The sequence below is a fragment of the Protopterus annectens genome, chromosome 1.part2 (assembly GCF_019279795.1).
Source record: "Protopterus annectens isolate FY-2018-M chromosome 1.part2, PAN1.0, whole genome shotgun sequence".
NCBI lineage: Eukaryota > Metazoa > Chordata > Ceratodontiformes > Protopteridae > Protopterus > Protopterus annectens.
The window spans coordinates 802925371-802997459 of record NC_056727.1 but is presented as its reverse complement, the minus strand read 5'-3'; positions in this window follow the sequence as shown (position 1 = coordinate 802997459).

Sequence of the window (72089 nt, the reverse complement as noted above, 5' to 3'; positions counted from 1 at the left end):
TACTACATCAACTTAAATAGTTAGAATTACCCCATCATTTAACTTACACCCAACTCATCTCTTCTCACAGAATAGTATACCTACCTAACAGAACCCCTGCCCTTCAACTAATGCTTCAACGTTATTCTACCACTTGACTAATCTGATCATCTCATAAAATACGACTACAGATCTTCAAAAGCTGCAATAGAGCAAGAGACTCCCTCTACTCCAATTACATCTCCAAAATATGGAATACCATTCCTCCATATATCATAGCTACTGCTAGTCCATTGCAATTTAAAATACTCCTAGAAGACTACTTCAATAACAATTGGATCTGCACATGTATCAGTCCTGGCTAATACCTCCCAAGGCTCATCAACTCATTCTTCTAGCCTCTGCCAACCCCCACCCCCTTTATATGTACACCAATATCCACCTTACTATTTATACTCCTTACTCCTCCCACCTCCCTCCTGCCTCTTCCTTGTTCTACTCATTCCTTTTCAACCACACCATTGAACATACCCCTACTGGGAGTCATACAATTATTCTATAATACCTCTAAAACTCTGACATACTATGCCACTGAGAATGAATGTTCACCTTATAGATTGTGCTTGAAACTGTCTGTATAATTATTACAATCCCAACTCTAAGGGGGGAATTTAATAAAGCCTACATGGACTTATTTGCCATGTAGGCATAGTGGCACAGTGCTTACATGGAAGTAAGCAGATGTGCGATCCAGTAAATTGAGCTGAGGGGCGTGCACAAGAGTGTGAACACGGAAGTGTCCGTGGCATGCAAATCACCTCATAAGCAGGTGAAATGCATTCAAATGAGGCAGGTAGAGCAATCCAGCAAGCAGATAGGCAGTCGTGTAGACCCCATGTTGGTGTCCGTAATGTACACAGAAAAATTCCATGTATAGAAAGTAAAAATTACACCAGGGGCTATAAAAGTGGACATAGAGTGGCAGAAATAGTAAAGAGGACATAGATATATGCAAAAGTAACCACTGTGTGTCCAAAATCATGTAGAAAATAATATAAAATATTATTTTTTTAATATCCCGGGTATGTTTGTGTGGCATGCCGCAGTGTGCAAACCTACCATTATGGCAAAAAAAAAAAATTAAAAATATTGTAAAAACCAGAATTTGTGAGTATGTAACAATAAAGTATGAAAGGACCCTGTGTGGAGTATGTACAATGTAGGACTACTGTGTTTGCTAACCAAGGAGGGCCTGAATCCGTGTAGTTAACAAGTACTGTGCACAGATCTGTATGAAAAGGAGTTGGGGTTACTGAATAGCACAAATGGATTTCTGTGTCTGCAGATTCCATACGTGTAGGCACAGAACCATATTGGTATCCACAGAAGAGGTAGCTGACATCAAAAGGGGTGTGTCTGCAAACTTTTAAGCTCACTGGAGCTCAACTGCCCTTGTTTGTGTGGCTCGCTTTTCTACTCAACAGGGGGATGTGTCTCGTGACTGCTAAACTTTGTTTACCTTAGGGATGCGTGTTTCAGTGGGTTTGAGCATGTTTGTGCAGTGCACCCCAGTGCTCAGCAAGTAAGGCTGTTAAAAAAAATTGATTGAGAAAACCAATGAGATATTAATGACTGGTGAGCCCTGTTTTATTTAAACTAGGGTCATTAAACCCCTTAATAATGTACTTGGCAGGTGGAATGCATCATAGCTAGCCAATCACACAGAGTACACCTATAGCAGAGCACTGTAAAGTATGCATGCACACTACAATCTGATTTCCCCCCATACTCTGCACCATCGGAGCACAGACTTGGGAATTTTAACATAAAGATTGTTAGCAACTGCTGCAGGTCTGCTACATATGTATGTAGTAGATGCTGAGGTCAGTGCAGATGCTGCTGATCCTGACCATAGGACTAGTCTAAGAAGGAGAAGAGTGTTCAGGCCCAGGGTAACCTACCAGGAGCTACTTGAGCTGGAGATTGTAGAGCACTACAGGGTGGACAGGGACATACTACAAAAACTCAGTGAGCTCTTCCACCCTCAATTCAGACCCAGAGCCAACAGAGGGGAGCCCATCCCAGTGGAAACAAAGGTATGTGTAGCCCTTAGGATACTGGCTACAGGTACTTTCAAAAGACCAACTTGGAAAATGAAGGGGGTCTCACAGGCATCTGCTTCCAAGGTACTCCACCAGTTCCTAGATGCCATGCTACCGCATGCCAGTGAGCACATTTATCTTCCCCACATGCCTAAGGAGAGGGCCAGCAGTATGCCACTCTTCTACCATGTAGCACACTACCCTGAGGTACTGGGTACCATAGATTGCATTCATGTACGCAACAAAGCACCACCCAGTGAAGATGGAAGAAACTACATTAACCACAAGGGGTATCACTCCATTAATTGCCAGGTCATGTGAAATGCCTAGGGCATTATCATGAGTGTGTGTGTGTGTGTTGGCTGCCCTGGCAGTTATCACTACTCCCATATCTGGCACATATCACAGTTGTACCAGATGTTTGCTAGGGGAACATCCCACATGGCCATTTACTTGGGGATGCTGGCTACATACTGGAACCATGGAAGATGACATCCATCAGAAATGCGCACACATCCACTGAAGAATGCCATAATGAGGGACATGCACAAACCAGGAAAATCATAGAACATGTGTTTTGGCTGTTGAAGTCACGGATCCGGTGTCTCAATATATCTAGCGGAGTCTTGCAGTACTCTCCAGCCACATGTGCACAGATGTTCATAGTATGTGCCATGCTATACAATATGATCCTGTGGAAACAGCAGCAGCAGTATCAGCAATTAGAAGGGATTCACAGCCCCCTACCAGTGCCTAGGTCACCACAGTTGCACCCACAGGGGGACATGGAGGAGGAACCCCCTGAGGCTGTCCCTGTAGGCAGACATAGGTGTGTCCAATATGCCCTGGCCTTGGCCAAGAGATAATGCATAGCACATGCACTGACAACCTAGGGCCCTAGGGACTGACACCATACTCTGACTCGCATACATATCAGTATAAAGTGATGCCAGCCAGACCACACACCCTGTACCTCACCATGTATCGGCTGTGAACTGCCTGCCTCAGACAGAGTCATTCTTGAACTACAGGTCTGTCAACTGCTGCATTTGCAAGGTAAGTCAATCTCCGGTACACCACTTGTAAGGGGTATTATAATAAGGTAGCATATGTATGGACCTGCTGCATGTATGCTAAGAGATATAGTGGGCTATATATAGTGTGCTACTGGGATACTTGCAGAGATCTATAGTGGGATACTGGGCTACTTGTACAGATCTAAAAGACACTTGGGACAGCAGGTACTCTGTTCACTAGTATGTGACCCATACTAGCCACTAGGTCACATGGCTGGAAACTCCATGACAGTAATCCAGGGAGATGCCAAACAGTGGGGGTCACAGGACAGTCACATGACTGTCTATGCCAGCCGAGTATAGGCTGGCCGTCCCCTACTCCAAACACATCAGTGTTGCCATACAACCGCTGTAACAGTAAGTCTGTAATGATATGCCAGCAGACCAGAAAATTCCCCTAGCTTGTTGATAGTGTGAGGGAGGAAACCTCTCTGTCTGCTGCCAGTGTTGCTCATTGGGCCAGGGACAGTACCATGTTTGATGGTGTTGATGGTTTGAATCTGGCAGCATCTAACATCTTTTGCATGTGATGTACACATAGGGTGGTAGCCCCACAGACTGTCAGAGTGCCTCAGTCTGTTACTGCAAGACAGCTGGACAAAGCCAGAGTGAATGGGGGAAAAAGGGGCAAACCTATAGACAGACATTATACATGCCCTCAGTAACATAGCAGGTGGCTTGTTAACAGCAAACTGCAACAGGTCAGATTAGTGCAAGATGTAAAGGCCAGCAGTTGTGTGTGTCAGTAGGTGCAAATCAGGGATCGATGTACAGTATAGCACAGGAAACCACAAATATATGAGGGACACAGCAGAGATATTGGGCAAAATGCTGGACATTCTGCAAAAACATGTACAGGAAGAGGTATGCATACTGTCACCCTGTGTGTAGTGTCTCACCATGTATGCCAATCACATAATACCTCACAACCTCTGACAGCAGGAAATCTGTTGAAATAAAGAGAATAAAAGTGGCACCAAGGCCCACAACTTGGGATAGGTTGTAAATAATTGCTCCTAAAAATGTAGAATGTGGATAGATGAACAGTTTCTGCTTTCACATGACTCTCCTGCTGTGCCTGCAGTCTGAAACTCAAATATATATCAGTACTAATTTACTAAAGTCTTGACAAATTTGCCAATAATTTGCCAGAAAACAACAAAGTTATGTGAAATGGGCCAAAAATATGCAGTAAGAGTCTAGACAGTCTGCGAAGTTCCCTACAGTTCTGAAGTTTGAGTCACATACTAAGGGCAGCAAACAGCCGGGGAATGCCTTGGACAATATCAGGCAATTGCTGAACTGTGGTAACAGGTGCAGCAGCCAATGGCCTGCAGCACAGAATAATCCCGGACAGGAATAGAGGTAACTCTGGCCTGGAGTTACCTTGTAAGTACTGACAATTACATTGGGCATGCTCTTACACTTAGCTAACTTGAGCTGAAGTCTGTTGCCTCTACTGCCCAAAGACCTGCTATGTGGAAATATGTCTGTACAGACATACAGCTATGTATACATATCTGTCTCTTCCTATCCCCCTCATGCTTGATTAGTGTCTCTATCAGTATGTCGCATATATATATATATATATATATATATATATATATATATATGTGTGTGTGTGTGTGTGTGTGTGTATGGTAACAAAATGTATATATAAAGTACAGTGAGATATAGACTCCCAACATACTTCTACAGAACACATTTACATTATTGACACACACTGCATTTTTGAAGACAACCCTATTATACACATTGATATAGATATGGGCAGGGATGTATGAATGCTCCCACATACCCCTGAATGCTGGGGTTATTTACACATACGTGGCACAGCAGCTGTCCGATGGCATCAGTCCAAGGCCACAACAGTACATAATCCACTCACCCACTGACCATTGAGCCTAATAGGTACACAGGTGGTGTAATGTACAATGGGTGCAATGCAGTTCTTGGACAGGCCATATTGTCCCTGGCCACATGTCTGCCAAGTAAACTGCAAACAGCCACATATGGGCAGACTAGTAAGTGTGCACACATAGCAAGGATATTACCAGGTATCCCACCCCTAGGACACTAGAAACAATAACAGCACCAAACAGTATAACTCTGCAGGCCACACATGCTGTCTAACACAAGGCAACTTTGCGTACTCCACAAGTACTATGCCTGCATCACATATACAACAGACATAACTTGTGGCAGGTGTGATAGGTACTGTGAGCGGTAGTGTGTAATACTAGTTAGGTAGGAGTTCTAATTTCACATCTTCCAACTCTGTGTGTATCAATATATCCCCTCACAGCACTATGGACATGCTCATATTATGCTGTCTCTGTGCAATGGTATGCATTTTTTGTCTAGTGACTGGCTGCTAGCCTGTATATTCCCTCCTCTACAGGACCTGTTGATGTTATCCACCTTAAGAGCACTGCATGAAAGTATATTAGCAGTGCGGTGCATGTAATAAGTACTAGGTAGGTAGGAGCTCCAGTCTCACAACTCTGTGTGTGTGACTATATCCCCATGTAGCACTTCAGACAAGCCCTATGGGCTATCTCTGTCCAATGATTATGCATATTATACCCACTGACTAGCTGCTGGCCTCAACATTGGCCTCCATTACAAGGCTAGCTGATGTCATCCACCTTAAGAACACTAGCAGATAAACAGTGTGGCACATGCGATAAGTACTGTGAGCTATAGTGTGTAGTACTAGATAAGTAGGGGTTCTGATCTCACATTATCCAACTTTGTCTGTGTGTGGAAATATGTCCCCAGACAGCACTACAGACCTGCCCATGTCGGCTACCCCTGTGCATTGGTTATACATTTTATGGGCCTTTGACTAGTGCTGACCCTAAATTTCCATCCTCTATATAAGCATAATTGATGTCCACTACCATCTACAGTTGTACGTGCAGACTACCCATGTGAAGTGTCTCAAGGGTAGTAGAGTGTGTCATAGGGGATGAAAGCGTGATGACACTGACTGTTCCCATTGCCCTGACACACTGTTACACACATATGCACCTAGGGAGTCATGCACCTATACTGGCATACCTTGCTGACATCATATCTCTGCTGTGCTGCCTTGCCATCCTGTACCACTGTATTGCTGCCATGTGTCCATAGTTGCACCACTCAGACTCCTGGGACAAAAACATACACAGCTCCTTGACACACCTGTCATTCTTTAACTCTACTGCCAGTGTACCAACAGGTGACAGCGATACATTATGTTTGATGTGTAGTCCTGACATATACCAGAATACAGTGCCTGTCATGGCCCACAACAACTGTCATGGCATAACGCTACTGTACTATACAAACACATGTAAAGATATATAGTCACCCTGTGCATCAGACACATATATGCAATTCCCCACATCGATGGCATAGATGGAAGAGATGTGGAAGAGGTATCATTAAATGCACAAGGTGTGGTGTAGGGGTGCCCATGTGACAGTGGTGTTGGAGTATGTGTGTGTGTGTGTTTGTGTGTGTGTGTGTGTGTGTGTGTGTGTGTGTGTGTGTGTGTGTGTGTGTGTGTGTCTACACAGTCAAGCTCAGTGCAAGCCCTACACATTTGTATGGTGGACAGCTGTGGACCATACATGGTAGAGTGGACAGCTCACCGTCTCTGGTTATGAACACAGGAACTGGCTTCACCAGGGGTTGCACGGGCAGCACCATGCTCAGGATCAGATATGGTGCTAGCACCTGATGGTGACTGCTGTCTGCTGGGCCTGTGTCCCCCACAGGATCACCCATGACCACATGCCCAAGACCTGCAATGTCATGGTGTAGACAGCACACCTCCCTCTGTTGTGCTGGAGGTACTGCCACTATGAAAACGTGAGTGTGCATGGCCATGTGGACTCCCAGCAGATGGTGTTGCTGGCTTATGTCCACATGTCCAATGCCCAACCCTAACCACATGTTCCAGCACAGACAACGTGTACTCAAAGACCGACACTGTCTGAGCCCACTGTCTGTCCACTACATCAGTGAAACATTCCATGGCATCACCCATGTGGTGGAGGCAGTCACGGATGTCAGACTGTGCTGCATCCATACCTTAAGCATCCATCTGGTGTAGAATTCAGCTTATGCCTGTGCTTCAATGACAGCCTGAAACATGCTGTGAGTGACCCACGATGTGACACCACAACAGTAGGTTGATGGGCAGCAGTCTTCCTTCGAGCACACCTGTCAATCTGCCTGTGTGGGACCTTGCCATATCTCTGGCTATGGCCAGTGTCTACACTCACTGACACCATAGTCCTCACACTGTCCTGTACTATGTCACCACCCTCTGACTGTCCAATATCTGTGGCCTCTGGTGACTGGGTATGTGTGGTAATACTCACTGTGTGCAGGGACAATGGGGGCAGAAGAGGGATGTCAACCTCTAGGACAGATTCAGCCACCGACATCCCCACCTGTGCATCACTATGGCCGCCATCAACATCAGACTCCAATGAGATGCTGACATCAGGTTGTTAGGGGCTAAGACTCCAACCCCCCTGTTGACCTGTGAGAAGCAGGACAAAAGCAGTATATTAACACCTACACTATTATGTATGGTAATCCACATAGACTCATACTGATGTGGATCCACAACTGCATTACATGTCCCACATCTTCTCATATCTGATCCCATGCACAATGCACACACTCAGAAGAACATACATAGACAAACCAGGCCCTGTATAACATACATGTCACCTACATCTGGATAATGTTGCCACTTCAGTACATCTGTGATGTATTCAGTACGACAGTGTATGTGACAGAACTACACATCAAACCCAGTACACCTATCCTGGCAATGATATGCCTGTTGTAGTAGCACTGCCTCAGGTATGTACCTTCTCTCTATTGTGTTTGAATGGGCATCTTGGAGTAATTGCCTCATGCATAGCAGGCTGTGTATTTGCTCATAAGTATAAGTACTGACATGTTAATGTTTGGAACATCATTTTAGAACAATGGGAATTGTGGTGGGTATTGTTTTTAAATGCATTAGTTTTTTTCCTGGATTAAATGATGTATCTATTTCTAGTGTGGTAAAGATGAAAGCTTATAATACATGAAATGTAAATATTTATATTTATCATTGGAAAGTGATGTTAATATCTGTTACTTTGTTTACTGAATTTTCCAGGCATATAATTGGTTTATGTTAGAGGAGAGGTATTTAAATAGGGTCATATGACTGTAATTTAAATGTGTGAAGAAGGCTAGTATTATTGGCCGAAAGCACTTACAATAAAGTATTTAATATTTTATAGTTTGTGTGTACTGTTTATCTGCCTTAGTTTTAAATTTTTAGTTTTAAATTTAATGTTAATGTTGTACAATACACACCTGTCATTCCCTAGGCTATGCACTGCAGTTAACTGCTCCAACATGGAAGATATACGTATTCTACTCTGGCTAAGTGCAGCCGTTGTGCAAAAAGCAAAATGGCAGCCCTTAACATTCATAGGGTATATCTGATCTGGCAAAACAACAGTATCACACTTACCAGGTACAGAGCCATGAACTTTGGCGACACCTGACAGACCTGTGAAAAGGTGAGGGAGACATAATGTCAGGAACACCAAATATTGCAGTTTTACAAGATATTATGTGTGTATAGCCACATGTACAGTAGCTAATGTGATACTAGCTATATTGCTACCATTGTGAGTAAATGTGCACAATTGTGGGTAAAAGCCACCCCCCCAATGCAGATTGACCTGGCACACACATACTGGTTTGTAGACCCTGCCACAAGGACTGCTAATGTATTAGACTGGTGAACACAGTAGGCTTACATGGACGCTCCACTGATGTGGACGCTGTAGCACCAACCTCCAGGATGTATGGCATGATGGTTGGCTGGGAGCTGTGGGTTGATCCTAGGTTCACCAGGAATTCCTCTGTGGCTGAGAGTGGTTGTCCTGTTGCAGGTCCTCCACCAGTGGCAGCATGATCCCTGGCAACAGCAGCCACACTTTGACATGTGGCATTGACCATGTCTGTGGCCCGGTGTCGAACTTGCTCATAGATCCTGTCCTGTTGGCCAATATCATTAATAGCCCTCATATGGTCAGCCGACAATGCTGCCTGCTGTTTATGATTGTGGGAACCCATTGACAGCAGAATGTGATTGTTGAGTCTGTGGGCATCAAGTATAGTGTCATTTTCTGCAGATGAAAATGGAGGGTGTCTCTGTTGGTGCATCATTTCTGCAAGACAACAAGATGGAAGCATATTACAATACCTAATATGTGGTTGTCCACTATATACAGACAATACACACCCATAATGGCCTGCACTATCCACTGCTCCCTCACACATCATACCCCGCAGTTTGGCAACACACTACATGTATGGCTATCACCAAGCTAGTAGCAATACTGGGTAATGTCCCTGTGTGCTATGACAGATTCTGCTGCATGTCTCTACAGCCATAACTGCAGTATACTGTGGTGTATCCCCTATGACAAATCCTCACTAATATGTGATGCTGCCACTGTCAGATAAATAGCAGTATGCTATTACAACTATATGGGACAGTCCAGCCACATATCTCTAGACATCATACCTCTCAACTATGCAGATGTTTGCAAAATGTCACCATGTTTGCCTCATAGTTGTGGTCCTTCATCCATGAACTTGTGCATGCTTGACAAATGGTTGTCCACTGACTGATGGTTGCTGTCAGAAAACTGACACAGAATCTAACTGTCACCCATCAGACCCCTCAGACAACACTTATGCTACAGTAATATCTCTTATTCTAATCACATTCTTACTTTGCACGGCCAATATGCATACTGTGTCTCTGAGTTTGGGCTTTTGTCCCCCCATTAAATATGGCTTTGTCCAGATTTCTTACTGTAGAGGGTTGAGAGGTATGTTAGGCATAGCTCTCAACCAGACAGGGATCAATGTCCACAAAACATGGATTTAGCCAGAGTACATCAGAGACATTCAGGGACCCTTTGACAATGTTAGTTCTATTTATGTGAGACATTAACAGATTGAGAGGAGGTGACATACAGTATGTAGTTTGATGTTACAAGAGGGTACACCCTTACTTAGTGTCACTATGTCTTACATGCAATTCACTATCTTTACTACAACAGCCAACTGTTGTAGGAGGGATGGACAGGGACAGAGCAGAGATGTGATTCAAAGCAGGGACAATTGAGAGGCATGCCTGTAGGTGTTGGACATGTCATTATCATAGATCTAATATGAACCTGCTGTTGTAATCCCTATTCCCCATACCTCCAGCCTCCCATCTGCATCCCTTTTTATGGGGAAATGTAGTACATACCTGGTAGAGTGATGTATTCCATTTATTGAAGCATTCCTCTGCAAATGCTTTGCATATATGCTGTCTGTGTGAGTGAAACCACATACAGACCTGTTCCCCATAAGCAGTTGCTTGCTTTTTGTAGGTAATGCTCACTAACACTAACAGGTGATTGCCTCTGCACCAATCTGTGGCTCAGAATTGCTAATTGCATCAAAACAACTGAATTGCACTATCATTAGCTGATGACAAGGGACCACAGTGCAATATATAAGGCCTTCATGTAGGCCTTGGCCCCTTTCATAGTTTTTGTGATGAACATTGCTGAGGTGTGGAGAGTACAACATCACTGCAGGTAAGTACAAATACTGTCCACTGTGGAGATGTATGACATATGTCCTCAGTTTTGCCTCATATGTTTTGTCAGTGTCCCATGATCGTGTGGTCATCTGGCAGGTTACTGGCAAATGTGTGTTTAGGTCAGAAGGGGAGAGAGACATGTGAGTGTCACATTTCATAACTTTCAGAATATTCATATCTATGCAGTAGCTCCTATTCTTTATAGGGGCACACTATGAATCATGCACCTATTTCTGGGCCCTTGTTATAGGGGGGTTGGGAGGTATGGTCAGTCTGTAGCAGCTACCTTAACATACAATCATTTATGTATGTCCATGTTGCAGCTGCTACCGAAGCCTAGGACACAATGGGTGGGAGTGTGAACACTTTGGGGGCATGCAAGCTGTACGTTTAACTATGAATCATGCACCTATTTCTGGGCCTTTGCCCCCCTTTATGTATGGTTGTATCCAGATCCCTTGTTATAGGGGGGTTGGGAGGTATGGTCAGTCTGTAGCAGCTACCTTAACATACAATCATTTATGTTCATGTTGCAGCTGCTTCCGAAGCCTAGGACACAATGGGTGGGAGTGTGATAACTTTGGGGGCATGCAAGCTGTACGTTTAACTGTGGCAGCTGTGGCAGCCCTGTCATTACAGCTGAGCCAGGGTAAGGGTACCTGTTACAGTACAATTGAGGCATGTGCTTAAGGTACATCTGTTATGCAACAGTGCCAATAGCAGAGTAGCAGGTGAGATATAGTTAGGCTGTATGAATATGTGCAGTATGTCCCTACCTGCAGGACTGTGACTTGCAAAACTGGGTAGCTGGTAGTCAGTAACAGTAACCTATGGGGATTAAAATGACATTAGTCAGTCATTACTTGCTGTGTTCAGAACAATGTAATTGAAGTGCAACACACTGGATTTGAACCCAGGACTGTGTGTAGCAAAATACTCTGTATGTAAGGCATTTACCACACTGAGCTATTGAGTCCGTGGTGCCGTAATTGTATTTGCCAGAAATATGTGGTGACATACAGGCTGTGACATATGGTGTCTGCATCCATCAGTATATGCAAGACTTTCAGAGACAGTTGTTCTGAGGCAGAGTCCCATTTGACCATTTGCATTGTGACAATGATGCCTTAGCAGGTGTTTTTGAAGATGTTGCAGGCAAAAGGGAACATTTACCTGATATCCCAGGCTTCATGTACTGCCATTATTATTTATGTGGCTGTCTATTGGTGTGTTTTTGCATCAGAGTCCTAGGTATACTCCCATTTTTCACATTACGTTGCTTTCAGTCTGTCAGTGGCAATCAGTATGCATTGCTAGAAACACCTATTTTAACCCAGATCTTTGTGGCCTAGTGATTTAGTGCAGTAGGCTGTAATTAAGGGGCCTGGGTTCAAGACTTAGCAAAGGTGATTGTTTTGTACATGTGCCTAACACTGTGAGAAACACATATGATCATTAAGGCACATTAACACACTTTTAAGCAAGTTTGAGTGGGTTGGTGTGATGCACCACATCACAGTGTGCTGCTTAACTCTGCAAAAACCCACACTAAAAAATTAAAAAGAAGAAGAGGGGATAAGATTGTGGAGAAATGGGGGCAAGCAAGGGGAAAACATACTGAAAGTCAGGTGGAGGTGTGAAGGAAGGGTGTAGGAAAGAACCATAGCTTTCCATTTCTTGTACAGCGACAACTGTGCAGTTTGACAGATTTTGTGAATGAATTTGGACTCTAAAACCCCAGAAAGAGGGGTGAGGACAACATAAATGTGTTGTCAAGCCAATTGGACCAAATTAGTTGTGTCCGGTGAACATGTGTGTGACATGGAGAGCTATGTATGGGGCAATATTTTTTGTGGGACATGTGACTTTTTTTATATAAGGAGAGAGTGGAATTTTGGGGAAGGGATGTAAGTACATGTGGAAAGGTAAGTTGTGCAGGAGAGGATGCAATTGCAGACAGACAAGACAGCAGATAGGGGCAGTGTGTGACACATGAGGGAGGTAAACACCTTGGATGGTAAGGGTTTATGGAATCTGAGAAGCATGTGCCTTCAGACAGCAACAGCATGGTTGAACTCCCCACCCATGGGCAGTCAAAACTGCTCCTTCACTGCCCCAAAGGTTGCTGTGCTGGAGGCTGGGCACCAGCAATCAGGTTGTCGAGTCTGCCCTCAATCCAGCGCAGGTGTTCATAGCTCCTATGAACTATGCTGAGCACCATGGCCATTAGTTGATCTAGGGTGACTACCGCACCTCCGTCACTGCTTCCAGAGAGGGGACGGGCCCTGTCCCCAACTTTGTTCTGCCTAAAGATGGCACAGAGCCAGTGGAGGGGGCACTGCCAGCCTGGTCCACAGATGCACTGGTACCTGGTGCCATGGCCAGCTGAGATAAGGTAGGCAGATCAGCAGAAACCAGTCTACCCTGCTGTGCTGTAGTGATAGAGGTATAGCAATATGAATAGGTTAGTTATGAACAAAATTTGTTAGTAATAACAGCATGCCAGAACACTGGAAGTAACCCAATCACATTTTGATGCATATTATATTGAACACAGCAATAAATAACATAACAGTCAGTATATTAACAGCATGCCAGTCACAGTTACGGCATAAGGCCAACAACATAGGTAATTCAAAAAAATACGTTAATATGCAACCATTATAATACATAATAAAAAAATGCATGCCCCAAAATATAGTAAACTATATCAATGGATAACAATAATAAATAAATGAAGATAAGGGGTGGGGGGAGAGAGAAATAAATAGTCCATTAATACCATTAAAGTCTGTTTCGTGGAGAACAGTACTGCTATCTACCCTACAGGTCTGTCATTTCTTTATGTTTACAAGTGGACTATAGCTGCTGTAGCATTTACATACCTCTCAAGCTATCCACATGAGGCAGTATGGGCCAAGCCGTAACAATTGCAGTTAGTAATCTACACAGAACACTTGCACATCAGGTGGACCTATTTAACTACCAAGGTGTGCTGTGGGCTGATGTAGTGATACATTCCTGGTTAGATACTCATGTCAATGGTAAATTTGTGGCAGGGGGATTGCACACTGCTAATCAGATTCTGTGACAGTGTGACAGTTGAGAGACATGTATTTCTACAGTACAAAAACTATACTAGTATCATGCCTTGCTTGACAGGCACGGGGATAGAACTCAATAGCAGTGACTGCAGAGGACATCTGCATCGACTTTATTAATTAACTGCAGCAACTCTTAACAGATACTCCAATCATATAGCCATACCAAATGATTACACATTTTATTTCCTTTGATGTTATTTTATTAGTATTACATTTATTCCCTTTATTTTATGCTGTATATTCACATACCTGATAATGATTTTAACAGTCTGTGACATCTAAGCACACAATTATTTACCCAGACAATGTGCTAACTCACCCATTTTGCTGTAGTTCCTGTGGAGAGAATATGTATTATCATTTTGTGACTGACATTGTAATATATACTGCTACAGAGCACTGGACTCGAACTCTGGTCTGTGTGTGGCAAAATGTAGTTCAGACAGAGCATATAACAAATTGAGATACTGAGTCACTGCTGCTTACTTACTGACTGATATTTGGCTAAAGCTCACCTGGAGCCAATATATGACCTGGTAATACTGACACCATTTTATAGTAGACTGCAGTGATAGTTGAACACACAGGTATGAAATTCAAGCATGACAGAAATACTAGGTAGCTTATACATTATTACATAGAATTCAGGTGAACACAATATATTCTTAGTGGGTTGGAATACCTGTGAAGTCTACAAACCATATCAGATTATTGGGTTGACTACCTCACCCATATAGATTTGCAGACAGTATATTTGCAGTCTACAACTATTACACTGTTATACTTGCCTGCAGCATGGTACCTGAGAGCCTGAATGCATAAAGCTGAAATGCAATGGATAAAACAAGACAATCCTGATATACATAATAGACTTTGGACATTATTGCTAGTGCTTCATGTGTTATGGCAGGACAGGTGTCATAATTAATTTCTTGTAAAACAGCTCTGAAGCTTCACTTATTGCACAACACTCTTTATTAGATATACCTTGAGGCAGATACTGGAATTGTTTTGTGTTATTATTGCAGAACAGTTGTCATAATCGATTTCCTGCAAAACAGCCCTAATTCCACACATATTGCACAACACAGCTTTATTAGAGGTACCTTCATGCAGTTACTGTTATAGTTTCACATTTTTATTGCACAGCAGTTGTTGTAATGCAGGTGTTGCAATACAGCTGTAATTCCACAGTTATAGCTGTAGAAACTTTATCTCATTTACTTCATCAAAGTTAATGCTTTACTCTTCCCTGCTTATTGCACTACAGTTGGCAGTAGTCAGTTACTGAAGTACAGGTCTACAGCCACATTCATTGCAATACAATCTTTACTGTATATACCTAATGGATGTTAATGCTTTACTCATTCCTGCTTATATGACTATAAATTGCAAAATACATTTGTACTCACCACACTCACTTTGTAACTTTGCCAAGCACACAGCATGCATCTCAACATTGCGAGCTCTCTCGTCTACAGCTGTGGGGGGAGAAGCACACCATTAGGCATACCTGCCTATCAGACATTCAGAATAAGTATTGGTGAAACAAAGGTAAAACTACTTACAAATGTGTGGGGCATTCAATGCCTGAGCTTCTCAGACCCAGGTGTCTAAGAGACCCCCCTTCCTATGCATCAGGTTGTCATAGTGGTGACAAACCCGCTCACCTGTACAGGGGATACCTATCACACTGGTGAGTTCATACACCAGCCAGTCCCAGGCCTCTGCCTTGCATTCTGAGCACTGGAACTGACCCTGCAGCAGCTGGTCATCATGTTTTTTCAACAGGAGTCCAACCATGACCCTGGACTCCTGAATGCCCCACCACTATGCCCCGAAGCACGCATCCTCTCCAACATCAGCCATAGGTACTGCACAGTTCAAACTCCAACAGATTATGCTGTATTCCCACCTGCTGAGCTTAATATAGCCTTTTTCCCCTGACCTTACATGCCATTAGGCAATATTTAAAAATGCAGAGCATTGCTTAAATTCGCACAAACCAGTACAACTGAGCTGAGCTGTGCTAAAACCCGTATGCTTAGCAGTGCTTAGCTGTACTCAAACCAGACAAGCAATGCCAAGCAATGCATAAACATTTCAGCCATTACTGTGTTTATGCAGTGCTTAGCAGGGCTTAGCAGGTCTTAGCAGAGCTTAGCTGAGCACAGCAGCCCAGTATTTAAAAATAATTTACATAATTTCCATTTTGAAGAAAAATGTTAACTTGCCCTCCCATGTATTCAAATCCTGCACCTACGGCCTTACCTCTACCCATTTAGCTACATGAATATCTGGAATTCTGCTATATCTTTACATATACCTTTAAGCAGTGGTGAGCAACGAGGATCACTACACAAACCCACTCAGCTACTCCTAAACTTGACCTTTAGATAAATAATTAAAGACATTTGGTTTCTATTTTTAGATGTCTGGTGTCTTGGCGCCACTTAGCACTGCTGCACTCTGCACTGTGCATACATGATTTTTAAAAACAAAATAAAAAAATTGAATTACATTGGACAGTGCAGAGAGTGTGTGGAAGTAGTGCCACTATAGGAGTGTGATCAATCACAGACATATTGGCTAATATCAGATGATGATGCTAACCTATGCTGTCCCCCTCCCAGCAGATGTTCCATCACAGATACTGGCCAATCCATTGTGCCATTCATCCAATCCATTGAATCAGCCAGACAGCAGAGGCAGTCTTTCATGTCATCCTGTGCCACATCCACAAACCTAAGCATGTCCTCACAGGCCCTGTTGGAACATACCTGCACCTCAATGATGGCCCTAAACATATGTCAAGTGGCACATAAAGACACACCAGGATCAGGTGGATAGTGGAAAGCATGCCTCCTCTGAGCACCACTAACAACCCTTCTGCATGGCACCTCACCCACACTTTGGCTATGGCTGGAGTCAGCTGGCACTGAAGCCGCAGTAACCACATTACCCTTATCAAGTTAATCACCTTCCACCTATCCAATATCTGCGGGCCCAATGGAATAGGCATCCATAGGCCTTCTATGTCTGAAATACAGGGGGTAGCTGAATGTCAACCTCAATGTCAGATTCAACCTCTGCACCCCTGACTATGCCTTTGTTTGGTCATCATCATCAGACTCTGCCGATACTCTGACATCAGGTGTTAAGTGTGTTACACTTCCACTGTCAGGATGTCCTATGATAATAAGCAACAAACACATGAAATACATTAATGCCTACACTAAATATTTAAAAGAATTTATAAGATAAACTAACACTGGTCACACTATTGCAGATGGTACAGCAATATACACAACACTCATTGCACCCACCTCACATATACCAGTAACTGCATATATCTGACAAATAGTCTTCATTAATCAAAGAAAAATCATTGCCTTACCATGTGCAGATGACTGCACACTTGGTAGGGAGGATGGTCCCGGAAGAAATGAGTAATATAAGGATGCAATCATCACAACTGCAATAACACAGGGGGACAGGGAATGCACAATTTTGCCTAAATATCTGTTAGCAATAATTTTAACTGAAACTTGGATGACCTATCGCTCCAAAGCTCATGTGTAGTGAACAAAAAAATCTGTCAATAAGTCTCTTAATTTAGCAATGGGTTCATCAAAAAAATCAAGTATTAGTTATTTTTTCTATATTTTACTATAGAACCAAATCTTACACCTTGACAGATGTAAGCTTACCTGGAACCTTCTCCTGGCATATATGTGTCCTCTCAGAAACATCAGTGCTGACATCAGTCACATGGTGTGCAGTTTCCACTGAGCTCTCTGGATCTCTGACAGTGGACACGAATTCTTCATTTGGTGTCAGTACTGGTTCTGTAGCAGCCCCCACATAGGCAACTGTTCATGGGCAACTGCAGCTGCTCTTCTCTGAGCTTATGAAATTATATCAGTGGAACTGTGATGCACTTGATCATAAGTCGTGGTGCACCAATCAATGGCATTCCCAGCACTGATTATATGGTTCCCAATCTGCATTCTGTCAGCCATATCCATATGTCCTCTCTCAAGCAGAAAGGCACCATGGTGTCTGAACCCCTGTGCTATAACATCATATTCACTGAAAGGGGGTTTACATGGGCTTGTATAGTTGGGTGCCATAATCCTATGGTACGTAAAACAGAGAAGGATACAACACATAAATACCACATAATTAAATTCCTTCTCATATACACATATATATTTTCAACATTAAGCATTGGAAACACACATTTCAGTTATTAAAATTGAAGGTTATGTGGTTGTACCATATCACACTCCCACACAAACCAATGCTTGGTCCAAAAAAGGAATACCACTTTAGTAATGTATTGTTTACCACAGAAATAACAGGATGACTACATAATTTTGAGTCTATATTAGACGATTGAATGTTTAGGTGATCGAACACCTAAATATCTATCTTCTAATATCGAATCTGAAAACAGCGAATGTCCCAGGGAAACACGTCATTTGGCCACTAAAACAAAACAAAACTTTACATCCAAAGTAAGTGGGGGGCTTTGCCCCCCACACCCCCTGAAGTGGGGGGCTATGCCCTTCACACACACCCTAACTAAATATACCAACTCCGAGATCGCTCTACAGTATAGGAAAAGGCAAAATCCGGCGAATGGCCAAGGGAAATCTTCCCCTGCCTTAAATTGGCTATCCGCCATTTTTTTGCTTTTGATATTAGAAGATCGATGTTTAGGTGTTCGATCACCTAAACATTTGATCTTCTAATATAGAGCCCATAATTTCAAGAGCAAACTTTTTTAAACACAACTTTTGTTATGGTAAGACACTAAGGGTACTTGGCTCCACCACACTCAAAAAACAGACAGATGACAGTTTGTACAAACCAAGGAATACCACATAATTCATAGGTTCATAGGTTCATAGGTAGGTACTAGGCTATCGGCCCTAGGGCCCATACAAGCCTAGCCAAAAAATGTACCCTGGCTTTCGCCACCCAAGAAAATTATTTTCCTGTGCCCCTGTCGAGCAGAGCCACAGAAGTTATCCCCGGGGTGAATTTCCCATTTCCCATCCAATCATCAAGATTTTTCTTGAAGAGTACTAATGAGGAGCTCTGTTTGACATAGATAGGTAGTCTGTTCCAGAGTATGGGATGTCTCTGGGACAGGAATCTATCCCTCCAGCATGTTCTGTTTATTGTGGTGACAAGGTTTAGGTCCCTAGAGCATGTAGCTCGGAGGGATTGGGATTTCTTTAAGTGGAGCATGTCCAACAGCTCTGGGTTTGACATAGCTTTGTATGTTAGGCAGAGATCGCCCCTGAGTAGGCGATATGCGATGGAGTAAAGCTGTAGTTTTTTGAGACGGTCTGCATAGGGCATCTGTTTGAGGCCAGTAATCCTCTTTGTGAGGTATTTCTGTGCTCTTTCCAGTTGTTGTAGATGTCTTGTGAGGTACATACCAAAAGGGGCGTTGTACTCTATAATGGGTCTAATGAGTGATGAGTAGAGGGGACCAATGACCTCTTTTTTTCTGGATGAGAATCCTTTTGTCATGAGATGAGCCACGTAGAAGGATTTCCTGACCACTGTGGCAATGTGATTATTAAAGGAGAGACTACTGTCCACCTGTGTCTCAAGGTCTCTTATCACATTTTTGGCATTAAGTAGACTACCAGCTATGTGGTAGTTCATGGGTACAGAGATTTTACCAAAGGGGATGACAATACACTTTTTGGCATTGAGCTTCAGGCCATGGCTTTGACACCAGGTATCTGTCTCAGTGAGGCCCTTTTGTAGTTTGTCCACATCGTTAGGAGTTTCAGTTATGGCTCCTAGTTTGCAGTCATCTGCAAACTTTGTTAGCCAAAGACCTTCTTTGTTGGCCTGCACTTCAGAGAAGTAGATACCAAACAGGAGAGGATCCAGGACTGAACACTGTGGTACTCCACTTGTCACTGGTCTGATGCTGGATTTGGAATCTGCTACTTTCACAGTGTGGGTTCTGTCCGTGAGCCAGTTGGCAACCCATCTTGTGACATAGGAATTTATACCTAGTTTAGTGAGCTTATCTATAATTCCAGAGTGGGGGATGGTGTCGAAGGCCATGGCGAGATTTAGATAAGCTGTGTGAACCATTTTACCCTCATCTATGGCTTTGGTGACTGCTTCAAAGAAGTCAATCAGGTTTAGGAGACATGATCTGCCTTTTACAAATCCAAACTGGGTAGGGTCCAGAGTTTGGAGATTACCAATGTCTTTGTTTATAAGTTCCACGATGATACGTTCCATGGCCTTGCAGACCAGGTTCGTCAGGCTAATGGGGCGGTAGTTCCCAGGGTCCATAGTGGCTCCCCCTTTGTGGATTGGGATAACCGTCACAGTGCACCATTCAGTGGGTACAAAGCCTGAGGTGAGGCTATGATTGAACATGGTACTTAGGTAGGGTGCCAGTTCATTCTGTAGTTCGTGTAGAACGCAGCCTGGGATATTGTCAGGTCCCATGGATGCTGTGTTCTTGGCTTTGGAGAGTGTGTTTTTTACCTGTGTAGCCGTGATTACAGAAACTTTGCATTCTTCCGGTATAGAGATGGGCCCTCTATGGGGTGAGAGGGGGGTAAAGTTAGCACTAAACCTATCTGCTAGGATGCTGGCAATATCAGTTGGTTCTGTATATTTAGTGCCATTGTGCTGTAACTCAGAGCAGATCTGAGTGTTCCCATTTAGATTCTTGACATAGCTATAGAATGCTTTGTGGTTGTCTTTAGAGTCAGTGGCAATTTTGTTTTCATAACTATCTTTGGAGGATTTTATGAGGGATCTCTGCTTCTTACTGAGGTTGACCAGGGAGTTCATCCAGTCATGGAATTTTACTCTTTTTTGCAATAGTTTCTTTCTTCTGTTGTAGAGTTTGTTTATGGCAGAGGACCACCAGAATGGCTTCCTTTATTTGGAGGATAACATCTTGGTTCTATTAAGGATAGCATGATCCATGCACTCGTGTAAGTGCTTATAAAGTGCATTTGTGTAGGATTCGGCAGTCATACCTCTATTGTCTGTCTGCATGGGTGTCATGAAGTTTGCCACTTCTGTCTTAAGAAGTGTGAAGTTGGCTTTGGAGAAGTGTTTTACAATGGTTTCCCTAATTGAGGCTGGGGGTGGGATGTGGATGTCTAGGCTGATTAGCTTGTGGTCGGATCTGACCAACGAGGAATTGACCTCTGGTGTGGAACACCGGTTTCCCATGTTGGTAATGACCAGGTCTAGGATATTGCTGCCCCTGGTGGGGGGTGTGAATAAGTTGATCCAAGGCGTTGGAATTTATGAATTCTAGAAAACGTTGAGCAAAAGAGTTGGTACATGAGTAGTTTTCCCAGTTAATGGTGGGGTAGTTGAAATCACCCATTATTAAGGTGTTGGGTTGTACCCTAATACTTTACAGTGTATCAAGAAATGAGGAGTGTGAATCCTGGGGCATGGTGGGGGGTCTGTAGCAAGCTACAATTTGGATTGTGGTCTTGCCCAGAGTTAGTTGCACTTGGATAATCTCGGATGCATTATGCTGTGCAGCTAGCCTGGAGGTGTGGATATCCTTAATGAATATGGACACACCTCCGCCTTTAGTGCTTCTTTCTGGGTTAGGTGGCTGAAAGGTGTGGCATGAATTGAAGCCTGGTAATGCAGGGGTGCTCTCTGGAGCTTTGAACCAGGTCTCTGTCACTTTACAGATGTCAATGTTCTCCATTTTAAGGAGTGCCTCGAGTGAGTGCATTTTGAGGTTTAGACTTCTAGCATTGAGTAGCATTACCCTCAGATTTTGCTTGCTTGTACCTGTTACGATGGTGAATTTGTCATTTGAACCTTGCCTAAAAAGGCTCTATAGGGGTGGTAAGAGCCTTAGCCAGTATCCGGAATCCTAAGGGCGACAGGTGCAGGCCATCTCTGACAAAGCATCGTGGACTGTCGATCATGTCATCCCAGGCAGACAAATACTGGATCCCCTTAGAATGACACCAGAAGCTTAACCAATTGTTGAAGTCATTCATTTTGTCCTTGTACTGTGGTATCATTCTGGGTGATGGCAGGATGCTACTCAGGGTTAGGGTCATACCTGCCTGGGATACAAGATCGGAGAGCTCCTCCATGTCTCTTTTCATGTAGTCCAGGGAGGTACGTCTCAGGTCATTCACACCAACATGGACAATGATAGTGTCATATTTGTACTTATTGTGGAGTGACCTGAGTGCATGCATTATGTGGTGGATCCTGGCACCTGACAGGCAGCTGACAGTAACTTTCTCCTTGTTTATTCTAGTGAGTGGAACATCAGTGTGCCTGACTATAGAGTCACCTATGACTAGAGTGTTGGGTACGTTGTTATGCCTTATGGGCTGTGGTTGAGTGGCAAATTGAGTTTGTGGGCTATGTGTCATTTGGGTTGTGTTGGGGAGTGGAGTTTGCTTGCGTTTATGCTTTGGATGTCCCTGATGCTTGGGCAGGTTTTTATTGAGAGCCTCCGTGAATGTAGGTGTGTGTTTTGTGTTTCTATGTGTGTGTTTTGGTGGTGTAGGTTTTGAGGGACTATGTGATGAGTGTGGTGTGGTGCAAGTGTTTACCTTCTCCTCTTGACTGTCTAGTCCAGTCTTGGGTGAAGAGAGCTTTGCTTCCAGTTTGGCTATATAAGTGCATCTCTCACAGGTTGTAGTGTTGGGTGGTAGGAGGAGAGGGTTGTCTGTGTACATGAGGCAATTGCTGCATTGCCCCAAGATGCCCAGATTCATCAGGTAGACAGGAAAAATCACTGGGAGCTGACCCTTAGACATGCCTGGATAAGTGCTTATTTATTAAGTACTAAAAATTGCTTTCCACTAGACAAGTGAGGAAAGTTGAGTGCTGTAGTAATTTGCAGCTTATGTAGTGCTTACAATGAGTTCTGATCAAGTGCTGAATTCAAAGAAACAGATTTGAGTGCTGAAACTAGAAAACTGGCTAGTTATAAGAAACAAAACTAAGCTAGAAGGCTTCCCTCCAACACAGAAGGGCTTGGGGGCTCAGAAGCCTACAAACAGTCTAGACCACTTAACAGGAAAGGCAGGAAACAAGCTTAATTTTTTTTTGTTCTCTTTCCCAGATGCTCTCTTTGTATTGTTATATATGCCTTCTACACAATTCTCACAAAATGTGTACACATTTTCAACAGAAAAGTCAATTTTATATGATTGCCAGTCACCTGTCACAGTCCCTAACACTTCCCTGGAGGTGTCTATGGGCTGTCTTAGAAACATAACACCCCTATGTCACTGGCAATATAGTATATTACATTTCCTTGAAATAATATAAGAAAATTGTAAGATAACCAGTTTTAATAATAACACTTGTGATGAAAGTTAACAGGCTATCTGAGAAAGAAAATGCTTGCCCAACATACCTATGTCAACAGCAAACTATAAGAAGTGCATACAGATAAAAATTTCATTTTGTAATATATGTATATAATTGTTTTTCTTTGTAACATGTTAAGAAATCTAGAATGCATTTGAAAAATACAGCCACACCTTAGCAAGATCAGAAGCCTTCTCTGTAAATATTTGATAAAACATATTTTATAAAAAAGAAGCCTTCTCTGCAGATAAATCAAAAGGAATAGCAATCTTCTATGTTCTCCAAATACACAAGTCTCCTCGTTTTCAAATTCCAGGGGGTACACAGTTTTTATAGTGTAGATTCAGGCCTACGAACATGGTGAAGATGTAAATGAAGTGTGAAATCATTAGAATTGCTGTATCCCAAACTGATGACTTTGTGTAGTAGCTGTAAGCATAGTGTATGCACTACCTCAGTGTTAGTTACTAATGGATTGCAAATGTGACTGATTAGTGTGAGGGAGAAGGAAGACTCCCTTACCTTTGTTGTGTGTGCAACCCAGGATACAATCACAAAGTGTAGAAGTAACCATAGCAAGCTTCTAAATGGAAGTGAACAATACACATTTCTCATGTTTTGCTCACTAATAGCCAAACTCTCCTGCCTTTGCTGAAAACTGTTTTTCACTGTCCTGTCATTTTATCACACATTTAAAGGACAATGATACAAAATGCCCTATAGATTGCATGTCTGAGAGTACATCACAGATAACAGAAGAATGAACACAATACAAAGAGAAAACAGAACTGCATTGGTGCAAAGAATACTCATAACTGATTGTGTGATCACTCCTTTCAATAAATCTGTTAGCAACATATGTGCAAACAAATGAGAATGTACAAGTATATATGTACGCACAATTATTTGCTTTCTTGCTGCAATGTTTCTTCTGTAGCAAAGAGAGATAAGATGCTCCTAGTGTGTTTGGTACATTCATTAGTATGATAGTTCAGATACAGAGTTGTGTAAATATCTGTAAGGTGTGTTAAAATGTATTTTGTAATGTTGTTTATGTTTCCACTTTTTTTTTAAATATTAATGTTTGTGTGATGCATGCACTGTTTAGAACAAATACGGTAAAACAGATAGATCAATTAAAATTAATGGAAGTTGCTTCTATGATAAGGACAGCATAAATTACAGCTGTGAATTGAGTGTGTGTGTGTAGCACACCTGGTAAACACGATGAAGAATACAGCACATAGGATATGTTGGTCATGCTTCAAGTCCCACATTTATCTTTTAGTGATGAAAAATAAACACTTTTTGCAAGAATAATAGATTTAGAGCTTTGCCTGTCCCTTTTGCAGATTGTTCACCTATGTGCAAACACAGCATAATGACCCAGACAACAAGCAGACATTGTCAATTTCAAACAGAAACATTGTTACATCTTTTGCCTTCCATCTCACAAACAAGCTAAGTGGTATTGTATAGCAGTCAGCACACTTATTCAACACCTGCAGTTCCATACCTGCAGAAAATAAGCAGACATTGCCAATTTCAAAAAGATCAGTTGTTGCATATTGTGCTTTCCGTCATGCAGACATGCTTAGTACCATTGTGCAGGGGTTTCATACTTCCTCAACACCTGCAGACTTGTTAATTTCTAAAAGATCTTCTACTGCACAGACTATGCTCCATTGTGTAGAGGTCAGCACTCAAACACAGAAAAGAGTATAAACAACTGAGGTGCTGCCTAGCCTTACCTTTGGCAACAGGTGTAACTTAAGGGCCTCAGTACAGGTGAGACAGGGTTCTAATCCAGCAAACTCCAACTTTTATTAATGCTGTTCTGTTGTAATTTATATTGAAATTAACAATATAGAGCTTATTATACATAAATGTATATATATATATATATATATATATATATATATATATATATATATATATATATATATATATATTTGACTATGTATGACTATGTATAGCACTGGATATCATATGAATTATTTGTGTGACTGAGGGTATACTAACAATTGAGTTTCTCTATTTAAAACTGTCTTTTCTGCATGGGATTGACTTCATGCTTCAATGATAGTCATATATATATATGAATGTATAAACCAGGACATGATCAGGTCACACACATAAATGGTTAACCACACACACCCTTAAATGTGTTTATATAATTAATGAGCATGCCTGACAAATGCTTCATCTGTAGCAAGGAGGTGAAAACACCTCTGTGGGAGATTATGTATTGCTATTTTACATACGTTTGGATACAACATTGTAGAAATTACTTTTATCAGTGTGTAAAGCCACCAAACATATGTCAAGTCATAAAATTTATGCACTCTAATACATGTCTGAAAAATTAAGTTATCTAACAGGTACAGCAGCTTCCAACCCATAAACTAATACCAAATGCCATATTACCCTTCCTAAATCATAAACTACCTTTCTCTCCATTTGGCATTGTTGCTCTATGCTTATCATCGTGCAAATGCAGTTGGCATTGTTGTGTGGGTTTGTGCACTGACCATTAAATGCAATATCATGAATTGGCAGGGAAAACACTTTAACTGTTGCTGTATGACCTGTGTGGACATGGCAGGAGCTAGAAACGAAGGTACCAAATTTAGGGCTCAAAGATGGGCTGTAGAGGAATCCAGAATATTTGTTTGACTCCTTGTAAATTACCACAACTGTAGGCTATTGCAGGGGGATTATACCGGGTCTTAATTTAAATCAGAGCCTTGGAATAGTCTTGCGAAGGCTGTCTCCAGTATGACTGGCATTCCACACACTGGAGATCAATACAGGCACCGCTTCAATGACGTGAAAAGGTGTAAGCAGGAACAACTTAACCAATGGCTGGATGAGTTTAGGACTGCTGACATCCCACAGTTGTGTAAGTATACAGATAAAGGTATTTTAAATTATACTCAAAGTTGGAGATAAACAAAACTTGTATGTGTAATGTTCTTCTCCTTTTCCCTACTCTGCATTTTACAGCTGCCAAGAGATTGCAGCAAGCAGGGAAGCCCATGCCAAACATTTAGAAAAACTAAGAGAAGCAAGGAGTATTTATGCAGTTCAAAATAATCATTGTTGTATTAAAATTGTTTCTCTTCTGTACATTAGTAGCAAATTAAGCATGCATATCTTAACTTTAAAACCAAGCACGCATGCTTTATTCTGTAGCTCAAGGGAATTGTAGGAGTCAGTTGTAACAGTGCATTCAAATGTTGTTGGTTCAAATTTCACCATTAACAAATACAGCCTAAAATAATACAAATATTAAATATTAATTTCAACAAAATTGGCATAAATTCCATGCTGTTAACTTATTCTGTATTATTTTTAAAAAAATACATGCAATGTATGCATATTGCAAGGATTATGTGGTAGAATTCTCAGTCCTATTTGTTATTTTTTTAAAAGGTTTAGTTAACATAAAAGTAAATTATATTTATATCATAGTAGTTTATTGTATGTGACAAATGATGGTTCGAATTATCTTTTCCTTTTTTGTCTCTTACCCACCCCTTCTCTCTCTTTTTTTTTTATAAGTGTGATCACAACATTCTGATGTCATAACTTTCTGACAACTGACAAAATGATTTCCAGCACAAGGAAACATTCCAATCATTGTGGCTCAGCCTGCCACACCCCAATGGCTGCCACACCGACATTCAGCACATCTGGAATACAACCTGGCAGTACTGCCTCTGCAACCCCTGAACTACGTGGGCTCTCAAAATCAGGTAGCATAATTCCAGCAGCTGCTGAAGTGATACATTCCAGTAGCATTGGTGTAAGTGGTGATTCTGTCACCTGCTAGGAGCTGGCAGGCATGGTGCATGAGGTTGCAGAAGGTACCATTGGTGCACACCTCAGCCATAAGGAGAAGATGCTTGCTGGAATGCTGAAAAGAAAAAAATATCAAGCACTCCAACAGCTGAGGAAGGGGATGGTGATGACAGTTCTGAGGGTGAGGAATACATTCTCACTGTCCCACATGCTTGATGGGCATGGGCCTCTGATGTCCTCTCCCTATCCCCAATCATAGTTTAGCCCATCCTTTTGTATCCTTCATCATCCCTGTCTCTGTATTGTTTGCCCTGCTTGTCTGCAGCTGCTTTCTCACCTATCTGACTTACCTGAACCTGACATATGTACAAACCTCACCCAACATTCCTCTCTTACTGAAATAAAATAAAACATGGACACCTGTTCCACAAAAAAATATTGTCCCATATATAGCTCTCCACTTTGCACAAGTGTCTTCTTGACACACTTGATTCGGTTCAATTGGCTGTACAATATGACTGTGTTGTTGTTACCCATCTTTGTTGAGATGACAGCCCAAAACCATCCAATATTCTATCTATGATCATTTTACACTGTTGACAAAGTGGATAGCTATGGCTCTTTCCTAATTTCCTCTTGACATTCCTAAATTGCTTCCAGTTTGTTTTTCCCATGTCTTGCCCCCCCCCCCCATTTCACCACTTTCCTATCTACCCCATCTTCACACCTTCGGTCTGGTCAAAAAATTGAATTATACACAACACACATAAATAATACATCCCTAATAAAGGCCTTCAGTTTTTTTGTCCTGTGCATTTGCATGGAGTTTGGCATCATATACCAATGCAGAGTGATAGTGAATGGCTCTTCAAGTCCGGTGGCATAGTGTGGTTACCTCCAAGCACTGCTACTTAAACTTGCTGTGCTAAAGATACACACAGTTAAAGCAGAGTAAAGGCACTCATGTTGCATACGTACTGCAACATTTATTTGCACTGATGAAAATATAATATTGCAAATCCATTAGTGTACTGTTGACATAAATCAATTTACTGATATTCACTGTTACAAACTGCTTCACTGTAATCATTGCCTGTCACATTTTCAAAAATGATCACATTTAATTATGTAGTACCATCCTGAAAAAAAAAAAAACAAGTGCAAAAATTAGATTGAGCTGTATTTGAACCATGTCTCAATTCTGCTCAAAATATATAAACTTGATGCTCTTACACCTGCAGCCACAGAGAAAGCTAGGCAGCAGCTGTTATTCTTACACTCAGTACTGTTCAAAGTGCTGGCTGCCATGGCTCTCTATTTAGTGTGTTTACAAGGAAGAAAGCAAACCAATAGAAAAATCAATTTTTTTCCAAATTAAGCAGAGGCCCGCATTTACTCATCACTTAACTCTGCACAAATGGGGAAGGCAATAGCAATAGTACTTCATGCTTTAAAAATGATGACGCAACATTTTCCAATATAAAACAGAGAACAAACACCAAATTATCTGTCAGCTATTTCTACATCATCTTGTATGCATAAATACTTGTCACATTCAAGATGCAGCCATTAAATGTGAATCTCACATGTGCAGACACTTTGCCATTGATTGTACAAACCAGCTGCTCAGCAGTGCACTGTGGAAAGAGCTGATTGGCATGTATTCATATGTTTAATGCACAATAGTCCTCAACCCATTGTAATCCATGTAAAAACACAACCACAGGGAATGCACATATTTACTCAGACTCACTCATGCCATGCACACGTGCACTTGAAAACGGATATGTCAGTAGTAGTTCACAAATGTTAACTACACTACAGAAATAAACAGCACAACTGCATTGTTACATAATGTAAAGTTTTATTCTGGCAATACACATTCAGATTTTCCTATACATGTATTAACGTGGACATCAATTCATCATAAATATGAACATGCTTATGTACATAGTTGCATCCATGCTGATCATAAAGCATGTGTGCATCTGTGTTTGACTGTAAGCGTATAATGTACACATGTTGAGAAATAGGTCACAGTTCTGTAACATGCATTCCTGACACCTTTTTTGGCATCTAGTTTGAGAACCTGTCTTTGAAAGTACACAAGCACATTGGAAGCACAACAGAAAATGCAAAGTCTATACTTTGCACACCACTCTTATAACATGGCATCATCTATGAAGACCAGTATGACAAGGCAGAAACAGACTTCAGGGACTGTGCAATTATTAACTACTGTGTTCTGTCGATGGGAAGAAATACTTACATGTAGGTTAACTTAACACAACAGCCACATTATATGTGTGTCTCTATATATATGTGTAAGTGTGTGTGCATAGTCAGAAGGGCATGACTCTTTATCCTTTCAGCAAACCACTCACACACAGAGCAAATATTTTGACAGTCATACATGTCTACACAGACAGTTCATACAGGCCTCCCAACATCTTCTCCCAAACATGCAATGATGATGTCAGCCACTCTAAATTGTCCAGCAGCAGTGTAAAAGTCAGACTTGTGCCATGGTACTTGTTTAAGTACTGACTTCTCTAGCTTGTGTAATTAATTATGTAGGGATTTTAATCTCACTGTAGTCAAGAGATGTGTGTGTGTGTGTGTGTGTGTGTGTGTGTGTGTGTGTGTGTGTGTGTGTGTGTGTGTGTGTGTGTGAGTGAGTATAGTCAGAAGAGCATGAATGTGCATCTAGCTGTCAGCAATCCAGTCCCATGCACGACAAATGTTTTTGACAGTTATACATGCATACACAGCTGTAGAGCAATGTGTGTGTATGTATTGTTAAGAAGCTATCTAAGGGCTTGCACAAGTGTATAAATAATGAGCACATGCTAGCCTGACTGCCATTTTGTAGTAAGCTGTTGAGATGTACACATGTATGTCTGTAAGGTCTGTCTGTTAATCAGTATGTTTATATTTTATGATGCTGCTATCCATCCTGATGTGTTTCTATGTAATAAAGTATCTAAATGAACTACCTCATCTGTTCGCCATCTTAGTTAGAGATGGACAAGTGATATGGTGTTAGAAGTAGCGTGTGTAAATGGACATGGTGTCAGAAGTGGAATGTATAAAACAACTTGTTGCCAAAAAGAGTTCCAGTTTCTCCACTGTGAGTCCGAGAGACATCCAGTTGGTACTGGAGGAATATACAGGAGTGGATTATCCCTACTGCATGTATAATTTGCAAAACACGTCAGAAATGAATTTCAGATGCTAAAAAATGCTCAAATAATTTCTTATTCATAAAATATGAAACAAAACATACAGAATGCTCTAAACAACATTTAAATAAACTGAGGTGTCTGATATTAAAAATATTCGAATTACTAATGTTTGTGCAGTATCACGGTAAAGTTATTTCATGTGATACAGCCATTTCAGAGCACACTTCGCAAAGTACAGTATTTTGAAGAGTTTATTGGGCATTTGAATGTTATTACGAGCTCTCACAGCACAGTTTGTTCATGCATTATTATAACAGCCATATTTTCAGTGTATCTGTGCATACTTTGTTGGCATGGCAGATGGATTTCGAAAACCCAGTGCACTTGTGTTTGACAATAATATTGCAGAGAACTGGAGAGTGTTTGAGCAAGAGTATGACATTTTCATACAGGCTGCATTTTCTGATAAAGATGACCACACAAAGGCATTTATTCTAGCTGAGTCAGAAGCCATTGAAAGGGAGTGTTCATTTGTGTATGCACCTACTATCTTTGCAGGGGAGGGGAAAACTGTTATACTGTTGTACTGGCCAAGTCAAAGGAGGACTCTAAGTGCTTATAATGTAAATTTAGAGAATCTAAGTGCTTATAATGTAAATTTAGAGAAATGTGTAACCCCAGACAAACATTACAATGGAAAGGCACTTATTTTACACAAAGGATCAAATGCCTGGTGAAACTTTTGCAGCATATACAACTGATTTGAGAAATAAGGCTAAAATGTACAGATCTGGTAATTTAAGGGTTGAGTTGATAAAATATAGACTTGTATGTGGTATTAAGGATGATATTGTGAGAAACAGTTTGCTTCATGACAGTGATTTAACTTTTAATAAGGCCATTGAGATTTGTCAGATATACAAGCTCACAGAAAAGCACACAAATATGCTTACAAATGAGAAATGCATGCTTCCAGTAACTTCTAGAGCTCATGTTGATAGTATGCAGCATGTGGTTAAAAGAAACAGGCCCAAGCACATGACAACTGGCAACTGTAGCTCCTGCAGCACTCACTGGTAAACCCCAGAGCTTTCCAGCAAGTTCCAGAGTTCACACAATTTCAGTGTCAAAATATATGGTCACCCCCTTATCCAATGTATGCTTAGCCAAAGCACTATACAGTTGCGCTTTTCTAGTGCAGTAAAGGTGATCCCTTATCTGTTCCCTAAGGTGATGGTTAGTTTTGCCAACATAGAAATGGAAACATGTTGTGCAGTGAGCTACATACACTACATTCTTAGTATTGCAATCAGCAGAATTGCTTAGCTCCCATAGACACCCTGTTTCAGGGTGCTTAAAAAACCTTGATTCATCTATATAAATGCACTGTGTGCATTTTCCACATCTATGGGCACCATTCAATTGGTTCATTTCCATTTTTGTTTCAGGTTTTACACATTCAGAATGTCAGCAATAGGATGGGGGACATAGTCAATACTACTGAAAATATGGAAGTAAAATGGATTTTGCGTTTAGGAGCACACAGAGGTTTATGTTTGAATTATAGTGTTCCACTGAAGCCAGTGCTAAAATCTAGAAGGTTAAAATAAAATAAAAAAAAATAATAATACTATTTTAAAAAGAGAAGACTACATAAACACATGCAGGGCTTTGGGTCAGTATGATAGTATTTCTTGAGCTGCTTCTAGCATAGATATCACTAAAGACAGGCATTTGTTGAGATGTATGTATTAAAGCATTATGTATTTACTAGGTGGACAACACATGCATTTATTAGGCAGAATATATGTATTAAGTTGTTGAGTGTGTACTGCTTATACTCTTATATATATATTATTTTTATATATTTGTTATGCTTATACCTATGCACATAAGTAGTTACTAAATGGGGAATATGAATATATGTATTTATTCATTGACTTTTTATGTATTTTATTTATATTTATCCACATGTTCTTGTCTTTACATTTTGTGCATGTGGTTGTTAAACAGAGTTTTTCTGACTTCAGCAATTAACTAAGGGCAACATGTAACCATAGTAATTAATTGATTGCTGAATGCTGAATTAACTTTGAGTGGTAGGATTGGTTGTTTTAGTACTGAATTAAAGTATCTAAGTGCTGTTGCTGTTTGAATGAACTGTCTGATGAAGCAATGGTTACCATTGCGAAAGTGCTCACCATTTTGTATTAAAAAAGAAGATTTTAATTTGTCGTGGTTCAGCTTCTTTATTCCAGCTACCTTCCTACTGGGCACCTGTGTTTCAAAATTTTCAACTTAAATTTATACTGATTATATGGGCACATATGTTTTGTTTCATCCACATACTGTAAGTTACGACTTGTAGCAATGTGATATACACAAAAATAACACATGTTGATTCAATTGCAACCTTGTGGAATTCATTGTATGCATGATTGTGTTGCTGTTCCAAAGGATTATTGAGGTGGTCACCAGCACCATTGTGTGATTATCAGCATCTGTGTAAGTAACTGTTCTGCATGAGCCACGACCATCTCATTTGTAAAGTGTCCATATATGTTATCAGGCCACTGAAACATGGTTTTCCATATAGGAATATGTTGTTCATTTGATGTATTTACATGACATTGGTAGAGTTATATGAATGTGTGAACAGTATTACTGAGTGGCATGTGATGCATAACCAAGGTTGTATTTGGAGTTGTCACAAATCATTTATTTAAATAAGTGTGAAATGTTAAGGGGAATATACAACTAAACGCAGAGCTGTTTGTGGATGCCACTAGCCATACTCAACTGGAGACAATAGACAATCTGCTAGCTGACAGTTTGTCTCACACTTCACCACCCTGTCCCCACTGACCATCAGCCAAAGTGTACATAGGTTCATAGGTTCATAGGTTCATAGGTTCATACTAGGCTATCTGCCCAAGGGCATTTATAAGCCTAGCCCATAGTTATGTGGCTTTCGCCACCCCTTTAGTTTGAATAAAAACTATGCCTATCATTTTTCTGTGCCTCTGTCAAGCAGTGACACTGAAGTAATCCCTGGGGTATATCTGCGATCTCCCATCCATTGGTCAAGATTCCTCTTGAACAAGGCCAGCGAGGTGCTCTGCCTCACATGTACCGGGATTTTGTTCCACAGCATAGGGAGTCTCTGGGTGATGAATCTGTCCCTCCAGCATGTTCTATTTATAACCGTGTCAAGGTTTAAGTTTCCCGCCCTTGTGGTTCTGAGGGATCTAGATTTTTTGAGGTGAAGCATATTCATCAAATCTGGGTTTGACATGGCCTTATATGTCAGGCACAGGTCACCTCTGAGCAAGCGGTATGAGACTGAATAAAGCTGGAGTTCTTTCAGTCGGGCAGCATAAGACATATTTTTGAGACCCTTTATCCTTTTGGTGAGGAACTTTTGGGGCCTTTCAAGCTGCATCAGGTGTCTGGTCAGATACATTCCAAACGGGGCATTGTACTCAATCATAGGTCTAATGAGTGATGAGTACAGGGGGACGATGACCTCCCTTGATCTAGATGTGAATCCCTTCATGATCAGGTGGGCGATATAGAAGGTTTTCCTAACTACTTTAGCAACATGAGTGTCAAACGAAAGACTACTGTCAACTTGGGTCCCCAGATCCCTGATGACTTTTTCTGTGCTCAGTGGATTGTCACCTATATGGTAGCTAGGGGTAACCTTGTTTTCCCGAAGGGTATGACTATGCATTTTTTGGCGTTTAACTTCAGGCCATGGCTCTGGCACCAGTTATCCGTTTCTGTGAGGCCCTTCTGGAGGATATCTGTGTCAGATGTGTTTTCGACTATGGCCCAGTTTGCAGTCATCTGCAAACTTTGTCAGCCATAACCCTCCTGTGTTTGCTTGTACTTCAGAAAAGTAGATGCCGAACAAGAGTGGACCCAGGACTGAGCCCTGTGGGACACCACTTGTGACAGGCTTTGAGTCTGACATGGCTCCAGCAACTCTGACCCTGTGGGTTCTGTCGCTTAGCCAGTTTGCAACCCATCTTGTGATGTATGGGTTTACATTCAAGCTGATGAGTTTTTCGATGATACCTGAGTGGGGTATTGTGTCGAAGGCCTTTGCCAGGTCGAGGTAGGCTGTATGGACTGCCTTTCCTCATCAATGGCCTTGGTGACTGTCTCGAAAAGTCAACCAAGTTTAAGAGGCAGGATCTGCCTTTGACAAAGCCAAACTGGGTTGGATCCAAAGTCTGCAAGTTCCCTATGTCTTTATTTATGAGTTCCATTATGATCCTCTCCATGGCTTTGCAGATAAGGCTTGTCAAGCTAATGGGGCGGTAATTTCCAGGGTCTGTGGAGGCACCGCCCTTATGAAGTGGGACCACAGTCGCCGTCGCCACTCCTTGGGTACGTATCCTGAGGTGAGGCTAAGATTAAACAGCTGTCCTAACTGTGGGTTTAATTCCTCGTTGAGTTCATGAAGCACACAGCCGGGGACACCATCCGGTCCCATGGATGCTGTGTTTTTGCCTTAGTGAGGGCAGTTCTCACCTGGGCGTTGGAGATGTTTGGGGGCTACAATCCTCTGGAATAGATATCTCTCCTTTTGGGGGGGAGAAGTTTGCACTGAACCTGTCAGCCAGTATGTTAGCAATGTGTGTAGGTTCAGTAATTTTCACATCATTTTGAACTAATTCTGAGCATATCTGGGAGTTTCCTCCTAGGTTTCTAACATAGCTAAAGAAGGCCTTATGATTGTCTTTAGAGTCCTTGGCGATTTTTCTCTCAAAATTTGCCTTGGATGATTTTATGAGAGCTCTTAGTTTTTACTTATAATGATCAAAGGTGTCTTACCTTTCAAGGATTTTGCTCTATCTTGTAGTAGCTTCCTCCTTTTGTTGTAGAGCTTGTTTATGGCTGGGGTCCACCAGACTGGACGCTTGCCTTTGGTACAGAGAGTCTTAGTTTTGTTTGGGATTGCCTGATCCATGCAGTCCTGTAGGTGCTGGTAGAAGGCATTTGTAAGTGATTCAGCGGTTTGAGTAATGTTTACCACTGGCTCAGGGGCCTTAAAGGAGACCACACTAGTTTTTAGAAGTGTGAAATCGGCTTTTGAGAAGTTTTTCACTGTGGTCTTTTTGTTTCAGGTGGGGCGGGATGAGGACCTCCAGCGAGATTAGTTTATGATCTGATCTCACCAGTGAGGGGTATACTTCGGTGTTGAACATTTTGATCCCATGTTCGTGATGATGAGATCAAGTATGTTTTCACCTCTTGTGGGGATGGTGACTAGTTGTTCCATGGCATTTGAGTTTATGAACTCCAGGAATCTTTGGGTTAGAGTGTTCGGGCTTGAGTAGTGTTCCCAGTCTATATTAGGGTAGTTGAAGTCACCTAGTATGATGGTGTTTGGAGATACATTTATCCCTCCAATGTTTTCAGGAAGGCCATGTGAGGTTCCTGAGTTTGAGAGGGTGGCCTGTAACATGCTACAAATTGCAGAGCAGTCTTGCCTATGGTTAATTGCACCTGGATGGTCTCCGATGCATCGTCGTTGCCACCAACCTTGAGGTGTGGGTGTCCTTTATGAATATGGACACCCCCTCCTTTCTTGGTGTTGTCCGGATTTTGGGGCGGAGCATGATATGAGGTGAAACCTGTTAGTGCTGGGGTGCTCTCAGGAGCCTTGAACCAGGTTTCTGTCACAGCACAGACATCGATGTTCTCCATATTGAGAAGGGCCTCGAGTGCGTGCATCTTGAGATTGAGACTTCTGGCATTGAGCAGCATTACCCTTAGTTTTTTCCTTTTGGTGTTCTAGGGTGGTAGGTTTAGAATTTGAGCCTTGCCTAAAAAGGCACTATGGGGGTGGCAAGAGCCTTTGCCAATATCCGGAAGCCCAGGGTGACAGGTGCAAGCCGTCCCTTGCGAAGCAGCGTGGCTTGTCCAGCATGTCATCCCAGGCAGACAGACATTGGATCCCCTTTGAATGACACCAGAATTTAAGCCAATTATTAAAGCTGATCATCTTATCACTGTATTGTGGCATCATTCTAGGTGAAGGTAGGATACTGCTCAAGGTCAGGGTCATACCTGCCTGGGCTACATAATCAGAGAGCTCCTCGGCGTCCCTTTTCATGTAGTCCAAGGAGGTGCGTCTCAGGTCGTTGACACCAGCGTGGACAATGACTGAGTCGTACTTGTACCTGCTGTTGAGAGACCTGAGTGCTTGCGTTATGTGGCGGATTCTAGCGCCCGACAGGCAGCTTACTGTGACCTTCTCCTTACTCAGTCTGGTGAGCGGGACGTCAGTGTGCCTGACTATGGAATCACCAATGACAAGTGTGTCTGGCATTTTGTTTGGCCTTAAGGGCTGTGACTGTTTGACACTCTGACTGTGTGGTCTATGTGTTGCATGTGTTGGGTCGTGAGGTGGTAGTTGTTTGGGTGTCTGCTTTGGTGGCCTCTGCTGTTTTGGTAAATTTTGACCAGAGCCTCCGAGTATGTCTTTGTGTGAGTATGTGTATGATTTGAAGTTGTGGTGGTACCGTGTGTGACTGGGTATGTATTGTGTGTGGTTGCCTTCTCCTCCTGTCTGGTCTTGCCAGTCCTATGTTGAGAGAGCTCAGCCTCCAGTTTGGCCGTATAGTTGCATCTCTGCATGTATTTGTGTTTTGTGGGAGAAGGAGAGGATTGTCTGTGTACATGAGGCAATTGTAACATTGCCTCAATATTCCCAGGTTCACCAGTTGAGCTGGAGAGGACACTAGCAACTGATCCCTCGACATACTAGAAGTAGTAGATAAAGAACTTTCAAAGGACTCCGGGGAAGTGGGTTTTGGGCTGGTGGGGTACTATCTATAATAAGAGTGCTTTATCAAGGTGCAAGTACTGTAGGAGTAAGTGCTAGGCTTTACAGATAGAGAATAGTCTACTTGGGAATCAAGTAGAGATGAACTTTTCAGTTATAGGATATGCTGGTTAGATCAGCAGTACAGTTTAGCGTGTTTTATAGCAGGGGCTGAAGGGAGCTAGGAATTGGCCCAAAACGACCAATGGACTACTAGTTTCTGGCTGAAACTTCACCAAATCGGACAAAAAGGCTGCTCAGTGCTTCCCACTCCCACTGGTAAGCAAAGAAACTTCCCTCCTTCCTAATAAGGCAATGGATCAGTAACAGGAACTAAAAACAAAGCCCAGGGATCAGCAACTCTGAAACTGGACTACTCTAGTTCAGTAAAGTGGGAAAACAAGAGATTTTTTTGTTTTATTACAGAGATAAGGAAAAAAACAGACAGTAAATGCTATAAATGCTATGCTGCAAATCGGCTAGCGCACTTTAGTGTGTAGCCTACAGAAACAATTTGCAACAATTAGTAACTTAAAGTGCAATAAACAGTGTAAAATGCAGAAATCACTTAAAGTAGCAGTAAAACAGGCGAAATGCAGTCGCTAGCTTAATAACAGTGGGAAAGCCACAAAAAATACTTATATCTGGTAGAAAGTCACTCTTTTAGCTCTCTGCTGCTTGGATCACTCTGCAGGCCACCACGAGGATCTGTGCAGAGTTGGTACAAGCTGGAAAACACGTGTTTAGCGTGTTTTATAGCAGGGGGCTGAAAGGAGCTAGGAATTGGCCCAAAACGACCAATAGACTACTAGTTTCAAGCATTACTCATTATTCTACTGAGGAATGCAGCTCGTGTGTGTGTGTGTGTGTGTGTGTGTGTGTGTGTGTGTGTGTGTGTGTGTGTGTGTGTGTGTGTTCCAAGGCTAACACAGGATCAATGGCCCTAACAATGTCCCAGATTGCCTATATGATGACTTAAAACCTGACCTAGCAGATACAGTTGGATCCCTACTTAAACACAGCCTCCAGACAGTGCTCTTGCAGAACAAGGGGACCATCACCTGCTGCAGGGAATTACACACCCATAATCCTGACTCCACTCATCTGTGAGGCAGGGCAATGACTCATTGTGGACCTTATCAAAAATTACACAGGTAATCTCCAGAGTGTGTACCAAACACATTTTTGATTTGTTAAGGCTACATCATGTCTGTTAAATCTGGCTGATGTCTTTAAGAAGGACACCAAGGGCATGCATGAGGAAAAGAATGTTATCCCACATAACTTGACCTGGCCAATGCATTTGACAAAAATCCACACTTAGGTATTACATAGAAATTGTTTAAAGTGGGCATAAACACCTACTTCACCAAGTGGTTACACAAATAGATCACACACAGGATACATAATGTCAAAGTGTGTGTAGTCACCTTTATGTAGAGTTTAGTGACCAGGTCTATACCTCAAGGTTCTGTACTAGTCCCTTTCCTGTTCGGTATTTAAGTCTCAAACGTCAACCAGCTATGTGGATGACTGCAAATTGTGGACAATCACTGAATCCAGGAGTCTGATTGATATACTGCAAAAAGTATTAATACACAAAAATGATTGTTGCCAGAGCTACAGAGACAATCTATAGGAACTAAAAGTATGATTATTTCCTTTTAAAAACAAATACACAAGCTAATTTCAATATAAACAGCACACCCCTATGAGTAGATCAAGTGTTACCATAACCTGGGTACTAAAGTAGATGCAGATAATAAGAGGAACTTACACCAGCATGTGACCACAGTAGTGACAAATCCCTCATATGCAGCACATATCTTGAGAATGGACAGGCCATCAGCATCAAAGGACATAATTGAGTACAATGCGCCCTTTTGCATGTATCTCACCACTTATCTTCAAGGGTTGACTTACTCTAGTGTATCACATTTGCCACAGTGTGCTTCCACACAAACATTTTGTTCCTACATAAGCATTCTTTGTGATGCATAACCATTAGGCGTTGACCATGCAGACTTCCCTTCAATGTGTTATACACAATGCATGAGTAATACATCTTGTTGTGATACACCCAGTAAATACGTAGCCCATTGACAACATTGATGGCATGGATTACATTCATGCAAGTGTGGAGTGTGGCATATATGTCTCATGCAAACCTCTCAACTAGCCAGGATTGTTCCTAATTTAAAATACATGTGTAACAGTATTCCTCTTGACACCTCTTAAAAGTGGTCATTTTTAAGGAAGGTGTGCTTGACTTCCCTTATAGATTACTGACAAATCACTACAGTGGTACAAGTGTGTTCATGCAAAACATGTTGCTAACTAATGTCAATGACATAGACTAATGGTGGTATTATACTGATATTGTTTATGATTGCGCATGCTTCTGTCTGTTGTTGTTCATGAGCCTGTTGATATGTGTCCCAGTTTAAGATCTGTGCTGACATTATGTGCAGCAGGTAAGGGTGATAAAGGATAGTGAGGGAAACATTCTCACAAGTGAGGATAGTGTGTTGAGTAGATGGAAATAGTACTTTGAAGGGCTGATGAATGAAGAGAATGAGAGAGAAAGAAGGTTGGATGATGTGGGGATAGTGAATCAGGAAGTGAAACAGATTAGCAAGGAGGAAGTAAGGTCAGCTATGAAGAGGATGAAGAATGGAAAGGCTGTTGGCCCAGATGATATACCAGTGGAAGCATGGAGGTGCTTAGGTGAAATGGCAGTGGAATTTTTAACCAGATTGTTTAAAGAAATTTTGGAAAGTCAGAGGATGCCTGAAGAGTGGAGAAAAAGTGTTTTTGTACCTATCTTTAAGAATAAGGGTGATGTGCAGAGCTGCAGTAACTACACAGGGATAAAACTGATCAGTCAGAGCTTGAAGTTATGGGAAAGAGTAGTGGAGGCTAGGTTAAGAAGGGAGGTGATAATTAGTGATCAGCAGTATGGTTTCATGCCAGGAAAGAGCACTACAGATGCAATATTTGCTCTGAGAGTGTTGTTGGAGAAATACAGAGAAGGTCAGGAGGAGTTGCATTGTGTCTTTGTGGACTTAGAGAAAGCATATGACAGGGTGCCTAGAGATGAGTTGTGGTATTGTATGAGGAAGTCAGGAGTGGCAGAGAAGTATGTAAGAGTGGTACAGGATATGTACGAGGGTAGTGTGACATTGGTGAGGACTGTGGTGGGAGTGACAGATACATTTAAGGTGGAGGTGGGATTACATCAGGGATCAGCTCTGAGCCCTTTCTTATTTGCAGTAGTGATGGACAGGTTGACATATGAGATCAGACAGGAGGCCCTGTGGACTATGATGTTTGCAGATGACATTGTGATATGTAGTGAGAGTAGAGACCAGGTTGAGGAGACCCTGGAGAGGTGGAGATATGCTTTAGAGAGGAGAGGAATGAAGGTCAGCAGGGCTAAAACAGAATATATCTGTGTAAATGTGAGGGAGGGTAGAGGAAAGGTGAGGATGCAGGGAGTAGAGTTGGTAAAGGTGGATGAGTTTAAGTACTTGGGATCAACAGTTCAGAGTAATGGTGAGTGTGGAAGAGAGGTGAAGAAGAGAGTACAGGCAGGGTGGAATGGGTGGAGAAGAGTGTCAGGAGTGATTTGTGACAGACGGGTACCAGTAAGAGTGAAAGGGAAGGTCTACAAGAGGGTAGTGAGACCAGCTATGTTATATGGGTTTCAGATGGTGGCATTGACGAAAAGGCAGGAGTCAGAGCTGGATGTGGCAGAGTTAAAGATGTTAATATTTGCACTGGGTGTGACTAGGATGGACAGGATTAGGAATCAGTATATTAGAGGGTCAGCTCAGGTTGGACAGTTTGGAGACAAAGCAAGAGAGGCGAAATTGCATTGGTTTGGACATGTGCTGAGGAGGGATGCTAGGTATATTGGGAAAAGGGTGCTAAGGATGGAGCTGCCAGGTAAGAGGAAAAGAGGAAGGCCTAAGATAAGATTTATGGATGTGGTGAGAGAGGACATGAAGGCGGTTGGTGTGAAAGAGCAAGATGCAGAGGACAGGAAGAAATGGAAACAGATGATCCACTGTGGCGACCCCTAAGTGGGACAGCTGAAAGAAGATGATGATGATGCTGACATTACATTTATATTCAAGCAACTCTTTCGGCACATCTTTACAATATGCACATACCCCCTGTTGTATATACCATCTTTGCTAAATGTCCTCTCTAGTGATCATGTTAGGTTGCTTATATCACAAACAATCATCTCCACTGATATGTGACCTTGTCTGAGAGTCACATAATATACAATTAAGTGTGTGATGATATGAATTTAGCCTCATAGGAGGTGTAAGATATGAATTTACCCTCACAGGAGGTGTAATCAGCAGTACATACTGTATTATGCACATATGCGATTACTGTTTATGCTACAACTGTCTTGCCTTTGGGGTGTACATACATTGACATGCCCTTATCTGGAGTAAATTATCATGTTTCCTGTGCCCTCTTATGCATTCTTCATTTCTATTATTCCTTTCTGTGGCCCTTTCTGATACCCACACTTCCCCAGACTACTGCTTTTATAATGCAGCCTATGCACCCTTGATGATCATCGCCAAACCTTTATTTCAGTATATCAAAAACATGTTTGTACTGTACTTTGCACTGAGTACACTTTCCTGTTATGTGTTACTAATGCAGTCATAGCCTTAATTTAAACCCTCGTGGTCATTGTGGCTGTCTGCACAATCTCACAGAACTAGTTTGCTCGTAGATAAACATGTCTACATGTCTGAATATGTTTGTGTTGCTTTACACTGTCTCTTGGACAGCAAGACTGTTGCTGGCCATGAAACCTCACTTGTATTAGTATAAGTGAGATGCGCAGCATGCATATGCAATTAGCAGTGTTGCTCATTGACCAAACATGTAAACCCTGTGTAGGCTTCCTGGTAAGCCTATGCAGAGTTTATTGAATCCCCAGGGGCGTTTTTCCTTCTGTGGAAAAAAGGCTCAAGAGATGTTTGAGACATTTTAAGAATGGTGAATTAAGTTAATTGAAGTTTTCACTGAACTAACAATTCCCTGAAATAGTATGATTATTATATTCTGAAAGTCATTTATAATAGGAATCTTACATCACAGAGCTGACTGAGTTTTTTAGCTGGATTTACAGTTAACTGTTGGCTTTTGTTAGAGACCATTAACCTGACATATGTGTCTTTTTGAATCCTACTAGGGTTTTTCCACCCAGGTGTTTATTTGATCATCTGTCTATAGTTTTGGAAGAATTTGTATTCAATTGTTCACTGTTTTTTTTATTTGTTTTTTAGTTTGCAGATTTAAATTTCTCTTCTTCTCATATACATTTTAAATATTTTTGACTTCCTATTACATTTTAAGATTGTGGTAACCTTGTCCCTTTGATACTATTGGAGTGTGATATTTATAACTTTATGTAATTGTTCTTGCCCTCTGACTATTTTGCCTTAGTTGAGTTGACTTCTCTGTTTCCTTGATCTGTAGGAGGCTGGGGTTTGAGAAATGCTATCAAGCAGGGGGCTGCAGGCCTTTATTTGTTACATTCACTTGAGGTATCATGTAGACATTAGAATTACCTGTCACTATCCTAAGGCAAAGTGTAACTATAGCAGGGATCCTCTCTGTCTTACGGTGGGTAATTGGGTATCAAGTTTTAATTCCCCATCAGTAAGCAATACTTGCTCTGCTCATGCCTTTGTTAGACTTCTTCCTCTACTTTCGGCTTTTCCCAGTTAGGGGTTGCCACATTGGATTACCTGTCTGCTCATGAATGGCAGTAGAGTTTCACAGTATCGAGTTGCCAGCCCGGTGCTCAACCTTCCATGGAAGGCACACACATGCATACACTCATGCATAGGGCCAATTTAAAGTGTCCAGTCCGCCTACAGCATGTCTTTGGGATGTGGCAGGAAATTGGGGCACCCAAAGGAAACCCACATGACCACATGGAGGACATGCAGACTCTGCACAGAAGGCACCCCAGCCAAGGATCGAACCAGGGAACCTCTTGCTGTGAGGCAACAATGCTAACCCCTGCACCACCATGGCCACCCTGCTCATGCCTTTGTTAGACAATGTTACTTAATGCCAGACTAATTAAAAATCAACCAGGCTCAGCCTCAAATTTGCTCCAGACAGCATTCATCACAGAGAACTTACTAGGTAGAGCTAGCGAGTCTCATCCTGTGGCAGTTATTCCTCCTTCTCCACTGGTTCTTCCCTCCCCAAGGAAGGGCAGTAATTGTGGCATTGTGGCTACATATTTTAATCCATCACTTGATCAGGACTAGCTACATGTCATTTGTACTAGCCCATAAATTTCAAAATTTGCTGCATTTGGTGTTTGAGCTTGGTTTTAGACACCAGGGAACAGGAGTGGAAGCAGGTACATTTGATTCCAACATTGTCTGGTTCATTTCAGAATTTGGCCTACCAGCATTTTGAGTTGAGGGCTATAGAGATCTTTAAAAATTTCAGTGGTGGCACTTTGATACCCATTATGGAAAAGTTCCTGCCTGAGATTAGGGCTAAGAATCCAGATTAACTTGTCATATCCTATAGTATGGCTGCAGTTGGTGTTCCTAATTCAGTAGCTCAGTTTTACAGTTGCCTTAGCTCTACTGCTCATGAGCAGCCATGCTTTCATAATTATCTCTGAATTATGTATAGATGCAGACAATGGGTATACTGCCATTGGTGAAAGATGCTCCTGTTCAAGAACAAGCTTAGTCTAGAAGTCTATTAATCTGCTTACCAAACAGCAGTCTCCCATAAAAAATAAATGTTATCTGTGCAGTGTGATTTTGGCCACATCATATCATACGGCTAATCTCTTTTGCATTGTAGGTTATGTAGCCAAGCTTCTCTCACTGCTATCAAACCAGTTTCACCCTCTCAGTGAGGAAGCAGAACACTTTCTTACAGATTAGTTCACCAAAGTCTTCTTTGTTTTATTGGGAGGACCAGTTATCCCATTATTGCTCAGATTTAGTTCTCCTTGAGAGAGAAGAAGTTTTCCATTGGCAAAAAAAGGTTTGGTTTGGGTAACATAATAAAACACACACGTGTGTGCATATCTATATCTACACATTTTCACGTGTGGATATCTATATCTACACATTTTATTCGTATATGTTTTTGAGGCAGAGTATCTGGGCAGGATTCACGAAGGCTTGCACAGAGTGTAAGAGATGTGTAAGACTCCATGCAAGCCTCGCGATCCAGGAACAGCCCGAAACTCCATGTAAGAGACCAGCTAAAACGTCTCTTACATGGACAGGGTGTAGATATGCTAAATACCTCACTTGCAGCTGAAAGGCATGCAAATAATGTAGAGTAGCGATCCACGAAGCAGAAAGCAGCCCGTGTAAGAGTCATTTTAGCTGCAGAAATGTACTCAGTTGACAACTGAGTACGTTTCTGCAAAAATCTCAATGGAGCCATGTCAGCTCCAAATAAAGGGTGCATATGTGTCAGGCAGCATGCCAATGGCCAAATATGTGGCCATTGGCAAGGTACCCCGATGCAAATATGAAAAATAATTATTTTTCGATGTTTAAATGCAGCGCAGCCCCGCGCAAATGGGTTGCGCTGTATAAAACATAAAAATGAAGGTTATAAACCCACAAATGTGGGTTTTATGCAATTCATGGATTTACAATACAGGGACCAGCAGACCAAAAACAACATGGCCACCGTTTAGTGGTTGCTATGGGGGGAAGCTGAGTCTAAGGGATGTAACTAAGCATTAGTAGGCAATCTGAAGTAAATGAGTGTTAGGATACTGAATTCCACTGTCACATAGCAAATGAGCACATTCTGAGTAGTGTAAGAGATACATAAGGGGGAGGAATAGAGTAGGAGATAGGTGACATCACAGGGGGGAATGGTAGAAAGAAATGGAGTTCATTGGAGGTCAGTGTTACATGACAGATGTCAGACACATATCATGGAAAGAGGAGTGCCACAAGATAAGCATGGGAAAGTCAAGAAATAGAAGGTGTACACTGTTGCTTACACCAAAGTTTCTTGCTGGGCGTGCATGCGCACGTGTGCGCGCCATGAAGCGCATGTAGGGCAGTATGCGCGCGTGTAAGGCAGACTGAGCATATGGGAGCGTGTTGGCAGACTTCTAAGACTGTTTGTGCTGGTGTGCGCACGTTTTAACCTGAATAAGCAGATTCTGAACCGTGTAAGCATGTGTGCGCGCATGTAAGCCACTGTGAGCGTGTTTCTGCTGGTATGTGCGTTGCTCCCCCCTGAGGAAACAGAAAGGAAAAGGAAGCAACAGAATTAGTAGGAAGCTAGCAGGGAATACTGCTGGAGCTAGCAGGTGAAAACAATTAGAAGCAGGCAATTACACAGGCAGAATAGTAGCTCAGCCAAGGACTTAAAACTCTGCAAACAGCAGTGCAAGATGCTTCTCTCAAGAGGCACTGCAAGACAGGAGTAAGCTATTAGAAGTGAAAACTGAAAAAGCTGAACTCAGAGCAGAAATGCTAGGGGCTGCCATAGCTGTCATAAGGAGACATAGGCGACTTGCTGAAGGTGGTGACAATGCAGATGGTGCCAGACTACCCACAGTGAGGAGACGTAGAAGAGTGTACAGGCCCAGGGTCAGCTACCACGGGTTACATGAGCTGGAGATAGTAGAGCACTATAGAGTGGACAGAGACCTCCTGCAGCAAATTGTCGAGCTGCGCAGGCCACGCCTTACACACAGAACCAACAGAGGGGAACCCATCCCAGTGGAAACCAAGGTATGTGTTGGCCTAAGAATACTAGCAACAGGTACCTTCCAGAGACCAACTGGTGATATGATGGGGATATCACAGGCATCAGCCTCCAGGGTACTGCACCAGTTCCTAGATGCCATGTCAGCACATGTCGGTGATCATGTATATTTCCCCAATGCCCGTGAGGTATTGGCCAGCAATATGCGTCTCTTCCAGCAAATAGCGGAATACCCTGAGGTAGTGGGTGCAATAGACTGCACGCACATACGCATCAAAGCACCAGCTGGTGAGCGGGGTAGGGCCTACATTAACCGCAAGGGCTTCCCCTCCATCAACTGCCAGGTCATGTGTGATGCCCAGGGCATAATAATGAATGTGTGTTTTGGCTGCCCTGGGAGCTACCATGATTCCCATAACTGGCATTTGACGCAGCTGTACCAGACATTTGCCAATGGGGACATCCCACATGGACACCTAATGGGGGATGCAGGTTATGCACTGGAGCCATGGCTGATGACACCCATCAGAAACGCACACACACCTGAACAGGAACACCATAATGAGGCACACGCACAAACACGTAATGTAATAGAGCGTGTGTTTGGGCTGCTCAAGTCACGGTTCCGGTGTCTGGACACATCTGGTGGAGCCTTGCAGTACTCACCAACTACATGTACCCAAATTGTCATGGTATGTGCTATGCTACATAATATGATCTTGCGAAAACAGCTGCAGCAGGACCAGCATAGGGCTCGGCCAAACAGCCTCCCACCATTGCCAAGGCCATCACAGGCAGAGCATGACTCGGAGGAGGAACAACCTGAGCCTGCCCCAGTAGGCAGAAGGAGGCATGCCCAGTATGCCCTGGCCTTGGCAAAGAGGCAACGCATAGCACATACACTGGCTCAGTAGGAACCCTGGGAATGATACCCCTCTCTGACTCACTCATATAATAACATGGATGCCTAAAATGACATAACCTGCTCTCAAACATGTACAGGGAGTGTAATATGTGCATCTGACAGAGGCAGCCCTGCAGCACCACCTGAGGCATGAATGCCATGTGTTAAGTAATGTAACACCATGTAGTATATGCACACTTGAGGATCCTGACTAACATCCTACCCTCACCAAGCATGATGCCACAATATGACAATGGGATGATCAATTGCAATAATTGGCTGAAGTATTGCAGTTAGTCAAAGGGGATCCAATGTGTGCCAGCCTGGGATGACATGCTGAGCATGACATGATGCTCCACCTGCTATGGGTGGCGTGCACCTATCAGTCCAGGCCTCATGGATACTGGCAAAGGCTGTCGTTACCCATAGCGTGCCCTGAATAGGTAAGGCTCAAAACACAAACCCACCTCCATAGGTACCACAAGGGTTAAGAACCTAGATGTAATGCTACCCAATGCCAGAAGTCTAAACAGCAAGATGCGTGCAGTGTAAACTCACCCAGTATGGAGAATGTTGATATCTGTCCTGTAACAGAAAACTGGGTCAAGGCTCACAATAGCACCCTAACACTACCAGGTTACACCTCATACTGTGCTGTACAGCCTCAAAACATGGAACAAGCTACAAAAGGAGGGTGACTAGCAATAATTGTCAAGGATAACCACACCCCCATGTTGGTACCACAACAAGAAGCAACATGGACTAGCCATGGTTAATAACAGTGGCTAAAACTGCTTCCCAGTTTATAGCCTGCTACAGACTACTGTCCTAACAAAAGGAACTGCACCTGGCCTATGTTGGATTACATGAATATATCAAGCCCCCCAAACCACATTATATTGGTTGACTGAAAATACCCAGACATAGACTGGGAGCATTATACTAGCTCCAACACTGTAGGAGAAAAGTTCCTAGAATCCATAAACCAAAATGCCCAGGAACAATGTACCACTCCCACAAGAGGTGTAAGCATACTGGATGTGATAATCAGCAACATGGGTACTGGATGGTAAGGTGAGAAGTGTATCCCTCACTGGTAAGACCAGACCATAGAGTAATCACACTGGATATACACATCCTGACCACAGTCCCTGGCCAGAAAACCACAGTGAAAAACATGTGTAAAGCATAAGTTTCACTCCTCCAAACTGATGTGGAATCCATTAAAGGCCCTGTGCAGGTGCAAAATATGGGCCACACCTCAGAACCTGTTATACAGGCATTCCATGAACACAGCCAGGAATGCTTGGATTATGCAATCACAAATAACAACAAGACACAATGCCATACACGCAGGCATCTGGCATGCTGGACTCCAGCCATTACCAAACCATGTAAGAGAATGAGGAAGCTACTACATGATAGAGCAAACATAAAAAGGGAAGTAATCACTGATCAGTAGCATGGCAATAAAATATGTCCACACATACAATCCACTAAGGCCAGCTACAACAAGTTGAATCTGTGAATCCTGAGGCAATGTTACACCTGCCCCAAGTACACAGACAACCCTCAACTCCCCCCAAGAAATACAAATATATGTGAGAGATGCAACCATTTATCCAAACCGGAGGCTGAGCTCCCTCATCTCAGTACTGTCAAAACTAGTCAGGAGGAGAAGGTAACCACGCACACCACACACCCAGTCCCACATAGACCTATCACAACTGCAATCCAAAGACATAAACACAGAAAAACATTCCCGGAGGCCCTAATTACAAACCCACCACACCAACAGAGGCCTCCAAAGCAGACCCCCAAACAACCACAACCTCCAAACATAGCACATGCAACACATAGTACACAAAGCTGGTGTGCCAAACAATCACAGGCCAGAAGGAGAAACAACATGCCTGATACAGTTGTAATAGGTGACTCCATAGTCAGACACACTGCTGTCCCGCTCACCAGACTGAACAAGGGAAAGGCTACAGTAAGCTGCCTGTAGGCTGCTACAATACGCCACATAACACAAGTACGCAGGTCACCCCAAAGCAAGTAGAAATATGATGCAGTCATTGTCCATGCTGGTGTGAATGACCTGAGATGCACCTCCCTGGACTACATGAAAAGAGACATAGATGAGCTATCTGAGTATGTACTCCAGGCCGGTATGACAATGACCGTTTGCAGCATCCTACCCTCACCAAGAATGATGCCACAGTACAAACACAGAATGATCAGCTTTAACAAGTGGCACAATTACTGCTGTCATTCCAAGAGGATCTAATGTCCGTCTGCTTGGGATGTCATGCTTGACAAGCCATGCTGCTGTTCCAGGGAAGGCTTGCACCTGTTACCCCTGGGCGTCTGGATATTGGACAAGGCTTTTGCCACCTCCATAGAGCCTTACGTAGGCAAGGCTGAAAAGACTAACCGACCACCCTAGAAAACATAAGTGGTAAGAAACATAAGGGTAATGCTGACCAATGCCAGACGTGTAAACCGCAATATGCATGCTCCTGAGGCCCTCCCCAGTATGGAGAACATCGATGTCTGTGCAGTGACAGAAACCTGATGCAAGTCTCCTGACAGCACACCAGCACTACCAGGTTATACCACATATCATGTGTTATGGCCCCAAAACCTGGACCAAAACATAAAAGGAGGGGGAGTATCCATATTCAGCACAGACACCCATACGTCCAGGTAACTGACAATGCACAAAGCATCAGAGACCACCCATGTGCACCTAACCATAGGCAAAACTGCTGTACAGTCTGTAGCATGCTACAGACCACTCTATCACACACAGGAACCACACCCAGCTGTCCGGAAGACACTGGACAGTATGAATGTCCCACCAAATACCAAACAAGGTACTCATCACAGCATAGGTGGTAAACCATTATGTATGGAAGGAGTAATCAGGGACCTAGGGACACAAGTGGACAGTAACCTGTTATGTGACACTCACATTGCCAATGTGGCTAGGAAGACTGTCTATATTGGACACCGTATCATGAAAGGATTCACATCTACGTCAACAGAGGTCATTGTGCCCCTGTACTGTTCTCTTATCAGACCCATAATCTAGTACAATGCCTCATTTGGGATATACCTTACCTGACACCTGCAGCAGTTAGACAGACCTCAAAGGTACCTCACCAAGAGGATAAAGGGTCTCAAATATATGTCATATGCTGCTTGGCTGTAGACACCCCAGCTGAATGCAGTCACATACTGCCTACACAGAGGCATTATATGTCTGTTGTACAAGGCCATGTCCAACACAGGAGTAATGGACATGCTCCACCCCAGAAAACTCAAAGCCATCGGAGCTGTGAGAGTGAGAGATGTCAACCTCAACACATAATGAAATAGGATGTGCTGGAGGGACAGATACATAACCCAGAGGCTCCCCACACCCTGGAACAGAATCCCACTCCATGTTAGGCAGAGCCCCTCACTGACACTCTTCAACAGGAATCTTGCCAAGTGGATGGATAATCGTAGATGTACACTGGGGGTCTTCACTGTGTCACGTCCAGACAGAGGCACAGTAAAGTAAATCATAAATGGCCATAATATTCACATAGCAAGGGGCAGCGAAAGACACACACACTCTGGCTAGGCTTACAAATGCCCTAGGGTGGATAGCCTAGTATGAACCTATGAACCTATGAAGATACAAATTGTACACGACACTAAGGATAATCCCAAGGCTTACTCAACTGATGGTAGGAACCGTGTTGGGAATTCACAGATATGCTCTGAATCAAACAAATATTACAAACAACATACCAAACACACACACATATTGCCAACATACAACCTGACAGGTGCAGTGCAACCCCCCCCCCCCAGAATGCAAAATATCTATCCCAGCAGACTGCTGGACCCCTGACATTGCAGATGCTGAGGTAACAGCCAGCATCTACAAAGCAAAACACACAGCAGCAATGGTATGAGATGGTGTCCTGGGCTGAGTCCAACATGGAATCCAAGAAGAATGGAATGCCAAATCACACTACTGCTCAATGTCAGCCTTACCACAGGATATGTACCCAAAGTGCAGTGTACAACAACAGTGGTCCTTCTCAACAAAGGTGTTGCCTCAATGGATACTGTAAACTACCATCCCAGAATCCTGAGAAGCTTGGTCTGCACAGCTATGGAAAGGATCAGCATGTACAGCAGACATAAAGATATTGGGGACCTACTGACACTGGACCCTACCCAGTGTGGCTTTCTTAAGTGCAGATCCTGCCCTTAAACATGTTTGACTCATTTGAAACAGTTATTAAGGTCATTGATGAGTGCAATATGGTCCACACAGCGTAGCTGGTCCTTGCAAAGGCTTCCATACAATACCCTACGTGTTCATTATAGATATGCTCACCAGCTTAATTATAAACCCCTATGTCAGTAGAGGGGTTGCAAACCAGACCAAGGACAGAACTGACATGGTCAGACATGCTGCAGCCATGTCAGACTACAAACCAGATATAACTGGCATCCCACAAGGCTTGGTCCTGGGACCTCCCTCGTTTGGCATATATGTCCCATAGGTACAGGCCAACATGGAAGGACTGTGTCTGAACATGTATGCAGAGGACTAAAAACTGCCCACCATATCTGACCCTCCAGCTGACACAAGCATCCCTCAAAAGGGCCACATAGAAACAGACAACTGGTGCCATAGCCATGTCAGCAAGCTAATCGCAGAAAAGTGTATAGTCAACCCCCGTGGATACACAGTAAGTGCCCACCAATTACCACATAGGTGTTAACCCATTATGTACTTAACATGTAATAAGAGACCTGGGGACACAAGGTGATAGATATCCTGCATTGGACAAACATGTGGCTGTAGTGTTTACAGAAACATACCATATACCCACCTAATCATGAAGGTTGTCAGATCTAGATAAGTGGAGGTAATTGTGGCTCTGCAGTCATCCTTCATCAGCGTTACAATTGGCTACAATAGCCCCTGTGGGATGTACCTCAGCAGACACCTCCATCAACTGTAAAGTCCCCAACAGTACCTCACCAGGAGTATCAAAGAGCTTGCACAGATGCCATGTGCTGCCTGATTAAACAAACTGCAGCTACACACACTGCCATACTGCCCACCCAGAGGCAAGCTGTGCCTGATGTATAAAGCCATGTCCAAGCTGGAATCAATGAACATGCTGCACCTTGTACAATCTGAATGTCAAAGAGCTTGCACAGATGCCATGTGCTGCCTGATTAAACAAACTGCAGCTACACACAATGCCATACTGCCCACCCAGAGGCAAGCTGTGCCTGATGTATAAAGCCATGTCCAAGCTGGAATCAATGAACATGCTGCACCTTGTACAATCTGAATGGCAGTGAGCTATGCACATGAGAGACCTGAACCCCAGCACTAACATACATAGGACAAGCTGTACTGCAAGATCCATAACACAGAAGCCACCCCCACTCATGAGTAAACTCCCAGTACAGGTTATCCATAGAGTCACTCATTGATTCTCCTCAAGAGGAATCATGATGAGTGGATGGGAGATGGTAGGTTTACCCTGGGTACCACTGTTTTGTCACAGGTAGACAGAGGCACAGTATACTAACCATGACATATGTCATGGCAAACTCCTCTTACAATATGTGTCGAAGGACAAACACACTCTCCGACTAGCATTAGAAATGGCCTAGGGCACATCGCTACTGTTTGCCAATGTACACCTATGTTGTGGAATACACTACCAATGTTGGACAAGCCTGGTATAAGTAGTTCATATCTGAACATAATGTAACATGGTCAGATGTGCACAACTGGCCCCTAACCAGGCTGTTGTGCTCACTATGGAAATGTAAAGCAGTGATAGGACTAAAGCCCAGGATACTGTCCACCACAGTGAAAGTACTGAACCAGTACACTATACGGTACTACAGTGTTAGGTCAGTATGAAAGGATGTTGACAACTGTATGCAAAGTATCCCATGCAAACCCTGCAGGCACAGTATAATCCCTGTTGTGTTTACACACAAAGCAGTTGGACAGGAACTACACAACATGACACACAACACACAACCATAAACGGGAGATATTGTTGAAGTTCACACTCATCCACAAATGTGGTGGGTTGCAGAGTTCAACATATGGAAAGCTCACACTGGGCATGCTCGCACACTTTGATAAATGAGACATATGTGAAACAGCATGCCATGGGAAGGCTGAACTGGGCATGCTCACACACTTCAGCCAAATCTCAGTTTAGCAGTTGGCCACACATATCTGGTATTTGTACATGTTATTCCAGGAACCAACCACATTACAGCAATCTGCCCAGTGCACACAGTTAAATGGCTACAGAGACATACGTGATATAGTGGATCCCTCCCATATGCAAACATCTTCCACAGATACACATGTTGTTCATGCAAACAGGGAATGCTATGGCAATAAAGACCTGCAAACAGTCTATCAGCAACAAATAATGTGCATCTGACAATTAAACATACGGGTGTAGAGGTCAACACTAGGCTGTTTGCCCTAGGGAATGACAGCTCAGCCAGAGTGTGCTTAGCGTCTGCCACCCCAGTACAGTAGGCTACTGTGCCACTGTAAAGTAGGTCACATAAGGCACCGTGTGAGGCTAGTGTGCTGTGCCTCTGTCAAGCAGGGACACAGTGGAGATCCCAGGGTTTGAATTTGCTAAGCCACATCCATGTTGTTGGTGTGTGCTGGAAGAGGGTTGCTGAGGACCTCTAACAGTAAGTGGGCATCAATAACAGACTGAGAGGAGCCTTATCTGCATTGTCTGGACAATTTCACTGTCAACACTGTGTCGTGATGATTATGAGGGATTGAAGTGTCGTGCCGGTACTGTTCAGAGATGTCCTCCCTCTGTGGGCTACTGCTCTGCAATGTATTAGCTCACTCTGTCTGTTGGACAGCTCATATATGGCTGGTGTACACTGGACAGGTGTCCTGTTGTGGAGCAGTCATGGGTATATTTGGGATAGCATGATCAATGCAAACCTTCCACATGCTCATAGAATGCAATTGTCAAGGATTATGCAGAGTGGCCTGTATACTCCCCCAGCATGGGTCCTTTGAAGTCTTCCACCCCAGTCTTCACAAGTGTAAAGTCTGCTTTTGATAAGTACAGTTTGTTTGCAGTGACAACCTTGCCTGGGGGTGGGGATGGGATATGGATGTCCAGGGAAAGGTGGGTATGGTCAGATATCAACAATGGTGGTCTACCTCTGGTGTGGAACAGTGAGTACCCATGTTGCAGATGGTCAGGTGCAATATGTATTCCCCCTTGTGGCTGTGGTGAGTGGTTCTGCCATAGCACATGGACTCACAAATTGTAGTGGCTGTAGGGTAATGTTGTAGAGGCCTGAGTAGTTCCCACACACAATATGCCTGTACTTGAAGTTCACAACTGGAATGGTGTATGTGAACACCTGCATATCCTGGCACTGTTCCCAGGGAAGCAACATATGTGTCCTGGATGTGGGAGGGGTGGTCTGGACTGGTTGTGTTGTGTGTTACAGGTCCTGTGGTCATGAAGCATGGTATAGAACATAACCTGCCAGTGCGATGTGCATATCTGACCCTGAAGTAGGTGGCTGCAAATGCATATATATGCTATCCCCCACCTGACAGGTAGTACTAGATGTACATACCTCTGTAGAAATAATGATGTCAGCACCCTATAAATACTGCAGGTGCAGAACAGAGACCCCATAATTCGGATAGTGCACTCTGCTAATGCGTCTCCCTCAAGTGTCATAATATAGTTAGGTAGGGGTTTGAATCCTGCAAATGCTCAGTGTGTGTGGGTGAGCGGGGTTGTTATGTGTGCAAGTCTGTGTGAGGGAAATGTCCCTTTTGGCAACTGGGAAAACACACTACAGGATGCACATTCCCCTTTCTAAACACTGATGATGTCAGCACCCTATAAGTACAGCAGGAGAAATGAAACCTCTCAGTAATGCGAATAGCGCACTCTGCTAATGCGTCCATCTTGTGTGTCATAACATAGTTAGATAGGGGGTTGAATCCTGCAAATGCTCAGTGTATGTGGAAGGGGGTTAGAGTGTGTACAATTCTGTATGAAAGAAATGTCCCTTTTGGCAACTAGGAGAACACACTACATGATACACATTAAACACTGATGATGTCAGCAGCCTATAAGTACAGCAGGAGAAGGGAAACCTCCCAGTAATTCGAATAGCGCTCTCTGCTAATGTGTCTCTCTCAAGTGTCATAACATAGTTAGGTAGGGGTTTAAATCTTGCAAATGGCAAGTGTGTGTGTTTGGATGAGGGGAGTTTGTGTGTGTGCAATTCTGTATCAAAGATATGTGCTTTTTGGCAATGATGCACATTACCCTTTCCAAACACTGATGATGTCAGCACCCTATAAGTACAGCCGGAGAAGAGGGACCTCCCAGTAATTCGAATAGCGCGCTCCGCTAATGCGTCTCTCTCAAGTATCATAACATAGTTAGGTAGGGGCATGAATCATGCAAGTGTGTGTGTGTGTGTGTGTGTGTGTGTGTGGGGAGGTAGTAGGGTGTGTATAATTACAAGTGTGAGAGAACAGTTCCTTTTGGCAACTACTGCAATACACCAGATGCTGCATATTCCCCCAGTAAACACAGGTGATTTCACCACACTATAAGTACAGCCAAACCGGGCAAATCACCCAGTAATGCAAATAGTGCGCTCCGCTACTGGGTCTCTTACTACTGTCAGAGCACAGTTAGGTATGTTTTGGAAACCCACAACTGCCACGTGTGTTTGTGTCACACAAAATGCCCATGTGTGGGTTGTTGTTCATAACAATGCATGACATTGCTTAAACCAGCAAGGGCAATGCACACATGATGTATGTGTGTGCCACATACACATATATACCTGTGACCTTCAATAGTTCCCATGTCTGACATATGCCTCAAGTGAATAAATAGCATTTGCACTGCATAACATTATGACTGTGTCTTACTGTGCAGGGGCTGCATGCGGTATGTTTATATACAGTCTGAGTTGTATATGGTATCATCCTAACAGCAGGGGATACACATCTGGTCTGGGCCATATAGTCTACATGTAGTCGATGAACAGGTGCTGCATGTTCCCACCTGTTGTGGGAGGGTAGCATGTTGTTCCACTGCAATTCAGTGACTACATGCTAGGAACCTTTCAGCTAGTGTGTTGTAGCGTAGCTACAGTAATGCTCACACACAATGTTCGGCTGGATGCAGTCCAGCCATATAAAGACATATGTAGAGACCGTCATATTTCCAGTGTTGTTAGGGAGGACAGGTGTGTTTCTTGTGTATGGGAGGGTTGTGTGTGCCAGGCTATGAACCAGAAGGCAGTCCAACACACTGTTAGCTGCACATGGATAGGCCCTGATGCTTTGTGCTGTGCCAACAACCTGGAGGTGTGTGTATTTGTGGTGCCTTGAGTTACCTCCCCCCTGTTCATGTGTGGTACATGTGTAGGGGATGACAGGCATGGTATGAGGTATAACCTGGCAGTGATGGGTTGCACCTGTGAGCCGTGAATCAGGAATCTGTTACTGCACAGATATTGCAGTTTACCATGCTGAGGACAGTGTCCAGTGCATGCATCTTGCGGTGTACACTGCTGGTGTTGTGTAGCATTACTGTTAGTGTCCTATCTCATGTGATACCCGCGGAGGTGGCTATGTAATCTGAGCCCTGCATCAAAAGGCACTATGTGTGTATCAAGAGGCTTCACCAATATACAATGGCCCATGGGTGACACATGCAAGCTGCCCCTCACAAATCATTGTGGCTTCCCTAGCATGTAAGCACACGTTGACAGCCATTGGATACCCTATGAATGACATTGGAGATTGAGCAAAATGTAGATATAGAACACCCTTCCTACATATTGTGGTAGCATACCTGGTAAGGGTATGATGGCAACCAAGGTCAGGCTCATACCAGCCCGTGCCACATGCTGAGAGAGCCCTTCTATGTTCCCTATCATGTAGTCCAGGGAGGTACATCTCAGGTCATCCATAGTGGCATGGACAATGACTGAGTCATATGTGTCCATGCCTCTGACTGACTTGTATGCATGTATTATGTGGTGGACTATAGTGCCCCACGGGCATATCACTGTGACCTTCACCATGTACAGCCTGTTGAGCGGGACCCCACTGCACCGGCCAAGAGAGGTACCTGACACATCTGTAACAGGTGTGTTGTGTAGTCCTACAGGCTGTGAGTGTTTGGCACACAGGATGTGTGTGCCATGTGTGGCATGTGCTCTGTTTCAACTTAACATATGCCTGTGTGCCAGCTGCGGAGGTGTGTGATGCTCAGGCAGGATGCTATTCTGAGGCTCCAAGTATGCCCCAGTGTGTTCATGTGTTTGGATTGCTGTCAGTGCAGGTCTATGTCAGACTGGTATTGTAGTCACTGTAGTATCTCATGCCACCTGACAGGGTATGCCAGTACTGGGTTCAGAGTGCTCAGTCCCCAGCCTGACTATGTGGTTGCATCTCACACATGTGTTGTACGTTCCTGGACAGGGGAGAGGGTTGACTGCATACATGTGGCAGCTGTGACATTGCCACATGACTCACATATTCCACAACTGGACCATAGACGTGATTCACAAGTTACCTTTGCACATGCTACCATACTAGTGTGATTGCCATGGTGATTACCAACACATAGGGCCAATGGGGAACAACATACTGAAGGTGAGTATGTGTGGGTGTACTGCTTCTGATTTCATAGCACTGGCATTTATGACTGCACACGTGGGCAAATGCCAGGTAAGTCATATGCAATGTGTCACAGGCAACGTACATGCGGACAGGACAGACAGTGATGTTCTGTCAAGTGAGACATTGACATACGTATAGTAAGCTATGCAGATGTCACTAGGAATCCACAGAAGCTCTGTAAATCTGCATTGCAGGTGGAATCAGTGTTCCAGGGAACCTCAAGCAAACATGCATGCAAACAAAGCTACAGTAAGCAGGGCTGGAAGTAGTCCATTGTACAACAAAGAAGGGGTACCACTTCCAGTATGTAACAGTGCAAATATGCAGGCACTATAAACATGTACCCAGGAATGCACAGCTCAGATGTCCATGGTAAAACTGAAATTATTTAACATTTAATTTAATTTAAATTAAATTGGTACTGCACACATATCAACATGCGCAAACATCCACATTGCATAGTCGTTGTGGGCAACATGCCATCATTAGTGTACATGTCCATCATTGCTTATCACTACTTGCATTACCTTCTCCCCTGTGCTACCTATGTATTTGGCTATCTGTTGACATCCTTACCACCAGTATGCAAAAATGCGCAGCTGTTACACTATGGTACTTACTATGGGTGTAGATAACAATTCAGGACAGTCATACAGTTACTGCATCAGGCATGCTGGGATATACACACAATCATATCAGCACACTGTACTGTTACCAACATGATACTATTAATACACTTTTATGTAGTCACCCTGTGCATCAGCAACATGTTAACCTGTTCTTGCACTGATGTTAGAGATTGCAGGAGGTGGCACAGTTTCATCATATGCACAGGGTGTGAACTAGGTATGCCTGAGTCTGCCACTGATACCACCAACTGACATGTATGTGTATGTGTGTTGGTGAGGGACAGCAGAACAGGGTGGGCACTGTTGATGCAGTGTGTGCGTGTATGTGGTAGCCGTAGGTGTTAACATTTCGCATGTGTGTATGCATGCACACAGTTCCACCTCATGGCTGCCATATACTGGAGTTTGTGGACAGCCACAGACTGCACCTGCCAGGTCATACAGATCAGTGTCTGTGGCCACGGACACGGTACCTGTCCCTGGCAGGGGTGCTACGGACCATATCCGGTACTAAGCCAGACTGGGTACTGTCATCAGAAGCGGGTGTTTGTTGACTGGACACAGGTCCCTGTTGGGACTGTCCAGAGCCACGTGCACATGGTCTCCTGGGGTGGCCTGATGACAGCACAGACCCAGCATTGCTGGGGCTGCTGCTGGTACTATGGGGGCGTCTACGGGCCTGTTGTCATCTGTGCCGACTGCCAGCTGCTGCTGTTGTTGGCATAAGGCCACGTCAAAGCCTCAACCATCCACCATTGCCCTGGCTCATGGACATGTAGTTGTGGAACTGCTGTAATATGTCCCCACAACGTCTGTCTATGACATCGGTGAAATTACGGATAGCATCCGCAATGTCACGCATACTGTCAGTCATGGATGTGCGACATGCTCTCAGCTCCCTCAGACCCTGTCTGGTGTACCTTTCCATACGTGACTGTGCTTGCATGACAGCCCGAAACATAGCTGAGGTTGACAGACCTCTTTGGGCATGTCTGCCAGAGGCAGTACGCCCACGGATGCTCCCACGAGAACCCATGGGCAACTGTCTGTGTGGTACCATCTCAGGACCCTGCCCATGGCTGCTGTGTGGGGAAGCATGTGCCACAGATACCACATTACCCTGGTCAATGCCCACTGTATCCTGTCCATCACCTAGGGACATTGGTGACATAGGATGCACTGGCAGGATGAATGTGCACAATGATGGGGTTGACAGCTGTGTACTGTCAATAGGCTGACCAATGACAGACCCTGACACACCTTCCTGTGCCATTACACAGATATCATCATTATCAGTACCTGTGGCACCAGATTCAGGTTCCCTGCTGCAGGACACCAGAGCAGCACCAGAACCTGTGGGAGGAAGACAGGAAAAACAGTTTACAATGTCTACACAATGTTACCAGTGATGCACACATGCACACATGCACACATGCACACATGCATACATGCACACATGCACACGTGCACACATGCACACATGCACACATGCACACGTGGACACATGCACACATGCACACATGCACACACGCACACATGCACACATGCACACCCCACAGTATACACACAGAGCACTACTGAGTTACACTATTATTATTAGCACTATCAAGACTATTATAGGTATTGTTAATACACACTCACCAGCATGGATGGGCTGCCTTGCTGTAACACCAGAGGGACCTGCAGAAATGAGGGGATTAATGTCAGTGGGCACAACTGTGCCATTGATACTGCGTATGATACAGTTCAGTAGTACAAAAGTTGCCTTTCACATGTCAGCTGCTGATATTGGCAATATCACACCTGCACAATTACATACTATGTTGATAGCTACATACCAAGGACACACCTTACACATGCATAAACTAACAGTGTACAGAACAGTCAAGTGTACATATGGCATATTACCTGCACGCTCCATGTCGTGTTGCTGTGTGGCTCCAGCCTCCATCATAATGCAGGTGTGTTGCTGTTGATGTTCCTGGGCTGGAGCCACAACACTTAGGAGTAGCCCCTCCAGTCTGGTGAGGGGGGTGTGTGTGGCCACCCCACCTCCTCTGGCGACCTCTTGCCTGTGGATATCAGACGCACGCTGACGGACATTTCTGATTAAATCACTGCAGTGATGTCGTACCTGCTCATAAGTTCGATTATGCGTGCCAATGTCATTTACCCTACGGACAAGGTCTTGCCACAGTGCAGCCCTCTCCTGCTGATTCTGGCTGGTGCGGGAAAACAGTATGTCATAATCCCGCACCAGGCTCTGGTGTATCTCTTCATCTTCTGCAGCAGAGTAGGCAGGATTTCGCTGATGCGCCATGTCCCTGAAAGAGAACACAAACAGGATATCAGCAAACTATGATAGCAAAATATGGCACCCATACTATACATGATACTCAACTGTAGTGATATACTACTACTCCCATATGTAGCATGTGTGTGTCTCTTGGTGGATACACATGTACATGGACAGATATCAGTGCTCAGCTGACACCTGTGCAACAATACCTGCCACATTCCATACAACATAGTACCAAGCCCCATCAGTCAGCACACTGAGACAGGTCCATTGCACCACCTCACTCTGGGGGTTCATAACAAGGTACTGTATGTGGAACGTCATCCACTAGTGTGATCTGGACACAAACTAATCGGCCTGGATATACATATCCCACCACCACCACCAGCACAGTAGACTACTTTGAAATATATGTGAATAGACAGATTTTCACTTGTTAGGACTGAGATGGTATCCATGCAGCCCACTGGGCCAGTGGAAGCCACAACCCACAATGCTGACCCCTTTGCAAATGCTTCCCATGGACATCCCCAAGAATGCATGGAACATGCACACACAATTCTAACCCAGACCCTATGCACAAAGGTTAAGCATCCTGTCTGGTGGACCCCAGCCAAAGACAAATTGTATAATGATAGATGAAGGCTACTGCAAGACAGAGCAGAATCACATAAATGGAAGGCATCTGTGGTCAGCACTAGTAAAAAGCTAAGTTCTCTCATAACAACATCCAAGGCCAACTCTGAGAGAAAAATATCCAAGGACACTAAAGATAACCAAAAGGCCTTCTTCAGTTTTGTTAGAAACATGGACCAAAAGCCTCAGATATGCTCAGAGTTAGTACACAACTACATAAAATTCACTGAACCCACAGATATTGGCAACATTCTGGCAGACAGGTTCAGTGCAAATACCCTCCTCCCTCTCCCCCAAAAGAATAAATACTTATCACAGCTGAATGTAACCTCCCTGTCATCTCAGATGTCCAGATGAGGGCCGCCCTCAGCAAAGCAGAACACACAGCATCAATGGGACCTGATGGTATCCCTGGATGTGTGCTACGTGAACTCCAAGAGGAGCTACAACCGCATATAAAAATGATATTTAACCTTAGACTTACTACGGGATATGTACCTGAACACTGGCGTACAGCAACAGTGGTCCCACTCCACAAAGGAGGCACCTCCACAGACCCTGGGAACTACCGCCCCATAAGCTTAACCAGCCTGGTCTGCAAAGCTATGGAAAGATTCATTATGGAACTCATATACAGCAACATTGGGGACCTACAGACACTTGATCCCACCCAGTTTGGCTTTGTGAAGGGCTGATCCTGCCTTTTGAACCTGGTTGACTTTTTCAAAACAGTCACTACAGCCATTGATGAGGGCAAAGCAGTCCATACAGCCTACCTGGACTTGCCTAAGGCCTTCAGCACAATACCCCACTCAGGCATCATAGACAAGCTCATCAGCTTAAATGTTAATACATATGTGACATGATGGGTTGCAAACTGGTTGAACAACAGAATCCATAAAGTCAAAATTGCGGGAGCCATGTCAGACTCAAAGCCAGTCACAAGTGGTATCCCACAGGGCTCTGTCCTAGGACCCCTCTTATTTGGCATTTACTTCTCAGATGTGAAAGTAAACATAGGCGGGTTGTGGATGACAAAGTTCCCAGATGACTGCAAACTAGGCGCCATAGTTGATACACCAGCTGACACACACATCCTACAGACAGGCCTCCCTCAAATGGAGAACTGGTGCCAGAATCATGGCCTAACACTGAATGGCATGAAATGTATAGTCATCCCCTTTGGGTAAAACAACTTACACGCAACTTATCACATAGACATACATATAGATACAGACCAATAACACATATGGAGGCTTCACAGTATGTAGACTATTAAATTGTTACTTTACATTACCTGTGTTTGTCACAGCTGATTGCGTTACCGTTTTTATAGGTTCCTGCTGCTGCTAGCCCAGCTTGATACTGTCACTGATGACAGCTTCAACTTAGTTTTTCTTAAGTGTAGTTTTTGTTTGTGTTTTTTTCTTTTTTTATTTCTTTCTCTCTCTCTCTCTCTCTCTCTCTCTCTCTCTCTCCCTGCCTCCAGACAGTGCAAGGAAAGTATTGCATGCGTGGACTGGGAGTACAGGATGCTTTTGTAGATATCTGCATATGTCCATGTGATGGCCTCTGCACCAATTGCTAGCCAGCATTTGCTGATTGCATGCAGCCAGTTGTGTACTGATTGCAGTTCTCACTGTGATTTCAGGACAGTGCTATAAAAGGGTATGTGAGATAGGCGTTGACCTTTCAGATTGTAAGGGCGGGGACCATGCTGGTATGCTGTGGACACTGTTCTGTGAATGTAAAAGTTAGTATCTCTCTCATAATTCAGGCTGTGTTGTAGATTAACATTTCTCCATTCATCTCTCCTGTTTCCTGTACTAAGTGTGTATGTAAACTAACACCTACAACTACTACTTCTACTGTTAATATGGGTGTGTGTGCTTTCCTGTGGGACTTGTGGTGTGTGGCTTGCAAGGTGCTACACTGACATTATTACCTACTAGCTACAAACTAGCATGGCTGTTTCTGTTCACACACTACTATTATAGAAATCCACTAGATTTGACAGTAAATATGCATGACACGCTTTGTACTACACATCCTATATTCCCTTTACATTCATTCCTACTATTACATGATATATTTATTGTAGCACAATGTTATTATATAACAGTCATGGCTTAGTGGTAAGTCATGCAGACTACTGTTTCAAAGGTCCTGGGTTCGGGACTGACAGTGGGATTTTATTTTGCTTTTGAACAGCCTACAGGACCTGTCATTCAGAGTGACTAAGGCACTTTTAAGCAGTTGTAACCGGTTTAGCGCTGGTTTGCGCGGAGCTCATGCATGCGCATTGGCGTTCAGCTCCGCGCACACCCGCTTACAACCGCTTAAAAGTGCTTACTTGTGCGCACACCCGCGCTATTTTCTTTGAAAGAAATGAAAATGGGGAGACAGGAAAGTGGTGAAAAACGGGTCACAAAGAGGGTAAGACAGTAGGGAAACAAGCTTGGGTTTTGCAGGAGGGATGTAGGCAAGGCCCATAGCTGCCCATTTCATCAGCAACAGCTGTGCATATGTTTGTAATTTGGTGTGACATTTGAAACCTTCCACCCCTGAGAGAGGTGTAAGGACAACAATAATAATTGTTGTACAGCCAATTGTAATTGACAGTTTCCATGTCCAGCAGACATGTGTGCGAAATGGGCAGCTATGTATGGGGCGTAATTTTTTTGTGGGTACAGAGTGCCCTTTTTTTTTTTTTTTCAGGTGAGAGTGGTATGTCAGGTAAAGGAAGTCGGCATAGCTGGGGAGGTAGGTTGGGTAGGTCAACAGACAAGACAAACAAGATGCTTAGAGGGGCGGTGTATGACACGTGTGGGGGGTTACACAATTGACGGGGATGGATGTTTGGATATCCAGAGCCCATGAGCCCACAGATGGCAACAGTGGAGCTGATATCCCCACCCATGGGCAGTTGCCACTGTACCTGTACTGCCCAGGACGGGGCTGTGCTGGGGGCTGTGTAGGCCGGGCAACAGGCATGCCCGTTAGTTGTGCCACCTGTGCCTCAAGCTGGCGTAGGGGCCCAAGAACAGCTTCCTGGATCTCCCTACACACCACAGTCCGGATGCTACGGAGGGTGAGTGGTGGTTCTCCTCTGGCCACACTTGCAGAGGGGGGACGAGCCCCATCCCCTGCAGCGCTTCCACCCACAGGTGGCACAGAGCCACCGGAGGAGGGTCCGGACTAGGCACTACTGCCAGGTGCACTCGCCAGCTGAGGTGGGAGAGATGGGTCCGCTGGAACCCGCCTTCCCTGTCGTCCTATATTTTGTATTATGTCATGACAGTTTGGGTTAGTGACATACAATACCATTCGCAATTAGTTGTAATAGCATGCATTAGTATTCCCATTAACCAAACACCCAGATATTCACACCATTGAACAGCGAGCATAACACATGCATAATTTGAACAGCAATACACAGTCCAACAACATGCAGGGTTGATTGATGGCAACAGGCCATCGGGTTTGGATGTATGAACAGGGCAGATGCATCAACGTACATGCAAATATTTATGACCCAACAGGACAAATGTCCAGGGGTGTTAATTGTGATTGCACATACCAATTTCATGTGGAATGGATTATATGTGGTTATATGGTAGGGTGAAGAAAATATAATTAACACCTTCAAATACCAATACATATGCTGTACATTTCTAATAGCTGCAGATATATACACACTACAGTTCTACCTACCGTTTCCTATGTGATAACTACTTCAAGTTGGTGATAGGAATGTTACTGCTACATCAATATACATTTTCATTTTTATTCATACACGTTCATATCTGGCTCTGTTCAGCTACATCATCCTGCTACATTTGCTTTATATAGCTATAGACAACTGTGGATGTTTGGTATTTCAGACAATCATACTATCTGCATATTGCAGACTGAGAGCAACATATCCAGATTTTGGGATACACATTCCAGCTGCAGGAACATTTTGAACACATTTCGCAGTTTGGTTCTGCTTGTCACATTCATTTCATTTTGTACTGACTGCAGTATACTTTATTCAGGAGTTATTACTACTTTATTGGTGGATTCATAACTTTTTCTCACACTCTTTCACTTGTTTTATTTTTACAATTCAGGATGGTACTTACTTCTAGGCTTTATTGACATGTTTTACCTGTAGTTATTACAATCCTTTCCAACAGTCTCACTTCTGTCATGTTTCAGTATTTCAACAGGGATATATTTCAATAATAGCAACCAAAAGCAAAAGGCAACCAGTAAAAAACAAAGTAAAAACCGGCTATTGGTATTTCTTTGGAGCTATGACCGAAGCAGGTGATGATCCGTTGTTAAATTTGTCGGTTCATCCAACACCGACTTCAGAAACAGCTACTGTGAACAACTTGTTAGTGGCTACCTTGGTGGACATTCAAAACTCTCTTAAGTTTCTGGTTTCAAAAGCCAATGAGCAGGAACATATGAGCGTGAGATCTACAAGCGCGAACGTTGTGAACATTTCGAGTCCCAACACATCTTTTCAAGAGTTGGATACTGTCATGGAATTGGTAGATAATCGCGAAAGGGATTATTGTCAAGCTAAGACGTCTTCTTTGTGAAGAAAACATGCTGGCAACTCAGCTGGCTGTAGAACTGTGGAATTCTTTTTGGATCAAGCTGTGAATCCTTTTGGCAATACAGGTAAACCATGCCAGTTGTTTAATTCTGCAGATATTAGCAACAAGCGTAGTCTTTTGTTAAGACTGTTAAAGAGATATCGCTCATTGGACCTTGAAAATTGCTATTTTCAGCGCTGCATTGAGCTAAACATTGTCCCTAAGGGACTTAGATTTTTCAAATGTCCTAATGGCGTTACCATTAATCAACCTTTTTTTAAGTCTTTGGCAACTTTTTTTAACAACGCTGGTGTCAACTTTCTGAAACTGCTCATCGATAATAATTCAATTAAGATGAGCGAGTTAAAGGAAGAAATTGTGCTTATTGAAGCTGATTTAAAGCATTTGTTATGTCAAACAGATGCTAGGGAATTTTTTAACGCCATATATGAGGAAGTTGAACAGCATTCAGCTGAAGTAACTAGTCGCAAGCAAATGAAATTAGCTCGCGACGTTTCTTCTTATGAAAACAACAATGCATATACTAATTTTGCAAACAAGGGGAGTGCACCTTTTAACAAAGGGAGCAACATTCATGGGCATACTACCAGAAGCTGGGGTAAAAGGAATTACAATACAGTTGTTTCTGGCACAGATAATCTAGGGCAACCAACCATTGACAATGAGACTGGTAACCAGACTGGTAAACAAGCTATAGCCAAGGCTATTACCACGTTGGTTGATGGTAATGGCAGCGAGAGTTCTTTGGTTGTCAGTAATGTTGTTGGTGAAGATCCCCTTAACACCAACCATACTGCTACTGAAAGTACTGCTGACAATTTGGATACTGATAGTTCAGTGAAATTGAAAGCCAAGGCAGGGGCTACTTTCTCTTCTACTACTTCTTCATCGTCTTCTTTTTTCAACAAGAAGTTATCTTGCAACAACAACAGGAAAACTGTTCTAACCAGAAGTCGGACTTTTCTGGGATCGAACTCATCGGGGGACGAGACTTAGATAGGTTGTTGGATGAATTTAGTATCATTAATTTAACTGACCATTGTTTTTCTAATTGTGAATTAAAAGTTTTAAAATATGGTTTGAATTTTGTACCAAGTTCTAGGGCTAATTATAGTAAAACCATTATTGATATAAAAAAATTCACAAGGAAATTAAATTTATTTTATTTGATGAACACCTTTTCAGAGGAAAAAAAGACCCTAATTAAACCATCCAATTATACCCCAAATTTACATCACACAATCAGGGTATTTGAGGAACAATGTATTCAAGATGTCACTCAAGTTCTGAGAACCAAGTGTCACACCCCAAACAACTTAAACCATGATGAGAAGTTGGCATTCAACAACCTTAAATCCCTTTGTAAAGATTTTAGATTTATGAAAAGTGACAAGGGGGGCAATATTGTCATCATGAGGCAGGAAGTTTACAATAATAAGATGATGGACATTCTGAGTAATTCAGAAGAGTATGAAGCAATTAGCTACTACGAAATACTGCGTAGACAACGCTTTATTCATTCTGGGTTATATGGACTTCTTATGACTGGTGACATTACTTTTGACGTGTATGATTTCTGTACAGTGCAAGAACCTTGTATAGGAGTCATTTTTGGTATACCCAAAACACACAAGAGTTTAACTAATCCTCCCCTTAGACCCATTGTCTCTTCACCACACTCAATCACTGAGGGTATTTCACTTGTTATTGATGCCGTTTTGGGGTCCATTCTAACTAATGAAACTTCTTTCATCAAAGACTCATGGCATTTTTTGAACAAATTTGGGTTATTTTTACAAGGTGGGAATTTTGATTCTTCTAGACATATTATTTTTACCATAGATGTGGTTTCTTTATACACCTGCATCCCTCATGATCAAGGTGTGGAGGCTGTGTGTAATTTTTTACTTAAAAAGAACACAGGATTAACAAACAATGCTATCTCTACCATTAGTCATCTTTTGGAAATTATTTTGGAAAATAATTTTTTTCTGTCAGGACAAACTTATTACCAACAAAAGAGGGGTGTGGCCATGGGGTCCCCCGCTGCACCAGCATATGCAAACCTTGTCATGGCCTGGTGGGAGTCTGAATTTATACCAATGTTAACTAGTAAATACAACATTAATTTCTTTTGTCGTTTTATTGACGATTTATTTTTTGTCATCGAAGGTGATTCTAGCACTGTTGACACCTTCATTTCAGAAATTAATTTATTTTCTGACTATTTAAAGTTTACCAAGGGCTGGGTTGGTTTGCAAGTCAACTATCTTGATGTTTTTTTGTACTGGGATGAGATTGAGGTTAGATTTCACAGCAAAATTTTTCGCAAAGAAACTTTTACCAGTGGGTATTTACATCACCTTAGCAATCATCCCAGACATATTATCAAAAACATCCCCCGGGGTCAATTCATAAGGGCCAGTCGTATGACGTCTAAACATAGTGATCTCATTGATGAATTCAAGCTCATTATTTCTTTGTTCACTGAGAGGGGATACAAGGAATCTGAGCTGATTCAGTCCAGTGAAGAGATTTTAGGTAGACGTTCTACTTCTTTTAAAGCTTTACTTGACAGCCCTATGTCTTTGGTCACAGCTGACAACAGTACTACTCCTGTGAATAACATCAACAGGAACACTATCTGTTCTTTAGACATGAGTTAGGATGGTGGTCGTATTAAACAAGTTGTAGTCAATAACTGGAGGATTATAAAGGGGAACTCTGACATTCAAAAAATTTTGGGGAACCAACCTTCTTTTGTTTTTAGAAACAATTGTAATTTGAAGAAAGCCCTAGAATTTCATAACATTAATAGTATGACATCACACCCTGACAAAATTGGCATGCACTGTTGCCATATGTGCAACATGTGCAGATTTATTTCTGAGGGACCCTACATTAGGATAGAAACCATTGATAAGACCATGAGGGTTCCTGGTTTTATTGATTGCAACACCAAGGGGGTAGTTTATATTAGCTTGTGTTCTAGTTGTCCTGCTTTCTATGTTGGCATGACAACTAGATGCCTCAAGACCAGAATTAGAGAGCATATTTACAGCATACGTAGCAAAGATGATACTAACGCCCTTTTTAAGCATTCTATCACTTGTTCTTCTTTTAAGAATTTTTTATTTTCTGTGTTAGAAGTTGTACATTCAGATATGAGAGGGGGTGATTATAAAAATCATTTGGAACAGCGTGAGACCATTTGGCAAGTTCGTTTGAACTCAGACAGATTTCCTGGGTTAAACGATGCCATTAACATCAAGTGTTTTTTAAAGCACAGAAAACTGTATGTAAACAAGGATTGTGACACCACAGCTTTTTTCATTTAAATTGGTAGCAAGTTTTGCATTGTTAAATTATTTAATTAATTTTAATTACTTGTTAATTATGTATGCATCATCATTTTATCTATTTAAATGTTGTTTAGTTTAACTGTTTTTGCATTCTGAGGAAGTCTTGTGACGAAAGCGGACATTAAACTATAGTACGCTATTGTTGGATCCTTGTCTCCTGCCTGCCGGTTTTTACTTTGTTTTTTAAGGGATATATTTCACACATGTGTTTTGCTCATCTTCTGCAGCTGTACTTTTCAGCCTGCTGCAGGTTGTGTACTATTATATTACAGGTGGGGCATCTTTATTTCAGACTTTATTTCAGACATTTTCATTTTTCTGTTTGGATTACAGACTGCAACACACTTTTGTAATCAAGCAATACTTGCAAACACTCTTACATTGTTACTTGCAGATTTTATTACTTAGTGACTACACTGCACTCTTTTGCTAACTGTCATACTTTTATATTTATTTACAGTTATAGGGAGAGGATTACTGACCTGCCTGGTGGTGCAACTGCACCAGCCTATCGCCATAGGCTCTGCGGTTCGCAGAATGGACACATGCAGCTGTAATATAAATGAAGTAATATTGGAATACACATCTCCATAATATCAGCTAGGTTAATTTCTTACATACATAATTAGATGTAACTTACTCAGTAGTGGGGCGTTGGGCATTTGCCGGGCCTCCTGGATCCAAAGGTTCAGTTGGTCCTGCTTACATCTCTTCAGGTCCACATGGTGGTGACGGACCTGCTCACCAGTCCTTGGAATCCCTGTGGCACTGGTGAGATCATGAGCCAACCGGTCCCACGCCTCAGCCCTATATGCTCCCCACAGGACCTGGCCCTGCATGAGTTGAGCCTCATGATTGTGGAAAAAGAGCCAAACCATATATCTGGACTCCTCAATGCCCCACCTCTGTGCTCGGAAGCAGCTACCCTCACCTACTCCTGACATTCTGGCTGCAAGTTAGTTCTACAATCAGTTATGCTGTGTATTCCCGCCTATGGGGCTTATATTTGCACTTATCTGTGATTGGCCATTTTGGAATTGTATCAGCTTCACAAAACCTGCTTTGTCATGCTCCTCTTTCTATTCATTCCTATATATTTGCTATTACTGCATTTCTAAGTACAGCTGTCATGGCTTAGTGGTTCAGTACCTTGACTATGGTTCATGGTATCCTGGGTTCAAATCTGGCCACTGCTTTTTATATTTTATGACTGTCTAGACAGGCTAGGAGGTGTGTCTGTGTAAAGGCAGTTTTGTTACAGCTTGCTCAACGTTGCCCGTCAGTTAGCTTGTTGGCGCTGTGCGCAGCTCCGCGCAAACGGGTTACGCTGGTTTCACCTCATTTGGCTGTCAGCACACATATTACGCTCAGCTCAGCTAGGGGCACACAGTTTTGGCGTGTTAAACCATGGATCACCTACGGGCACTCATTTTGCACCCGTTGAACCACTGCTCACCTACGGGCACTCATTTTGCACCTATTAAACCACTGCTCACCTTCTGGCACTCATTTTACACCTGTTAAACCACTGCTCACCTACGGGCACTCATTTTGCACCTGTTGAACCACTGCTTACCTACGGGCACTCATTTTGCACCTGTTAAATCATTGCTCACCTTCGGGCACTCATTTTACACCTGTTAAACCACTGCTCACCTACGGGCAGATGCACTCACCTTGTTAAACTGTAGCTCGGCTACAGGCACATCTGGCATTTGTTATTATTTTGTTATCTCACATTTCTTCAAAATAAATGGCCTATTTCATTACATTTTACATAAAATATAATTTTATATGTGTACATATATGTCAGGGACTTGTTTCGTGCTTATTTCACTAAAAATAAAAATTGATGTTGTGGGGGATGGAACCATGACTGCCTGCTCTACAGCCAATGTCTCTACCGCTACGCTATTGCTTTTTGGTTTACTTTGCATAGTTAGTTCTTATATGCTTTTCCACTTACTGCTAACTGTGGCTGAGCTACGTTCATGCCCGCGCAAACGAGCGCACTCACGGGCAAACATCTTTACAATTTGAAAAAAATATAACATGTTCATTTATATAATTTTATGTTCATAGTCTGTGGGTGCATGTGTTGTGTTGTGTTTATTCACATTTCCATGTACTCTGTCGTGGGGGTTTACTTTAGGCACTTTTACTCTTCTGGGGCGTGTCCGCTTGCAGGGCTTGGCCTACGGACACGCCCCCTACTGTCTTCCATGGACCGTGTAAGCCTTAGGTGTGATTCAGCATGCCCTCATGCATATGCATGCCATGCTGACGTCACACCGTTTAACTGCAGCCTCCGTGTAAGCCTTGTAACTCTTACACGGAGGCTTCGTGAATCCTGCCCTCTGTCTCCACAGGCTATTTTCAAACTCAGCCCAGGAACAGTGACTTGTTTAAGTGATTTGCTTAGAGCCACACAATTAGGCAATAGAAGTTGAGGGACTCAAACCTTGCACTGCTGGCTACAATTAACAGCTCCTTAACCTCTATGCCAGCTGATACACACACACACACACACACACACACACACACACACACACACACACACACACACACACACACACACACACACACACACACACACACACACACACACACACACACACACACACTCACACACACACGATAGATATAAATATCAATATATATAGATGCAGTGGTGTGGTGGTTAACATTGTCACCTCACAGCAAGAGGTTCTCTGGTTTAATTCTCGACTGGTGTGCCTTCTGTGCAGAGTCTGCATGTTCACCCTGCATTTCCATGGGTTTCCTCCTACATTCCAAAGAAATGCATCTGGAGTTTTTCTCCCCAGGCCTCTGCTGAAAATAGGCTCTGTCCTTGTCAGACTTTCCCGGTCAACAAATGTTAAATAAAATATATATAGATATACACACACATATATACAGTCCACCCTCCTTGTGAGAATTACTGCACTGTCACTAACCTTCCTTTTATAGACAA